The 70,932-nt window shown below is 42.8% G+C and overlaps 3 protein-coding genes across 10 annotated transcripts in view; all 3 read right to left on the bottom strand.

The window, feature by feature from the left end:
* The window catches only part of LOC309365910 (uncharacterized protein), an 11,066-nt gene extending 902 nt beyond the window's left edge, over nucleotides 1-10,164 (bottom strand). Inside the window, exons 1-7 of one of the 3 annotated variants that reach the window (XM_081904520.1) lie at nucleotides 9,690-10,164; nucleotides 5,898-5,969; nucleotides 4,960-5,106; nucleotides 4,402-4,454; nucleotides 2,342-2,422; nucleotides 794-886; nucleotides 1-36 (exon numbers count right to left, since the gene is read on the bottom strand). The exon at nucleotides 1-36 is cut by the window's left edge and continues 902 nt beyond it. In XM_081904520.1, the coding sequence (XP_081760646.1) occupies nucleotides 1-36; nucleotides 794-886; nucleotides 2,342-2,422; nucleotides 4,402-4,454; nucleotides 4,960-5,106; nucleotides 5,898-5,967 (480 nt within the window). In that variant the 5' untranslated portion in view covers nucleotides 5,968-5,969; nucleotides 9,690-10,164. Of the gene's footprint in view, nucleotides 37-793; nucleotides 887-2,341; nucleotides 2,423-4,401; nucleotides 4,455-4,959; nucleotides 5,107-5,897; nucleotides 5,970-7,190; nucleotides 8,008-9,165; nucleotides 9,410-9,689 lie in introns of those variants that run through there. The other 2 variants (XM_081904522.1, XM_081904521.1) reach the window with 2 other exon arrangements.
* A 2,036-nt stretch (nucleotides 10,165-12,200) lies between these two features.
* Nucleotides 12,201-41,870, bottom strand: TRAF5 (TNF receptor associated factor 5). Of its 4 annotated transcripts, none has more exons than XM_081904060.1 (11): nucleotides 40,157-41,870; nucleotides 25,970-26,197; nucleotides 23,980-24,037; nucleotides 22,665-22,766; nucleotides 20,424-20,588; nucleotides 19,697-19,774; nucleotides 19,281-19,355; nucleotides 18,916-19,008; nucleotides 17,282-17,422; nucleotides 16,076-16,244; nucleotides 12,201-15,362 (listed from the first exon to the last, which is right to left on the bottom strand). In XM_081904060.1, the coding sequence occupies exons 2-11, from the start codon at nucleotides 26,191-26,193 to the stop codon at nucleotides 14,785-14,787; spliced, it is 1,683 nt and encodes a 560-aa protein (XP_081760186.1). In that variant the 5' UTR covers nucleotides 26,194-26,197; nucleotides 40,157-41,870; the 3' UTR covers nucleotides 12,201-14,784. The 4 variants fall into 4 exon arrangements, with proteins under 4 accessions (XP_081760186.1, XP_081760185.1, XP_081760183.1 ...); XM_081904059.1 differs by lacking the exon at nucleotides 40,157-41,870 and adding an exon at nucleotides 39,611-39,727; XM_081904057.1 differs by lacking the exon at nucleotides 40,157-41,870 and adding an exon at nucleotides 33,049-33,206.
* A 6,096-nt stretch (nucleotides 41,871-47,966) lies between these two features.
* Nucleotides 47,967-69,710, bottom strand: RCOR3 (REST corepressor 3). 3 transcript variants are annotated; one of them, XM_081904089.1, is made up of 13 exons: nucleotides 69,378-69,710; nucleotides 68,201-68,257; nucleotides 60,988-61,065; nucleotides 60,042-60,083; nucleotides 59,298-59,350; nucleotides 58,517-58,678; nucleotides 57,265-57,389; nucleotides 55,797-55,875; nucleotides 53,773-53,991; nucleotides 52,404-52,481; nucleotides 51,426-51,483; nucleotides 49,005-49,243; nucleotides 47,967-48,514 (listed from the first exon to the last, which is right to left on the bottom strand). In XM_081904089.1, the coding sequence occupies exons 1-13, from the start codon at nucleotides 69,559-69,561 to the stop codon at nucleotides 48,170-48,172; spliced, it is 1,719 nt and encodes a 572-aa protein (XP_081760215.1). In that variant the 5' UTR covers nucleotides 69,562-69,710; the 3' UTR covers nucleotides 47,967-48,169. The 3 variants fall into 3 exon arrangements, with proteins under 3 accessions (XP_081760215.1, XP_081760217.1, XP_081760216.1); XM_081904091.1 differs by lacking the exon at nucleotides 69,378-69,710 and adding an exon at nucleotides 69,249-69,267; XM_081904090.1 differs by lacking the exon at nucleotides 60,042-60,083 and having other exon boundaries at nucleotides 69,378-69,708.
* Between the last annotated feature and the right edge of the window lie 1,222 nt (nucleotides 69,711-70,932).

The following is a 70,932-nucleotide window of genomic DNA, read 5'->3' as shown; positions in this document are numbered from 1 at the left end:
CAAGAAATCAAGAAGTTCAGCGCGGTTTCGATCTCGCTGGAAATAAAAAAACCAGTGAATTTAAAACTATTTTATAAATGCTTTCAATAGCCAGTTCAAACTATTAGAAACTCATTTTGTAGCCTTTTGTAAGGGGTGATTCTGTTTTGCTTCCAAACTCCTAGGCTTTCAGTCACCTGAGTTCATTATATCATTAGGGGGAATGATATAAAATAATTCAATAACAGAAAAATCGCTAGAAAAACTAGAAGGCCTTTAAACATAAAGAGGTGTTTTTTAAACAAACTCAAGGAATGCAGAACATTATGAGAAAAGCTACAGCTTTGATCCAGCTGCCATTTCAAGTAGCAACTGGTCATCACAGATGTGTATATCCATCTGTATGAAAAGATACGTCCAGACAGTTTGACAGGGTTTGGAAAAGCATTTCAATGGAGGTGTACATCTGCATTGGCAGTACAGGACCCTCTGGACAGGTAAGTCCAGTCAAAGGCAACTATGGGATTGCGGCGCTCATCTCACTTTCAGGCCGAGGGAGCCAGTGTTTGTCTGCAGACAGCTTTCTGGGTCATGTGGCCAGCATGACTAAACCGCTTCTGGTGCATTGGTACACCATGATGAGTGCTAGAGCCCATGGAAATTACTGGCAGTACATACAGATCTAGATCAAGGTGTAGACCAAAAAAGTGTGATGAATTTACATAGCTCTGGTGCTACAACCAAAGGGAAAACAAACCAGTTAACACAGGTACCACCTCCCCTTAGGAAGCAATAAAAAAGTTTAAAATGTTACCTCTTTATCCTTTTTACTCTTCTTTACTTTCATCTTAATTTTCTTCCCTGTGATCATACTGTAGTTCTGATTCTTCTTTTTATCTTTCAAGTACTAAAAGAATGTATTTGATACATAAATAAATATGTACCATTTTAAATTATCTATATTGCTGTTGTTGTTGTTGTTAATTTATTAAATTTGTATACCGTCCTTCATCCGAAGGTCACAACATAAAAATACAAAACGATAATATAAACTACATAATAAAAACAAGAACAAAAAATCTCAATAACCCCTCCTACTGCAAATATATTTAAAAGGACCTAGAATGTTAATCAGCCAAAGGCCTGGCTAAAGAGAAATGTTTTTGCCTGGTGCCTGAAGATAGGAAATGAAGGCACCAGGTGAGCCTTCCTGAGGAGAGCATTCCACAAATGGGGAGCCACCACAGAAAAAGCCTGTTCTTGTGTTGCCACCCTCCAGAACTCTCGTGGAGGAGGCATATGAAACAGGGCCTCTGAAGATGATCACAGGGGTCAGGGAGAGGTGCTTTTTGAGGTATTGTGGTCCGGAGCCATTTAAGGCTTTATAGGTCAAAACCAGCACTTTGAATTGAGCCCAGAAACTAACTGGCAGCCAGTGCAGTTGGACTTGGTTCAAACTGCCTTGCCCTAGTGAGCAACGTGGCTGCTGAATTCTGCACCAGCTCACTTTGTTCAGAGGAAGCCCTACATATAACTTGTTGCAGTAATCTAATTTAGATGTTACCAGAGCAACAGAAGTTAGGCTATCCCTGTGTAGATAGGGGTGCAGCTGGGCCATCAGCCAGTGCTGATGGAGGACACTTCATGCCCCTGAGACCACCTGAGTCTCAAGCGATCACAAAGGATCCAGAAGTACTTCCAAGCTACATGCCCACTTCTTCAGAATTATGTGCGGCTTACAGGGAAAACAGAAACATGTGCAAATATGTAATGAATGGACCTCTTAAGCCAAAACAAACAGGAAATCAAAATCTTAAACTGATTTAAGTTTGGGGGGGAGGGAAATCTGACCCAATGGAAACAGCCTAAAAACAAAATACTCAGGATTCTTCAGGGTCAGAGACTAAACCAGTAGATTCTATGAATCTGGTGAAAGTAATACTGAAAGAGTTTCACTCTCCTGAAGTTCATTCTGCTCAATCACACCTGTGGTAATGGTGCCAAACCAGGACTGAGGAGACCTGGGTCTCAATTTCTATTCAGCCAAGCTCACCTTGGGGCAATTATACAATGTCAGCCTAAACCTAACTTAAGGGTTGTTGTGAGGATTAAACAGGGATGGGGAGACTCTGTCTGCCACGCTGAGCTCCTTGGAGAAAGACCAGATAAAAATGTATAATAAATATGCCACAGTGTTTGTTCTAATAGCAAGATGTAGTTCAACCTTTAGAAAGGTAATCAAAATAGAAAATCTAAGTAATTCTACTGCCTATTTAAATACTTTTAATCAAGACACTTATCAGCTAGTCTAGTTCTGTGGGGGAAAATTGAGACACTGCCAGGTATTCAGTCTTGCACCTACCTTAGAAAGCTGTACAGGACCTGACTTTTCTTTCTTTTTCTTCTTTTCTTTCTTTTTCTTCAACTTATCTTTTTTTCTCTTCTAAAGAGATAAAAACATGCACAGACATTTCTTTATGCCTGATAGTAGCCACAGAGCACCTATACAGATTCACATTAATTTATGCACTTCCTACAGAGACCTAGCAGACCAATCTCCCTATTTATTTATTTATTGGCAATATTTATAAGTTGCTAACCAGAATTCATCAACCTTTTGAGGCCAGTGGGCATGTCTGGAATTTTGAGAAAGTCCTGTGGGTGACAGTCAAGAAATGGCTGCTATGGGAATGTAGCATAAAACAAACTGGCTGCTGTAGGGTGATTGATGGTGCTTGTAGAGAGCTGCGCCTTTGTATACACAACCTGATTTCAAACCATGAGGGCAAAGGAAAGCAGGCTCCCAATGTCATTGGTAGAGCTGATACCCAGCTCTACCTCTCTTTTAAATCAGAACCAGTGAGGGCAGTGAAGGTCCTGTGTGAGTGTCTGGAGGCGGTTGGAGGATGGATGGCGGCTAACAGATTGAGGTTGAATCCTGACAAGACAGAAGTACTGTTTCTGGGGGACAGGAGGCGGGCAGGTGTGGAGGATTCCCTGGTCCTGAATGGGGTAACTGTGCCCCTGAAGGACCAGGTGTGCAGCCTGGGAGTCATTTTGGACTCACAGCTGTCCATGGAGGCACAGGTTAAATCTGTGTCCAGGGCAGCTGTTTACCAGCTCCATCTGGTACGTAGGCTGAGACCCTATCTGCCTGCGGACTGTCTCGCCAGAGTGGTGCATGCTCTGGTTATCTCCCGCTTGGACTACTGCAATGCACTCTACGTGGGGCTACCTTTGAAGGTGACTCGGAAACTACAACTAATCCAGAATGCGGCAGCTAGACTGGTGACTGGGAGCGGCCGCCGAGACCATATAACACCGGTCTTGAAAGACCTACATTGGCTCCCAGTATGTTTCCGAGCACAATTCAAAGTGTTGGTGCTGACCTTTAAAGCCCTAAACGGCCTCGGTCCAGTATACCTGAAGGAGCGTCTCCACCCCCATCATTCTGCCCGGACGCTGAGGTCCAGCGCTGAGGGCCTTCTGGCGGTTCCCTCATTGTGAGAAGCAAAGCTACAGGGAACCAGGCAGAGGGCCTTCTCGGTAGTGGCGCCCACCCTGTGGAACGCCCTTCCAGCAGATGTCAAAGCGATAAACAACTACCTGACATTCAGAAGACATCTTAAGGCAGCCCTGTTCAGGGAAGTTTTTAACGTGTGATTTTACTGTATTTTTGGTTTTTATGGAAGCCGCCCAGAGTGGCTGGGGAGGCCCAGCCAGATGGGCGGGGTATAAATAATAAATTATTATTATTATTATTATTATTATTATTATTATTATTATTATTATTATGACATCTGGAGACTGACAGGTGCTGCCCATCCAACTTGGCTCACAGGGGATCAGGGAACCATGGATCTGGTTCCTCAACCCGGCTCTACAGGTACCTGCTAATCAGCTGTTGAGCTCATTTAGTTCAATCCTTAAATAGAAGTCCAATCTATGAATGAAAATGTCAGTAGCATGCTTCCAATGATACATTTTCTCCAGAACCCACTGTTAGCAGCCACATGACCCACCCACATTATCGGCTAACAGGCATCCAACCCATCATATGAGGATCACTGTTGTAAACTCAAGTCACATCTGCAGTGAGTTGAACCAACAATGAGACATGCATTTCCATGGATATGGAGTTCATAGGTCCATCACCAAAGCAGCTGAAAGACAAGCAATCTTCACATGACACCTCCATGAGAGGTTGTCACATGTCAGCAAGGAATGTAATCTGCTAAAAGGAAGTTAGTCAGAGTAGCATAATCTCTCATTTGGGAGGAAATCATATTCTGTCTGAATCCGCAGAAGAAAATTACAAAATATTTTGTGCTCAAAAACATGACATGTTGAACAAAGCACAGAGAAGAGGTTTCAGTTACTATGATTTTTCATCTCTGCTTCATCTGTTAATCTTGGCCTTACCTTTTTGTTCTGTTTTTCCTTTTTCCTTTTCTTTGATTTTGATTTGGGAGAATCTAGGAATTAAAATTAAAACAAACAAGCACGTATTATGGCTTGAACGATGTTACATGAATCAGAGTTGTGTTACAAAACAGTTCCTGAGATGGTGGAACTAGTTTTCGTTTATGTTTCGATATACAAGACACCATTTTGAATCAAGATTGCAGACCAAAATGTTCCAAACTGCACTGATTTGGACACCTCTAAAGATGGCACCAATGTTTACATGATCAAGGAGAAGTGTTTTAGTCTATAGATGGAATTCAATGTTGTGCCCCCTCCTTTCCTTGCTGGCTTGAGTATCAGGTCTATTACATTCAAGCATCTCCACCATGCTAAATCAGGTTCTCACAACAACAAAGTCATTAAGAGATTGCACAGTTAAGCTCCTACAAAATGCAGGTTATTGATCTATGCTTGGTCTGGGCTGGGAAGTTGTCAGTATTTGCTGACTTGCTGTCAGTATTTGAAGCCATCGTATACTAAACATATTACTTCAATGCAGAGATGAAATCATACCTCTACTACTTGAGCTGCTTCTGCTGTGTGAAGCAGAAGACCTTGAGGAAGAACTTGAAGATGAGGATGTTGAAGAACTAGACGATGTAGTGGAAGAAATTGAGGTGGACCTGCTTCTGCTGCGTTTTCGCTTCCTCTTCTCTCTCTCTTAAAGAAATAAAAACCCGGAGCACTGATTAGGATTTAGGGTTTTTGGTACATTAGATTAGAAAACCCTGATTTTAAATGGTAATTAAAAAAAAAATGCTTCAGTACATTTTTTATGCTTATTAGCTACCATTGAAAGGCAAAACACAGATTAATCAAATTGATAATTAAATAATAAACAGTGAACACATATATTTATTTACTGCATTTCATAGGATCATATAATTGCAAGGGATCTTGATTCAGGCCAAACCCCTGCAATGCAGGAATCTCAACTAGATCGTACATACAGAATCATTTAAATCCCATCTTCCTTCCATCATGGAATAGTACACAAGACAATACACAAGCAATTCCCAGGTTATCTATCCAGGCACCAACGAAACTCAGAAACGCTTAGCTTCAGCAAGGTGGCTGAATCTTGCACTACAATACTTCCAGAAGATAAGTCCAATTCACATAACAGTATGTTACATACTGACGATAAAGCAAGTTGACTTTGCAGTGATCAGAGAGTGCTGATTAAATAGTGTGACGAGTTCCAACACAACCCACAATGCCTTCAAAAACTTTCAAGTTGAGTGAACTTAAAAACACTGTGCTGCAGTCGGGAAATGTGCCAAAGCATCTGAAAGTGGTTCAAAACACCCAAATGCAGTATAAAAAAAGGTGTGTAAACCAATAGTTAGCATTTAATTGGCTCTGATACAAGCGATATACATTCAGGGAGTGTGAAACCTGAGAATGCTCTCTATTGAAGCTACTGTCACAGACTCAACAATTACACTTACCTCTTCCTTTTGTTATCTCTTGCGATGTTGCACACAGCGCCCCACCTTTCTCTTCATGTCTGTTATCCATATCTATGAAACATATATATTTATGTTATCCATATCTATGAAACATATATATTTATATATACACAAACAAAATTGTCAAAAATATTTTCTGTGGAAGAAACTGAAACTACCTGTTGAGATGGAGTTTTTCCACTACCAGGAAAGACTAATGACCTTGGTACTACTGAATTTTAAGCATCTGATCTAATCTAAGCAGTTGAAACAGATTTGGGCATATCAGGTTTAGATCAGAGTCTGTTTCAATTGCTTAGAGTGTTAAACCGCAGTTTAAGAATTGTGCACAAGTGGTAACACCAACAGTATGATGTGTGTAAGTAAACAGCCAATGAGCAAATATGAATTTCTTAAGGACCAGCTTTGTAGCTATGCGGTAACTTCAGGCATGATTTGCATGGCTACATGTGAAAAAATATTCATGCCAGTGGCACATCATCAATGCAACTTGTTTGTACAGCCAAGCCTGGGGGCTCTCCGAAAAGATTTCATGTTGCATTTAGTCACCTAAAGAGAAGCTGAAAGTGTCTTGAAATTCTATAAAAGAGTAGCCTTGGAAATGCTACATTATTCACATTTAATCAGCCAGGGTACTTGCAGAAGTTAAATAATGTAACTCCCTAACAAACACACTTAGTTACTCCTTAAGAAACACACTTTGGCCAAGCTTTTGGAGCCGGAACAGATTGTCAAACTACAGTGGTACCTCGGGTTACAGGCACTTCAGGTTACAGATGCTTCAGGTTACAGACTCCGCTAACCCAGAAATAGTACCTTGGGTTAAGAACTTTGCTTCAGGATGAGAACAGAAATCGCGCAGCAGCAGCGCAGCAGCAGTGAGAGGCCCCATTAGCTAGAGTGGTGCTTAAGGTTAAGAACAGTTTCAGGTTAAGAACAGACCTCCGGAACGAATTAAATTCTTAACCCGAGGTACCACTGTACAGTCATACCTCGGGTTGAATGTGCTTCGGGTTGAGCGTGTTCGAGTTGCGCTCTGTGGCAACCCGGAAGTAACAGAGCACGTTGCTTCTGGGTTTTGCCGCTTGCGCATGCGCATACGCTCAATATGATGTCATGTGCATGCGCGGAAGTGGCTAAACACAACCCGCACATGTGCAGACACGCTGTTGCGCCTTACGTTGCGTTCAGGATGCGAGCGGGGCTCTGGCACGGATCCTATTCACATCCCGAGGTACCACTGTCCACCAAAATGAGCTCTCTCCCTCTCGCCTGGGGTAGTATGGCTGTCTGTATTGGTCTACCATGCAATAAGTTCCAGAAGCTTAACTGTGTTAACCTGTTACAGTAAACACAAAATGGAATTTTGGGACACTTACTTTACTCTTTCTGGAATAGGTTTTCATGGTCTAAAGCCCACTTCATCAGATCCAGATAGCTAGCATTATATGTGTTATTTATATACAATCATCCATTTGCAAAGTGCTTGAGAGAGAACAAGAGGCCACGTCTCTGCCCTGAGAAACATACAATCTAAAATCTGACAAGAGGGGGTAAAAAGGAAGTGCAGAGCTGTGAAAGCACAGGAAAAACAGATGGAGAATGTGTTATTCCCCCACCCCTTCTTCACTTTTACGCATTACACCAGGTTTTGTGCCAACAGCTTTATGAGAAAAGTGGGCACTGAGGAAGGATTTGAGGAAAGAGAAAAAACTGCATCACAAAAGTGATGTATGAGGTAGTTCCAAATGGGGAAAGACAGTCTTCTGAGGGAGCAGAAGACCTTTGGACAGATGGGGGTGATAGAGCTACAGGAGCAAAGGTCAAAAGCAGGGATGTTTCAGGACATAAGAATGGAGAGATAAGGAGGGGCAAAGTCATGGAGGGTTTTGATAGTAAAGTTGAGGAACTGTTGGACCAGACAGGGCATCACATCATTAGAGGGAGGAATGATTTTAACAGCAGAAACAAACAGTTTTGTGACACCTTAACCCTCCTTTGGAAATGGGCATTGTTAATAATGTAGTTGCTACGGTCCCTACTTTCTGCATTTCATTTCCCTTTGACTTCGCAGATTCACAATTTCACCTCACTGTTGGGTGGGGGACACACACACAGAAACACACCCCACTCAAGCAACACTTCGTTTGTCTAGTCCAGGGGTCTGCAACCTTTAAGACAAAAAGAGCCACTTCGACCCGTTTCCGAAGGAATAAAAACTGGGAGCCGCAAAACTCGTCATTATAAAAATAACTTTTTTGTCACTTTTTTATTATTTCTTTGTTTGACCCCTCAGAATTACTCCTCCTCATAGAAACGTTAAATTAACAAGTTACCTTTTTGTGTGTGTGTGTTCTTCACTCCCCTTCAAAACAGTGACCAGCGTACATGCCCCTTACAATGTGGCAGGCGGGAAGGTGACGTCGGGACGGTGCGTGACTAACAGCACCCGCCACAGTGGGGAGTGTCGGGGCACACAATGCGCCTCCTCCCCTCGTTAGTATCCACCCCGGAGCCGCGGCAAAGGTGTAAAAGAGCCACATGCGGCTCCGGAGCCGCAGGTTGCAGACCCCTGGTCTAGTCCAAGGGTCAGCAAACTTTTTCAGCAGGGGGCTGGTCCACTGTCCCTCAGACCTTGTGGGGGGCGAGCCTGTATTTTTTTGGGGGGAAATGAATGAATCCCTATGCCCCACAAATAACCCAGAGATGCATTTTAAATAAAAGGGCACATTCTATTCATGTTAAAAAAACACTGATTCCCAGACCATCCGCGGGCCGGATTTAGAAGGCTTTTGGGCCAGATCTGGCCCCCGGGCCTTAGTTTGCCTACCCATGGTTTAGTCCACAGAAGCTTACACTATTAATACATTTGTTAAAATTTAAAGTGCCACTCAACTCTCTGTAGTTTTTGCAAATACCCCTCTGGAACTTAGCTGGATGAAGTTGATGGAACCAAGGTGAGGCAATGGAAGACCAGAGAGGAGAGCATTGCAGCAACCTAGGCCAGGGGGCAGAGGGACAAGGGTCTTTTCGCAGAGCTCAGAGAGGAAAGACCCTGGTGTGTATGGGTGGGTGTTTTTTTGCAATGCTCTGAAGTGAGAAGTAACCATGACCTGACTATGGCGAGCAAGGCAGGGAGAAGTCAAGTGTGCCTGTCCAACATCAGACAGGCAGAGAGGTATAGAGAAAGCGAAACAGCAAGGGGCTGTTTCTATCAAGGTTTCCACGCAACAGGTCCAAGTCATACCAGATAAGCGCAGTGGCAATCCACAAAACAATGCATTGGTTGGTTTTCAAGGTGCCGCTACAAGGCTCCTTGGTTGTGTTTGCAGGAGATAGCATGGAAAGTTTATCCCCCACAGCAGCACATTTGTAATGCGTGGAAAAGATGGTTGGTTATTTTCACGAGAGGGAAGATTCACAATCCCTCACGCTGAGGACCAACCCCACGCTTCTAGGAGCGGCGGTGATAGTTACTCCGGATTAAAGCGCTCCTTTTGGCGCCTCGCGGAAGCCAAAATACGAATATAACCCCCCACGGCCCCTAACCGGAGCCCCTCGGGCCCGTTTACACGCGTGGGGTGCGACTCCTGCCGTCGACAGTAACAGCAGCAGTTATTCACCCCAACAATCCTCTCAGAGGCGCCTCAGGGACCGGGCGGTGCGCAGGGCGGGCGGCTAGCGGGGAGAGGCCGATTATGCCCGGAAAGCGCGCCGGGTCTATGAGGCAGCAGCTAACAGGCCTTCCGGCCTGCCCAGGACGGCGCTTACCGGCGGCGTCGGCGGCGAAGGCGACCAGCAACCGGCGGCCGTCGTGGCCCCAGGCGCTCCGGGAACCCGGAACCACAACGCGGAGCACCGCCGCCTGCCGGGACAGGGCCAGCGCCGATATCCGGGAAATGGCGGGAGGCGAAAGGCGCTCGGGGTCGGCGCCTCCCTCTCGGCTCCCGGCTGCTCGGGGCGCCGCGCTGAGGGGGAGCCGGGCGAGCGAAAATAAGGGGGGGGGGCTTAAGCCTGCGCGCGTTTACTCAGGAGTAAGTCCCCGTGTTCTGTGGGGTCTACTCCCTGGTAAGAGCGCTCCAGGCGGCCCACCTGACAGGGGTGGTTTGGCGGAGGGGAACGGCAAAGCTTGCGACGACAAGCACGCTGAGCGTTATCGAAGGGAAATGGCTCCTGATTAGCAGCAGCAACGTGGCTGCTTTTCATTTCCTTGCTGAGGGGAAAGGACGCCGTGGGGTGTTTTGTTTGTTTAAGCGGCGGCGGTGGGGGGCAAGTAAATAAAAATACTCAACTGACCAATTGTATTGCAGGTAACTCAGTTCTGCCCGCCCCAACCCTAAAGCCTGCCCCCCAATAAATGCTGGCTACGCCCGTGTGTCATTTATTTTTTTAACCTCAGTCGGTATCTGTATTGAGGCAGGCAGGCAGAGACAGACACACACACACTTTTGCATGTTTTTATTGTGACTGAATAAAAGCATAACATTCTTTTTATATATAATAATTTTTATTACCTTTCAATTGCAATCCAGTAATAGCCTCATTATAACAATAACAATTAATAATACAGCTATTAATATCAATAGTTCAAATACCAAATTATATAATTTAGATAAGGTGCTCCCACCCTCACGTGCTAGAATTGATGGCTTGATTATTTGCTTTATTTCTGTGTTCCAAAATCTTATTAATTTCCATTACATTAAGGTCATAATAACCCTTACACAACAACTGCAATATTAATAACTTCTATCTGTGTTTACACATTAAATGATTTATAAAACTACAAGTGAGGAACTTAAGCTATATCCTTGTTCTTCCTGTGTGTGGCAGTTCTGTCCCTGGTGTTTCTTCCTGTCCTTGTAAGATGCTATGTCTGTCTTCCCCCGTTGTTGCTGTTATCCACCATGCCTTGGGCGAGAGTGCTATCCTATTGTTGTTCCAGAAATTTCTCCATTAAAAGCATAACATTCTTAATTTTCCAAAGCACATCACATTCTGAGCTTGGCTTGAGCAAACCGTTATACGACTTCCCATTTTATATCTTGGAGAGGGAGGATGTTTGCTATATTAAGAAAGATTTGTTTGAAAACTAGTGCATTTTCCAGCTGCTTGTGTGTGTGTGTGTACGCTATTTTAATGTCCTTTAAGATGCTTGTTTATCTAGTGGTTTGATATAAGCTTACACCCTGAAGAGCAACAACAAATTATTTTGTTTTGAAATAAATGTGGCACTAGTGGGCAACAGGTCCCACCAGTTTTGTAAACTAGTTTTTTTATTCTTGTAAACAATAATGGATTGAAAAGTTGATTATTGGGGGGGGGGGGAAATCCAGTAGTAACAATAGGCCTTATGCACAAAGAGGTTAAAGCCTTTAACACATTTATTATATCATTCCAAAAGCAGGGGTTTTGAAGAGAGGTTAGAGAGCCCTCTGGCAATGTGGTACAGCGGTTGCTGGCTCCTATGCGGCATGTACGGAGAAAGGCAAATACGAGATTGCTATTCCCTTTTCCTGTGTGAATAGCAACCTTGCCAACGAGCTGCTGAAGTACATAGACTCAAGAGTTGGAAGGGACCATGATCCAACACATGAATCTTTTGCCCTATGTGAGGCTTGAACCTACAACCCTGAGATTAAGAGTCTCATATTGTACCAACCGAGATAAACAGATGAAGATGATTTTGCCAGTGCCATTGTTACTGTAGCACAATGGGGAGGAGTGAGGCAAGAGTCCTATACCTGCAATTGCCTTATATGGGAATGAGGTAAGGTCTTCCTGATTGTAACAACTCAGGAATTATGTAAATTGCATTCCTTCGATAAAGTTGTCCTTGAAAATTTTGCAGTATTTGTGAATTGCAGTCTTTTCACTTATTGAGAATAATTTTGGACAGGCTTGTTATGGAAGGACTATTTCAGAACAATAGATACACGTGTAGAAAGGTAGCTAAAATATTCTCTCTCCCACCCACCCCTCTATAGAGAGCCAGTCAGCTCAGTGCATAACAGCTCAGGTGAGCGATCAGGGAAGACAGTTTTACTACATTTTACTACCTTTCCCAATAATAACCTCCCAAATTAGATCAATTTCCAGACTACTTTTCCTTCTTGGAGCTGGAGGATTATGTATACCTAACCTCTTCCCCCAACCCCAAGTTTTGTGTGTTCTACTGTGTCTACAAAAATTAAGGCGGCAATAAGGAGGCATTGTTTTAGAAGCTGTTTGAGAGCTCAAGAATTCAGCAATACTTCATTCAGGAGAATCATTTAAGAACCATTGGCTTTTTAATATTTATTGAAAAATGTGAACCACTCATAACAAAAGGTTAAAAACTACAGCAATAAATACATCAAACATATCTAAGAACATATCAACAAGTTGGCACAGAAATGTAAACTTTATGGGGCCCAGGTATTAAAATTGAATATTTAAAGCAAATTCCCTCCTGTATTAAAAAAGAGAAGGACTTACAAATTCTCATTAGTAAAAGAATTAGAAAACTGCTTTTCTCTAAAAAAAAAAAAAGGAAAGAAAGCAATTTTAGCTTTACAGCCTCTTTAATAAATGTGGTCAACTTTACAAAAAAAATTAACACACAAGGCAGTGATATGGCTGCAAATCCCAGCCTAGAGAATTCCATCCTTCAGAACTTGGAACCCACTAGGTATATGCCACAATGCTTCCTTTGTCACCCTGCTATTCCAGCTGTGGTTGCAAGCCCCATCATAGTAAGGAAACAGGAATAGTAGACAATGCTATTAAAAGCAGTGAGCCAAGAGGCAACACATTCTGAGAGGATGGGGAAAGAGTATTGCAAAGTGCCTGGTAATGCCTCAGGGCTGGATCTCACATCCCTGAAAAAACTCACAGCCTTACTTGCATTTCAACCAGTCGTTAAAAACAGTAAAAATAATTCAGTGCTTGTAAGATGGCAATTCAGTTTAGACACAAATGAACATGCTTTCAAAGTTGTTTTGAAAATACACCTACACAGTCAACATCAAACTCCCTCACACTATATCCATTAAAGCACCACCCTTTCATGCTCAAAAAACTACAACATCAATGCAATAAATCCTCACAACACCCTAGTATGGCAATATTACAACAACTAGAAAGAAGGGAGCAGAAAGAGAATTAAATCAACATTCTTGTGGCAACTTCAAAGTATATCTGATTTCAGCCACACACCTATGTATGAAAATAAGTCCAGTGCTCATAATTCTTGCTGATTTCACCCCCAAAACACCCACTATGGACTTTTGGTTTCAATATATTAATCTCTGTGTTTATCAAGACTCTCCTTTGCAGGAAAACATCACATCCATATTTACATAGAAATAATTGGTTAGCTTTTGTAAAGTGCTTTTCTGAGTTATCTGCTGTAATCCATCTATGCGGAGAACCCAAATTCCATGCAATTAAAAAAATAAAAGGCAACTGTTCAATCACCCTATTCATTCTGATATCTGAAGTAAGCAGATTAATAAAGTGGGTTGGCAGGAGAGGGTGCATACCCCTAAACATTTTGTGAATCTTTGTACTTTTGTCCATTTACTGTATTTATTTTTTTTGATCCGAACTATAAAATAGTGATTTTCTTGAGTCAAAATGAGAGTACCCCTAAACATTTTTTTTTAAAAGAAAAAAAGCACTGGTTCTTTCTATTCAACTCCTATCACAACGGGCATTACAGGAGCTATCAAACTGTGGGTGATCAGATTGATTGTGTTGCGCACACATGTGAACTCACCCTAGAAGTGCCACAGGACTGCTACTTGAAAACTTTCAACTAACTGAAGTGCTTTAAAATCAGGATCTAGGGATCTTCCTAGATACTAGGTTTGCTTTCAAAAGATGCCAGTCATGCATTTTATGAAATAGGGCCTATTCTACAGTACATAATCACGTGTGTGTGTATACATCTATGTGTTTATGTGTGTGTGTGTATAAAAGAAATGCTCTCAAGCGGGTGGCGCTGTGGGTAAAACCTCAGCACGTAAACTTGCCGATCGCACGGTCGGCGATTCGAATCCCCGTGGCGGGGTGCGCTCCCGCCGTTCGGTCCCAGCGCCTGCCAACCTAGCAGTTCGAAAGCACCTCCAGGTGCAAGTAGATAAATAGGGGCCGCTTACCAGCAGGAAGGTAAACGGCGTTCCGTGTGCTGCGCTGGCTCGCCAGATGCAGCTTGTCACGCTGGCCACGCGACCCAGAAGTGTCTGCGGACAGCGCTGGCTCCCGGTCTATAGAGTGAGATGAGCACACAACCCTAGAGTCTGGCAAGACTGGCCCGTACGGGCAGGGGTACCTTTACCTTTACCTTTAAGTCCTCTCTATACATGAGAGCAAACCCCAATGAATTCAAAAATACATAGGATCAGGCTGTCAGTGGGGTAGATGGGAAGTGTGTCAATCTAACCTTCAGCCCGAATTAACATTAGAATTCTTTCCGCAAACTTGTGAAATGCCCCAAACATTCCCTAGTGAATAGCACCTCTAGCAATGCTTGTAACAAAGTGAGAAGAACTGATGGACCTGCATTTGGGTTTTGGAATATTCTGCTGTAGTATCACCTGATAATGTGTCTCCTGAGATAAATAATGACTCAGTTAAGAGCTTTTCAGACATAAAAAAACTCTCTCAAATACCAAGTTTTGCTATATGCTTCAAATTCACCTCATTAGAGACTTGACCAGTTTTCTTAATGCAAGTTGAAAAAGTACCAAAGAAGTAGTCAAAGCTATCAAAAAAGAATATAAAAGTAGGTCAGCAGAGTGAATAGCAGCTTTTTCCTGTTGTCTGAAAGCAATCCGGTTAAATCACCAAGCCATCACCTTTAACAGTTCTCTTCCAAGCTCTCTCATAATTCCTCGAGGTCAGTTAAATCCACCACTACTTTCAGGAAGAGTGTATCATCTCTGATGTATGTATTCTTTGCATTTTCGAGCACAGTATGTGCAACAAACCGAGGACACCCTGAGGCAACATTCATCTCTCCTTCAGGTCTCTTGAAGCTGCTGCTGTGAGGGTCGGCTTTAAAGGTTTCTGTTATGTGATGTTTCTTCCCACTTTGGTCCAGAAGCATAAGTGTGACCTTTTGCTTGAAAGGCCACGGTAACAATGAATCAAACTCCCCTCTCATCACTACAAAGTACAAGGAAACGTGAGTGCCCTTTCCTGAACCATCCCCATTCAGGTATGCTCTGGCAGACAACCTGTACCCACAGCGGCTGGTGTAAAAAGGCTGGCTGACTACAGAGGGACAGAGTCCTTCCATAGCCTCTTTTTTCTTCATCTTGTAGTCGACAATTTTCCAGATCAGTTTCCCATTGTAACTTGTCCCTTCTAGAAGTTTAAACCGTTCTTCGTTTTTGTTAAGTTGTGCCCTGTGGATACTGAGGTGTACATCATGTTGGTTGGACAAGTCTTCCAGAACAACTAAGAGAAAGAAATGTGGGGAGATAAGAGAGGGTTACATACAGACACTTACAGAGTTTGTATTAGGCATCATTTTTACATATTTAACATCTAACTATCTAGAGCAGTGAGGGCCAAACTTGGCCCTCCAGCTGTTTTGGGACTACAACTCCCATCATCCCTAGCTAACAGGACCAGTGGTCAGGGATGATGGGAATTGTAGTCCCAAAAAACAGTTGGAGGGCTAAGTTTGGCCATCACTGATCCAGAGCAACTGTTCAGAGTCTGGCACTAACAGCTCCATTCCTTGTGATGCAACCTACTTTTTCTGCAGATTGGGGGCAACGCTGAAGTCAGTGGTCTGTCCGTTTTTAGTAGGATACATGGATTTGGATTCTAAACTCTTTGACATGCAAACCTCTTGTAAAAAAAAAACTTAAAAGAGGAAGAGCACAACCCCTTCCATGCTTAACCTCCCCCCCCAAAAAAAGACCAGCAAAATAACCATTCAAGCATTGGCTCTCTAGAACCAAAGGAGAACAGATAGGGAAAGCTGGAGACCAGTGTGCCACTAGGTAGCCATGTGGTTTGCTGAGAAAAGTACATGAATGAACTTGTAAAAGCCTCAACTCCCCTCAATGGCATTTTAGAATTTTAGATCTTAAGTAAACTAAACTAGCTTAACACCCCCATAACACCAAAACACTTTAGGAAGAGAAGAATCCCCAATATACCTAAACGCTGCTCGTATGATTCCAGGAAAGCAACCTTTTGCTTTATATTATCAATGGTCTCCAGAAGTGGTCTCAGGCTGAATTTACTCTGCTGCTGATTTGCCATCTGCACCAGCTGTCTCACTTGTGTTTCCAGGCAGGCAGATTTATCAATGTGAATTGCCAAAGTCTTTAGTGATATGGGGATGAGATAGAAGGGAGAAGACATGCAATTTTAAAATAAAATTGAAGACGACAAACTAGTATTACAAATTGTTTATTAAAGTCTATCATTGACTGCATTTCCCTCCTCCGAGTTTTTCCAAAGGTTTCTTCTCAGTTAGGATCATAAATCGTCTGTCGTCACGATCTCAATTGTGCGAGGCGAAAAAGTCCAATGGTTTTGTCTTGCACAAATAGTTTTCTATCCCCTGGTCCTCTTTGTTTACTCCCACATTTCATGGTTGATGCTTTGTCTGCAGCAATGATCTTTGCCAACGGTTTCAGGATATTTCCTTCCTTCCTCATGGCAATCTCAACTGTTGTGACAGTTTTAACCTTCTGCATTAGTACCATGCCATGGTATAGCTTTAACAAAATGGTTGTTCCTAGTGCCCTTCTTCCACCCCAGTGCTATAATTTAGATTGAGAGGTTCTTGGAGATTTACACTTGTTTGTTGGTTTATGGAATTCTCAAGTTACATATACCAAACTGTACTTTTCTGCATTTCATTTCTTTCTGACTTCACGGTTTGCAGTCCATCTCCCCACAGGAAAATGAATATATGCTAATCAGGAAAACATTTCATTGGGTGGACCATAGACTGCAAAACATATGATATAATACATTTGATATATAATACTGCATACAATGTGCAGTAAGTCTCCAATGTTTATGCTCACTTATTGAGCTGCATAAATAATCATTTTTATCAAGAGCATGCAAACTTCAATTTTGTATCCCAGTTATGTGGGTTTCACCCAATGCATGCAGGAGACAGTCACCATACATGTGCAATCTGAAAGCACAGAGGGGTGGGAATCCATTTTTGCTTTCAGCATGCGAATGAACTATGAAAACAAAATGGAAACGATGTCCAGGTTAAGCAGAGCCAGAAAACCTCACATTTTAAGCTGAATCTAGCACAGTGCAGGCAGTATCTCCACATAGATACTGTTGTGTTTTCTTTGAAGCAGAAACTCTGTTAGGAAGGAGGGTGGGATTACCTGAGTGCTTGCCAGTAAGTTGCTATTTTTACCGTACAGCTGTGTAAACTGCCTGAAATCTCTCTCACACTTCTTAATCGTGTCTGCTAGCTGCTGTATTTTTCTCTCTTTGTGTTCAAGATTGTTATAAAGGTCAGAGATCTACAAAATAAAATGCAAAGTTGTAAATTTAATGTTTTATTTTTTAAAAGACACAAAAACTGATGAAAAAACTGAATTATGAAACAAGAGTTAAATCCAGCTAATGCTTAAAGTAGACCCATGTTACTCATGTTTAACTCAGAACAGAGCTAACACTGAATACAACCCAGAGGGTTTGCTCAGCTGTTAAGAGATGGACAAGCTAATAGCCCAAGGATAATTCCCACAATCACTTTCGACTGGGTCAGTTTTTATCTTGTGATCCACACAGACCCAACAACCAAGTATGGTAGCCCACCAGAGGCTTAACAATCTCTCTGTTTTTGTCCACTGCCTAGGACTATGACAGATTGATTTTGCCTCAGCTGCAACAAAACATGTCTGTCCTGCATCGGTTTCTACAGCCACAGGAGGCACTGTAACTCTCCCATAGTTTGACTTCACCCACGAAGGCGCACTCCTCCATTGTCTCCCAAGGTAGACACATGCCAACAAGGACACCCAGGAAAGTTTATAGTGTGTACAATTCCCTCCACCCCCCACTGATGCATGCTATACACATCAATAGCAACAGAAAAAATGGTAGCCAACAATCAAAACCCATTGTTTCTAGGGTGTGATTTAAAGTGACACCTAACCTCACAGTGACTTTCTGTAGAACACACACTCACGCACACACTCAACAGTTTTAGCATGGCATGAGGAACTGAAACATGCTTTCCTCTTTTCAAGCCGACTTTCTAAAGTTCATCTTATTCAAATGAAGGATCACCACACATTATAAATGTTGGAAGGTACCAAATGGCCCCTAACACATAAACACCCTTCAGAGAACAATAAAGGTGCCAAAAGCACTGCAGAAATAACCTGAAGCAGATACATGGAAGATTAGTGTTACTACTTGCCCTTTCTTCATACAAAAGCTTTCACTGTACCCAGACCTTAACGTAATAACAACAATACTGCAATCATATGGAAATGCAAAGGGAAGGGGCCTTCAAAGGGGGAGAAGGGTACTTTTTGCATGTAATAATAAAAAAAGATAACTGTCAACCTACAGATTCTTAATTAGCAACATTTCCCCCCCCCCAGGGCTCCAGACTTCTGTCTGCATATATACTTTCGACCAAACCTCATCCTTCCTTCTAGTTTGCTACATGAAAAAGTACTTGAGGCAAATTACCTTCTTGCTAATTTGCATACTCCCTTCTGCAAAGTGCTACTGTGAATCTGTAATGAGGGTATGTAAAAGTGGTGTGGCTGTGTGGTTCCCCGCCCCCAACTAGCTACTGTGTGTGTGGACAATTGTCTCCAATAAAGATCTCACTAGCTGTAGTAATTTCTCCAAAATTAGCAAACTGCACAAGTACATGTGTAAGACACTTGTGGAACTAAGGGAAGTTTAGCCTCTTTTGAACCTCTTTGAATTTTTAGAACTGTCGCTTGTTTCCACTTAGAAGCTGAAGGGTTTGGGAGGAAATGCCATGCTATACCTGATCTTCCAGCTTTGAGTTCTTATCTAAGATCTGAAGCATATGTTCTTTCAAGTATATATTCTCATGTTCTGAAAGTTTTCCTCTTTTAATCTAAAATGAGAATATAAACATGTAGTGAGAACAAAGCTAACCTGACACATTATAAACTAAACAGATTTAAAATCATTCTAAAGCAAAAAAAAATCAAAACAAAACAAAACGTAACAAGGGGAAAATCTCAGCAGGGATATTCTGAAAAAATTAAACCAGAGGAACAAAAAAAGAAGGATGAAGCAGAAAGAGACATTGGTTAGCTAGTGCCATTTTTATGCTTTGGAGAATTAGCATCTACTGTAGGACCATGGATGATTGCATTACAATACCTTTGTAGAACAGCCATACTTTTTATAAGGACAATCAATTTTCACCTCCGGACATATTACGACATGCTCTTCTACCTGCAAATATTAACAAGTTTTAAACGACACATTAATTATAGGTGAAGAAGGTTTGTGCGTTATGACCTTTATTTCCTGCAAAAGAAGTACAAAAAGGAACTAGATTACATTCTCTGCATCGTCACCAAATCTAGTCATGGACAATGACAATAACAAAGCGGTCCACAGATGCTACTTTGTGCTCTTACATTATCCATGGATGGCAATGTCACATAATTACTAACACAAAGAAGGGCGGCAACTCGTACTGACACATGCAGAGGCTAGCAACAACTAGGGACTATTTTGCTCTTCTCTCAACAACACTGTTATCTTGCAATGAAATGAAAATAACATTGTACCTCTTTTGTCAGAATTATCTGTGGGCAGCCATGGGGACAAATCAAGGGATAATCGGGACAATCTGTTCTCTCATGAGTCTGAAAACACATTGGGAAATCTGTTATTCAAGAGAAATGAAGAGGTTGGCTCTACTTAACACAAAACCAAAAGGAAGAAGAAATTGTGTTGACCATCCACTAGGAATCGACAGTGCAAGTCCAACTGAAATGAACAATAGTGCTTTTTCAAGCACTCCTGCGCACTTTCCATCACTCCAAGGGGGGGGGGGGAGGGGAGGAATGCACAATGCTCCAGTTGATTGTGGTTTTCATATATAAGGTAGGCCTTTCTAACCTGCTGCATATTACAGACTTAATGTCATTATGTCCCTCTCTGATTTTTATTTATTTATTTCTTGCTTCTCATCTCTCTCTCTTCTACAGTGGAATAAAAAGTTAATGGCCCATGTCTAGAAATATGCACAGACAATTCAGTCTGAGCTTATTGGCCTGCACCCAACACACCACAGCGGCCTGGGACTTGCAATGCTACACCTGACGCAGATATAACAGAGAAACAGAAGTGCATGTCATCATCGTAGTTTAAGCTCTTCAAGACTGTGACAGAAACAAGAGGGAGAGCAATATATATATATTTATGAGATTGTTCATATATATATAGAGAGAGGGAAGAGTCACATTTAGGGTTTTCCACAGTGTCTTGGAGACATTTTTACGAACATCTTACCTTTAAATCAATTGAAGTCACAGGCTGTTTGCAGTACTGGCAAAGTTCCTTCCGATAGCTGCACTGCAAACCTAGGTGTTCTTGCAAATCCTTCCGAATAACTTTTTCACAACATCCTTCATTAGTGCACTGCACGCTTTCGAACAAACACTGTTGTAGGTGATCCTGTAAAGCAGAATCATGTACTACCATATATTACCTGCATCATAAACATCACCACAGTATGTACAGGAGGCACATAAAACACACCGCATTTTGGGATCTGCAAGGAAGGTCAGATGTCTCTCTAAAAACCCCATAGTCTACAACATTGTGCCTATATTCTGTTGGTTTCTTGCACCTTTGGGCGCACAATCATGGGGTAATGCCGTGAGCCACAGCTTCTCAATAAAGCATTTTTTGTGGGGACAGTCACATCTCTCTCTTCCTCCATAAGCCTCTGCTTTTTCCTTTTCCATTGCCATGCACAAATCCTTCTTCTGTTGTTGTTGTTGGTTTCAGAGTCCTGCTTCCTTCTACTATGCCCTTTTAAAACGTGGGTTTTTTTGGGGGGGGGGTTATTGGGTTGTTTTTATTTTGATTATGTATTTTGTGGTTTTATATTTTGATTTTATTCTGTGAACCGCCCTGAGACCTCCGGGTATAGGGTGGTAGATAAATTCTAATTCTAATAATAATAACAACAACAGGAAAAGCTGGGGTAGAGCATCTGTCTTGTCTACAGAAGGTCCCGAGTTCAATCCCTGGAATTTCCTGGTTGGGCTGGGAGGAACCCCTGTCTGTCTGAAACCCTGGAGAGCTGCTGCCAGCCAGAGTGGACAGTACTGGGCTACATGGACCAATGGACTGACTCAATATAAGGCAGCTTCTGATGTATTCATCTACTTAATTTCCTCCTTCTTCTCCCCCTGTGCTGTCCCCAAACCTGCCCCAGAGGGTTATTGTTCCATTATTCTATAGACTGTATTATTCTATATCCATTATTCTAAGCTGAGATTCCTATATTGCCGGGGCTGGACTAGATGACCCATAGCGTCCCTTCCACCTCTGCCTACAAAATGTTTGCCTAAAGACCACATTGGTTTCTACCTAGGCATGTTCCTAGGCTTTACACTCTGCTGTAAAGAAGCCCCCTCCCCACTTTTAGATGCCCCAAATGCCAATATAAAGCACGTCTGGCACAATTAAGACAAGTTTCTTTTCTGTTCTTCCCTTTTGAGAAGAACACACAAATTTAATGTACAAATGGATAAATGGTGTGTGTGTGTGTGTGTGTGTGTGTGTGTGTGTGTACCATTTACACCACCTTGAGCATCTTGGGGGGTGTGGAAAGGTGGCTTATAAATGAAATAAATAAGCTGTGGGTAGACAAGTTAAATTATTTGCATCATAGGCGCCGACTCCATGGGGCTTGAGGGGGCCCGAGCCCCCTCAAAAATTCGTTTGGGGGGGCTCTGCCCCCCCAATAATCTCCGGCGCCCCTCCAGCAGAGCGCCATCGCCGCCCCTCCCCCAGCCCAAAATGCACAGGGAGGGGCGGGCTGCATGCCTCCTGCCCTCCCTCCCGAGCAAAAGCTCCACCCAATTTCCTTTGGAGCTGATTAATAGGCGCAGCACGCTCTCCCCTATTCGCTCACGAGGAGGCGGCGCCACTTTATTTGCATATTCATGAGCTTATTTATTATTCATGAGCTTTCCCGCCCCCCCCAATATTTTTTATAAGTCCGCGTCCCTGATTTGCATCCAGTGTTCTTGCTCACTGCTGCCTGATTTATAAATCCATGTGCATAACATCACATGGTAAGATCACAGAAGCTGCACTATTCACCTTGAACTTGCAGGGATTGGATGGGAAGAATACAGGTGCTTCATGCTCCCCCACCCACCCTCCTATGCCCTCAGGACACATTTGGCAGGGTCAAAGCCAACGGCCTGGCTTTTTTCCACAACCACAGGAGATCTATTTAACAGGGAGAGAGAGAAAAAAACTGAGGTTCCAGTGAGTAAAACAAGCAGTTTAAGAGCAATGCAATATCAAGTCTTTTATTTGCAGTGTGTTCCCACCCACACAGGCTGACGCTTCTCATACTCATAATGGGAAAAATATTTATTATGTTTAAAAAAGTATATTAAAAAAGAAAAAAGGGGGGAAGTAGCTTTAGTAATAAGTGCAATTGCTTCACAAAGGCAGAAAGACATCAAAACTTGGCTCAATTGATACTAAGAGTTGAGGAATGCAAACCTGATATCGCCCCAGAGACGTTTTCGCATTACAGGCTGGTGAATTTCTGCAAAACACTTGCAAATTGAGAACTTCCCTTTTACAGCAATTGTCTTTGAAAACCTAAATAAAAAGAGTATAAAAGCTTATTTCAAAGCTCACGCAGAAGGTCCATAATTCACTACAATCTTTTAAAACTTAATGAAAAGCCAGTCTTGCTACAGAGGAAATTATGTGATAAACAAGTTTCCAGTGTTGAAGTTTGGGGAGTGAGGTTAATGCTAGTTTCCAATGCTTGAAGGGTCTAGAGGAGAGAGAGTAACTAGGTATCAGATGAGCATAAATTATATCAAACAAACCCCTTGAACAGGAAGGATTACGCTGGTGAAGAAATCTCAGTTCTCCTCCTCCCAACACACAGAATATCCACCCCAAGTTCCATACACAGCTCCATCTTCTCTGTTATTCAGGTTTGTTGTCTTTGAGTTCTCTCCAACCTGCAACTGCCCTATTGTGGAGGCGGCTCAGAGACAGCGGCCTTCCATTACTCAGACCCCACAATTGGCAGGGGAGGCCTTTTTGGGGGTGCCGTCAGATGCTGCTGACCTGTGACTGGGCCATTTCAGTGTCAGTTTTCCATTTGTAGAATTTCCCTCCCTGTTCAGGTGTGCTTCTCTCCCCGACTGTTGACTTCGGAGAAGTTTTTTAAAACGTTCCTATTTACCCAGGCACCTGTCAATCCTGAAAATCACTGGTTTCCAGAATGTTTTAAGCCGATTTCAAAATTTATGATTACTGATGTGTTTGCTACCATGGATAAAGGGCAGGAAATAAACTGAATGAATGAACAGATAATTTTTCCACCCCTGCAGTAGTTGCTGTTTTATTTTCTGGGCATGAGGTCAAAGTGGTGGCTTTGAGCTACAAACCCTAAATGGCTTGAGATAATATCTATTTTACAGGAAATGCCTCACCTCATAATACAGATCAGGATCATAAAGATCAGCCCAAAGGCTATTGACTGTGTTACCATGATGTGAAATCTTAACAGGAAGGGCTGGCAGGAAGCCATAAACTTGCTTCACAATTGTAAAACTCATTTTCCCCTAAAAACGAGTAGGAGGGGAAATAGATCTGGCCATTCCTGAGAGTTCTGGATTTCCAAGTTTGTTCTTCATGTTTTGATGATTAAAAATATTTAAACATTCTTGTATAAAAATCTCATTGGGCTTGAATAGATTCTTCACGTATATTCAAATAATACTGCACACAAAACTGTTGAATCGATCGACTCCCCGCACCCTCCAAAGAATGTAAACAGAAATTATTTTCTTACTTCATGTAGTTTTATTACTTCTTTGTCCACAGGACAGGTGGGTACAGCATTCAGTTCTCTAAAGAGATCAGAGGTTATATTTGGTTTTTAAAAAATCTGCTCTGGGGAAAGGATCAAAATTATATGCCTATTATAGCTGGCCCATTAAATTCCAGTTTTATCTGAACAAAAGAATTATTTTTAAAATCCCTCATCTTGCTGCATATTAGACCGGTGCCGATTTCAGCATACCCTTTTCTCAAAAATGTCCTCCTCACCCATTTTAAATGATTCTAGAGTCTGTTGGCTACACTCGCAGCACCTCTTTAAATTGGAGTCTCGCTGTCATGTTACCATACAGAGAGCTAAAGGGAAATTGCAAGAGGAAATTAAATTAACAAAGCCGGCAACCTAACAAGTAGTTTAACTGAGCATTAAGTAATAACCGTCACATAAATTGCGAGCACATAAAAATGCTAAGAACGGTGCAGAAGAGGAAAAACTGAATAAAAATCAACATAGTATCAAAGCAGTCCTGTTAAACAGGGGAGGGGAGCCTGTGATTCTATTGATGTTGCTGGATTCTCAACATCCCTAGCCAGCATGGGCAGTGGTCAGGAATGATGGGAATTGTAGGAGAACAACACATGGAAGGCTGTAGGCTCCCCACCCAGTGTTAAACTATGTTATAGATCAGATATAAACAAAGGAAACTAGTAAGTCATTAAGCAAGGGCTGCTTCTTATTTATTTCATTTAAACCTACACCACACTATTGATCCCAGGGCATGGTACGTCAATTATTTCTTTCTCATCAATAAGTCTTAAAACCCACACAACACAATCCTATGCATATTTATTTAGTGCTCAGAGGTTCTTACTTCCATGTAAATGTGCTCAGTCGTGCAGCATTAGGCTGCCATCCCATACCCTGTTATCTTGGGAGTAAACTTAATGGAAACAAATGGGAATTACTTCCAAGTAGACAAGCATATGATCGAACGGTTAAGTGACACTTTAGAATTACAGCATCTCAATTTCACTCTAGAAAGTAACTGTGTAGGCATTTCAGAAAGGAAGAAACCAGTATGACTCTGAAGTGAAACTTAGTGAATCAAAAGGGTGCTTTTACAAGACAGAGTTAAAGTTTCATTTTTCTACATCTCTTCTCTATGGCAAAGTCACACCAAGCCTGTAGCATTTTTATATCACTGCTACAATTTTTCAAGCGTTGGAAAGAGGGACTTCCCAGAAAGAAAAACCCACCAGCTTCTATGGGAAGCTGCAATAAGAAGCCTTATTTAAGATCACAACGCATCTAACATATGGACGTGAACCAGACAAAAGTGTATCCAATCCCCATTTGTTTTACTGAGGAGCGAAGTATGTGTTTAAAGGGCCTCCGTTGAAGTTAATGGGATTTCAGAATGTTTTAATATTGCACTGCTCATGCCTCAGATGTCCACAAAAAAATTAAAAAGCTGCCCTGGGAAAATGTGTTGACTAAAGCAAGAGGAAAACTAACATACCTTAGGATTATAGTAATGTGCTGTTCACATTGCTTGTGGAGTTGCAGGAACAACTAGGCTTGGCTGGGGTCCTCATGTGGCCCACAAATCTGTTTTCCCAAGCCACATCCATCAACCCACACCCAAGATAATGCTGGGATCCAATTCACTTAGGAATTCCTGAGTGTAGCCAATCCAGAATTTGTGGCTGCAAACACTGCTTTTGCAGTAGGGATCTTCCTTTGAAGCACAGCTCGAGTTCAAGCTTTCCGGCAGAGGAAGAATCAGGAGCACACGATTATTTCCTTTGAAGTTGGGTCACCTGACATTATGGTGCTGCCAGGTGACTGACAGGTGGGCAGCACTACTCGCCTGCCAAAATGGTCTCCCAAAATGGAATCCTGTTCCCCAACCACCACACACAAACACAATTTACATAGTTTTCAGGGATGGAAAGGGAGGGTTTGGATCTGAATGTTAAGAGAAGGAAGGGACATTTCTTACCTCAGAGAGACTATGCAACGCTGGCAAAATCTGTGCCCACATCCCGTCTGGTGAGGATTGTGAAGGACCAGGTGGCAATAGGCACATTTGTATCGTTCTTCTACAATTTCCACAAACTGATAGTCGGCATTAGGCTCAAAGTCTAAGGAAATGGCACTGGTAGAATTCTGCCGAATGTAGAGATTTGCTAAGTTGCCTGCAAGGTCTTCAGCGGCCATGGGCATAGAGCTACAAAGACAAGAATGAAGAGACTGATGCTAGCTGAGAACCTATCATTATACTTTCCTCACATCTCAAGATGTGAGGGGAAAAGAAGCACACCCTCTTTGATTTCTGTGGTCCTTAATCCTTGCCTATATTTGAATGGGTCTGAACTAATTTATTCTCCCAGGGTGTATGTTTTACAGTATCACTCAGACGTTAGCAGGGTGTGTGTATATATATATATATATATATATATATATATATATATATGCACATTTTCTTCAGTTTGCGTTCAAAGGACACAGAGTTCAAATGTGTAAGACAGGAAGCAAATGCTCTATGCTTATACTTTTATACGTTTCCTGCCTCAAACCCAAGTCGTAACATATGGCATTTAACTTTCCACACACAAGTGGTTCTTTAAAAAAACACCACACACACACTGTTCTACATCACTATCTTCTTAAAATGTCATTCAACACTGACAGGGACTGGGCACCTCAGAGATGGGATTTGAATGGGACTGCATAGCTCACGCTCTCAGCTTCTACATTAGCCGGGTTGTAGGTTGCCGGTGTTCCTTAATGAGACTTCCTCATTTAGGGGAAAGGAAGCAAGTCCAGTGGAAGAGCATCTGTTTTGCACACAGGCGGTCCTGAGATCCATATCCAGCATCTCTAAGTAGGGTTGGAGATTTCCTCTGTGCCCAGAGAGCCACTAGTCTGCATATGTAAACACAAACTGAGCATAGAATCTATGATTCTATGAGATGGACCAACAGACTGACTCAGTGTAACGCAGCTTCCTATGCTCCTACTGTGAAGAAATATCGTATTTTTCGCTCTATAAGATGCACCAGACCACAAGACGCACCTAGTTTTTGGAGGAAGAAAACAAGAAAAAAATATTCTGAATCTCAGAAGCTAGAACAGCAAGAGGGATTGCTGCTTTCACTGCGCAGCGATCCCTCTTGCTGTTCTGGCTTCTGGGATAGCTGTGCAGCCTGCATTCGCTCCATAAGGCGCACACACATTTCCCCTTATTTTTTAAGTGAGAAAAAGTGAGTCTTATAGAGCAAAAAATACGGTATAAGGCTGGAAGGGAGTAAGGGACTTTTTCCCTTCAGCAACTAGCAAGCTGACTCCCAAGTAACTCAAATCCCAGACCACTCCTCCTCCTTGCTTTTTCTGCCTGAAGGAAATGAACAGGGATTTTCCTTTGCAAAAATCCATCACAGGCTTAACAGACACCTTCAGAAACTAACAACAACAACAAAAAAATTCTAAACATGGTACCAAATTACTCCAGAGAAGTAGCATGGTAGCCTGTGTATTCAGGTCAATTAAGAAACATTTTATGCTACAAATCAGATGCAGTTGTGTTTTGGGGTGCGATGGACAGCTTGCCAAGCTTTAGGTACTTGATTGGTTGAGGTTGCTAAATAAACCTGCAGAGGAAAACATTTGCTGCAGTTCAGCTTATATGCTAAATGCCTTTGCACAGCCCAGGAAGCTAAAAACACCCATAATGTGATCACTATTACAAAAAAACCCACACAGCACTAGACCTACAAACAAAAGTAAGGCTTTTTTTAAAGGGCAAATTTAATTTCTCTTTTTTTTAAGGGTTGAGGAACACTGCTAATTATTCCTTTGAATGCCTCATTAAAAATCCAGAGTCTAATTACCTTTCCCCAATATGAATTAAAACAAACTGCTGTAGGGACACTGCATATTAAGAATGCTTCATGTTTAAAGCACTGCATTGTTTTAACATGATTAAGGCTAAATTCAAAACGTGCATTTTTACACAAGCTAAAAAGGAACAAAGAATATAATGTACAGCATTTGCTTTGGCTTTATTTTTTTTCTAGCACTCCCTAATTTGCTGCTGTTTTTCTAATGGTTAATACCAATTAGTGCTTATTTCTTCTTTTCTGCTCCCCATGTCTGTGATTTCCATATTGTAACAAACAAACAAGATGCGTGTTATTTACAAAAACAGCAGAAGTGGTTCTTGAGTTCTTGCATATTTATAGACATTAGAGACATGGAAATCAAGAGCTCCGCAGCTCCTAAAAAGGAGCTTCACGTTGGAGCTACATTTTTAAATTAATGATGGTATTACGTATTCCCATAAGAGTTGTGCACAGAGTTTAAGATGAGAGAACATACCAACATAAGAAAACATTTTCTTGCTCCAATTACTGCACAGTTTTTGTTTTCTTTTATGTAAGGACTTCTCAGTTTTTGTTATTTCAGTTTTTGCTTCCTTTTGTTATATATACATTAAAAACCTTTTATAGAAATGCAAGGAACTTGCACTTAACTGGGAGTTGAGCATATACAGCATTCAAAAACTTACCATATAATCATATGCACATTTACTCCAAAGTCAACCCCAGTGTGCTTATGGGGGTTTTCTTCCGGGTAAGTGTGAACAGCCTGAAATTCTGTGGTGCCTTGCATAACAGCTGAACACACTGAAGATATTTAGGAATGACTCATTCTTGGAAATGTCAAAACTGCTAAGAAACTTGCACAGGCAGAATGCTGAAATTTGGTGTGCTTTTATTCTAAAATAACTTGATTGCTGAGAATCTGAAAACAGGATATTTTTGTCTTTTATGTGAATTCTACTGTGTCAAAAAGGGATAGCACAGAGCAAGCGAAACGTGTGGATGACTGGAAGGGTGAAAGCGTTCCTTCCTACACAACTCAAGGATGGTACAAAGATGGATGCGGGTGGCGCTGTGGTCTAAACCACTGAGCCTCTTGGGCTTGCGACGGAGTGAACTTGAAAGCACGCCAGTGCAAGTAGATAAATAGGTACCGCTGCGGTGAGAAGGTAAACACCGTTTCTGTGCGCTCTGGCTTCTGTCACTGTGTTCCGTTGCACCAGAAGCGGTTTAGTCCTGCTGGCCATGTGATCCGGAAAGCTGTCTGCGGACAAACGCCAGCTCCCTCAGCCTGAAAGTGAGATGAGTGCCATAACCCCATAGTCACCTTTGACTGGACTTAACCGTCCAGGGGTCCTTTACCTTTATCTCCCCCCCCCCCAAAGATATGAAAGAGAAATTTGCAGTGGCAACCCTGAACATATTCAAGCCGGCAGAATATAAACTGGGTTTACTATCCTAAGTAAAGGTTTGGACTAACTAATGAAAACCAGGGGGCTACGTCTTCATTGCCAATAGTTATATATTTTTGAAACCATGATTTCCCAAGGGAAGAATAACTGTTGTTTTTTTAATTGTGTAATCTTTCATATGGCTCAGACACACAAATCAAAATTAGCACCTACTGTACCACTAATCCAGCAAACAGTGATTTGGCAAAGCTGTCATATGAGCAATCTGCCATGTATTTGAATTGCACCTCAGTGCGTGCTGTCATGCATGCAATTGCCCCTTCTACTGCAGGCCAGGTAAATCAGACAAAAGTGTTTTTGTTAATGGGAATCCACATGTTTCTCTGTTGGCTTTAGAGTTATTCTCTAAGTAGGGTAAGAGGACAAGCCTGTAAGTAAATTCCTACAATGAGGTGCTATGATACTTCTGTAAAGGAGGCATTGCATTATTGTATTAAACTGTGTGGGGTTTGGTTTTTTTTTTAAAAAAAGCAACCAACAATTATTTTGATATGCTTGTCACTTTTGTATTATTCTCAGTTACATAAGAGTAGTCATCATTACACCCATTTTAAAATGAATAAATTAATAATCCACTTTCCCCATGAACTCAGAGTAGTAAACAGCAAGTGCAAAGCACTTAAGGCTACTTGCAGAATTAAAAAAATAAAGGTCAAGAAAAGCACCACTAAAAAGTTAGAACGAAAAGATGACGATGGCATGAGAATTCAGAAAAGGTGGACTTGTGCAAAAGTTTGTATTGCTTTAGCAAGCCTCTAAGGACAGGCTTGAATTTTTGTACTAAGCATTTAAAGGTAAAGGGACCCCTGACCATTAGGTCCAGTCGTGGCCGACTCTGGGGTTGCGGCGCTCATCTCACTTTATTGGCCGAGGGAGCCTGCGTACAGCTTCCGGGTCATGTGACTAAGCCTCTTCTAGCGAACCAGAGCAGCGCACGGAAACACAGTTTACCTTCCCGCCGGAGTGGTACCTATTTATCTACTTGCACTTTGACGTGCTTTCGAACTGCTAGGTTGGCAGGAGCAGGGACCGAGCAACGGGAGCTCACCCTGTCGATTTAGACAGGCCCAAAAGAATTTTTTTTTCTGCAAGTCAATCTGCCAAGAACCTTTTCCTTCCAGGTTCAAAGGTTTCCCTAGTATTCCTTGTATTCAAAATGCACCTCTAGTCTCTCTTCTCATATTTTAGGGCAAGCTGCTATAGTGAACAGTGGTCACCATAACTATCAGGTAAATCCATCCTTGCCCCTGCTCTTTTCTTTTCTGACAATGGAGAGCTCAGGAAGTTTTGACCACTGCTGGGCTGGATTTATGGAAGAGGCTAGATAGGTCCCATGATCCTTTTTTTGCACCATCTGGGGGAGGGGGGCGGGCGGTTTCGGCATCGAGAGAGATCATTTTCATAATACAGCAGTAGTGCAGTCTATCAATTTCCTCCTAAATATCTCTTTTCAGCAGCCTGACCCAGACCCTGCAATTCTCATAATATGTTGCTGGTTTGCTGATGATGCTGGCATTGAAGACAAAAGCTTTAAGTGATTCACCAAGGCACACAGCAATTTCCAAGAGGTCCACGGGGAGAAAAAGATTGAGAACTGCTGTCCCAGTCAATTTCACCCACAGCGAAGCACTTTATGGGAAACCTTTTATAAAAATTCATATCTAGGCACACTGCCAATAAATGTCTCCTCTTCTGAGAAGAGCCCCAGGGAAAGCCCCAGGGATTAAACAGGGTCTGGGTCCAATAAATCTGGACAAATGAGAAACAGGTAGTAATCATTTAAGTTGTTTACCTTTCAATGTATCCTACTGCTATCAGTGCCTTGCAGACTTTAATCAAAGGAAATAGGAAGGAAACAGACAAGACTCGGTTTGCACACAGTGTGCTACATCAGTAAGGACGGAGATGGAAATGATTACTGGAACAGATGTGAAATCAAGAACATGTGGACTTCTGAACAACCGTCAGGTGCGAATTACAAAAATAGTACTGAACAATAGTTATTTGTTTATAAAGAATGATAAGGGCACACAATCAGCCCGAAAGGGATAATGGAGACCCCAATATCATGGTATGAAGTCTAGAGAGAATGGTGTTTTAACTTTGTAAGAAGTCAAAAAGTAAATGTAGCATTCAAGTGGGAGGGCACTTAAGCAGCGTAGTTTAAAAATGTTATCAATCAATACAGTGTAAGAGTACTACTAGGCTGCTAGTGCCTACTTAACAATGGATAAGGCCTGTATTCAAAAACCCCTATGCTATCTCTCACTCAGAGTTTTGAATATCAGTATCCCCCCATCTTTAGGAAAGCTATTGAGGTTTTTAAAATCAAACAAACTTTCATCTAAGCTTTTAATTTGCACATTTGCCTCCCTTTGCAGATTGCTTGATGCTTCCATTCTGCATCTTAAATAGGTTTTCATCGTATTTCTCCCTTTTTAGGCAAGCTGCAAGAAGATTGCATAAAGGCACACACCAATTTGATATACAGAACTGCATGTACTCATCTAGCATCCTGACCAAGTATAAACAATTAAAGATAGCTCTTTAACAAGGAAGCCATAAAAATTTGTCAAATATTTTCCAGACTGTAGAAGCATATTGTGCATTTCTTAAAAGGGCTTTCAATTGGATGACTCCATGCTCTGGTATTATGAGGGGGCGACTTCTTCGTACTCATTTTCTCCACGCCATGTGTATAATTTCCCACATCTCCAACCTATCCCCCCATCCTCCCCGAAAAAGCTCCAGGCATGGTAACCTTCCCTCATAGGAGAGTTGTCTTTCTCTTCACTTTTCCCAACTCTGCAATACCTTTTTAGAGGTATGGCAGCCATAAATGAACACAGCATCCCAAGTCTGGACAAACCATAGACTTGTATAGCCGAATTATGATACTAGCTGTTCATTTTCAGCCCCTCTCCTAATCTCTTAACTTTTTCACAGCTGCTGCACACTGGGTTGACAGGTTCATTCTTCTTACTTTGGCGTACTTAACCCTGTCTCTTCCTCCGAGACCAGGGGTACGCAACCTAAGGCCCGGGGGCCAGATCCGGCCCAATCGCCTTCTCATTCTGGCCCACGGATGGTCCGGGAATCAGCGTGTTTTTACATGAGCAGAATGTCCTTTTATTTAAAATGCATCTCTGGGATATTTGTGGGGCATAGGGATTTGTTCATTCCCCACCCCCACCCCAGACAAAATATAGTCTGGCCCACCACATGGTCTGAGGGAGAGTGGACTGGTCCATGGCTGAAAAAGGTTGCTGACCCCTGCCCTAGACACACCTTCCTACTTTGCTCCTGCTCTGTTCACCTGACAAGCGAAGCAGAAGGGAGACAGAGAGACCCCAGACAAAATCCTCATGCAAAGGAGAAGGCTGTGAAGACTAGCTAAGCCGGACAGGTGAATTATTATTATTATTTATTGGGTTTATATACTTGGAGGTCTTAGGGCGGTTCACAGAAATCACTTTCCTATTGGCAGAAAGCTCTAATCTCGATCATTCCGATTCGCTTTACTTTACCTCAAATGAACCCATGGTTGTAATAAATGGATACCAAGATGAGTAAGCTCAAAGAGCAAGAAAACCAATTCTGAGTGCACTGAAATCCGGTTTGATTTTCACGTGAGCAATACAAGCACAGGTGTTCCACACACACACACACACCGGTTGCTACTGCGTATACACACGACACTGGGAAATAATTAATTCAGTTCAAACCTGGAAATGGCAGAAGAGTGCTGGAGAGTCCTGATGGAGCCCAATGAGGATGTCAGTGAAGGCAGAGAGGGACTTGAAGAGACTGGAGGCGCAGCCTCTCTGCTTAACAGGTGACGTGCATGGTAGCACAGCAACAGCTGCATTTCCAAGTGTCCTCCAACCTGCCCCAGAGGTTCAGTTCTAGTTATGGGTATTTTTGGATACAATATTTTTGGTTCAGATTGTAGGGAGAGCGGCAGAGGTAGCTTTTAAAGGATGCTCAGAGAGTGCTCCTTACTTGCGCAATTTTTGCTTATGTGCACAGGCATCCAGAACATGTCCCCTACATAATTTTTAGTTATGTTTAGTTTTAGATCCAGCTCAAACACTTAGTTTGAGCTGGATCAAGCCTGTATTTATGGTGAAAAGATAAAGGAAAAGAGGAACCCTCTACAGGAGAGCTTATATCCTGGAAAACTCTGCATATATGTTAGATCTAAAGCCATTCTATAAGAAAAACCATGAACTTGAAGATGTGTGCTCTTGAAATATAATCTGGCAATCTACAGGCGTTATATTACAAAACTGAGTTAATATATTTTAGTCATATTCAGAGTAGACTCGAGCAATTGACTTGTTGATTCATTTCAACAGGCCTGCTCCAAGTCTGACTAACACCAAATATCACACATTGTTCCCGAGTAATGGTTAAGCATCCTAAAAAGTCCAAACCTGTTCACACAACACTTTTTGCCTTATTTAACTATCACACCCTGAACTGTAAGCACCTGGAACATTCTAAATCAATCAATATCAGGTCTTTTTTCCAGCTGGAAGTCACCGGAACTCAGTTCCAGCACCTCTCAAGTGGGCGCCATTGCCATTCTAAGAGAAAGAGGGAGGTGTTTATGGTGAGCACCTCTTTTTCTAGAAAAATAATACTGATGAATATGATTAAAGGCTATTAAAACACTGGAAAGCAGAAATCAGTCAACCATGCCCCTAGAATGTTTCATACTAAAAACATTTGAAACAATGCATTTTCCCCCTTTCCTATTCTTGATCAGGAACAATACATCTTTAGTTATTCCCTTCAGGGGTTCGATAGGTACTCATAGTTCTTCCTACAATGAACACAGTTTCCTCCAAAAGACTTACTTGATTCTTTTTTATTCTCTCAAGATTACTCCATTTCATACAATGGTTTTAGTCACAGCACCATAATTACGAGTCTTTATGTTGGTTTTTTTTTTTTTAAAAAAGCAAGCTGTAAAAGAAACTCTGAAAGAACCACCTCCCTGTAAAGGAACAGTAGAACAGTTCCTGTTTATTACACCTTGGTCAACTACAAACCATCCATTACTGCTTCATTACTGACTTTCTTCAGAAGTTCATTTTTAAAATGAACCCACACCCCCAGTTTAGAAGTATTGCTATTTTCAGTTTGTCAGTGGGTGGGCAGGAGGAGGAAAACATCAGAACGAGGCACATAAAATGATGCCATTAGCTTAAGTCTCAAATGTTGCTACTAGATGCATCAAGCATTAAAATATATTAAAAGGTTACGAGTATCCCAATTGTTGCTTATCTTCTGTATACCTTTATTCTGTTGTTTCATATGAATCTTTCCCCCCAACCAATTTTTTTTATTATGGTTTTCACAATACATTAAAATAGTATCTAGAACAAACATAATCAAAAAGATGAAGAAGACAGAACAGGGAAAGAAAGAGAAAAAGAACAGAGAGAGATAAGAAACATTAAAAGTAACATCAATAATAATAGTAATAATCATAATAAAGCATATAAAAGTGTAAAGGTAAAGGACCCATAGATGGTTAAGACCAGTCAAGGGCAACTATGGGGTTGTGACGCTCATCTCGCTTTCAGGCCGAGGGAGGCGGCATTTGTCTACAGACAGCTTTCCGGCTCATGTGGTCAGCATGATGAAACCGCTTCTGGTGCAACGGAACACCTTAAAGGAAACCAGAGCGCACAAAAACACCGTTTACCTTCCTGCCACAGCGGTATCTATTTATCTACTTGCACTGGCATGCTTTCGAACAGCTAAGTTGGCAGGAGCTGGGACAGAGCAACGGTTTAGACCACAGAGCTACCAGTGTCAATAAAGCATATAGCCTTCTGTTATAGCTTTTCCCTTAATCTTCAATCCACATACAATGATACCTCGGGTTAAGAACTTAATTCATTCTGGAGGTCCGTTCTTAACCTGAGGTACCACTTTAGCTAATGGGGCCTCCCACTGCCACCGCACGATTTTTGTTCTCATCCTGAAGCAAAGTTCTTAACCCGAGGTACTATTTCTGGGTTAGTGGAGTCTGTAAGCTGAAGCGCCTGTAACCGGAGGTACCACTGTTCAAATAAGTAGTCTTCCCAGCTTCCCCTTCCTTAGCCTCACATCTTGAGGAAAACCCACTCTGGCCTGTCTCTCACTCAGGTCGCTCTTCATCTATCCATCACCTCTCTTATGTAGCTTCATTTAATTTATATGAATCTCAACTCTATGTGCTCCATGTGTTGTGAAGTTCTCACCATTTTACAATAATAAGTGGGTAGAGGTCATGACCAAAATAAGCACACAAGCATTATCTTTAAGGTTCTTACTTGATGATCAAGCTTCTCCTACTACTTGGTGTGGCGGTATCAATTATCTCAGGCTCACCCACAGGCTTCACTTACAGTTATCTGCTCAGTCCATTAGTGTTAAGCAAGCAGTATTTGTTTCAGCGATACTTACTTCAAAGCAAGCATGTTCAGGATTTCAGCTCAAAGCTCTATTGCTTCAAGAAACAGTACCAATTACATCACAAAAATACCACCCATGTACATTTATTGTCTCTCTGACTTCTTTAAATACAAGAGAAGGCAGCGAGAAAATATTTTTTTCTCCACTATTTCTTGATTTTAATGTTCCTCCCACCCGATTTTGGATCTAGGTTCCTGTAAACTCATCACTTTATCTTAAGCATTTCATACAAGAGATTGGTATTACACAATTTTCTTTTTTAAAATGCTCATCTTGGAAACATTTTATTTACACATACTTCTTCAGTCTTTATTACAAGAAGAATGGATTCTATGAAAATGAGTAAACCTGTCTGAAGCAGAGGAAGGCACATGTTTCAATAAACAGTAAATTAGTAATGATGTGGTAAAAGTAATATAATGCAAAGCTGCAAATGGCAGACAATGCGTAGCAAAATTTACATATTGGACTAAATCTTATGATTCCCCAAACAACAATGCAGATGTTTCACCCACCAATATCTAGGACCCTGAAGTAGTTATTAAATAAAAATTTAATACAGGATGGAAGCTTGCAAAAAAGTCAACTATGTTCTCAAGCAGCTGACAATTGAATTATACTGAGCACTGTTTTCTATATGGTGAAAAGTGGTAAAAGGTAAAAAGATAAAGGTAAAGGTAAAGGAATCCTGGATGGTTAAGTCCAGTCAAAGGCGACTATGGGGTTGTGGTGCTCATCTCGCTTTCAGGCCAAGGGAGCCGGTGTTTGTCCATAGACAGCTTTCCGGGTCATGTGGTCAGCATGACTAAACCACTTCTGGTGCAACGGAACACCGTGACGGAAACCAGAGTACACGGAAACGCTGTTTACCTTCCTGCCGCAGCGGTACCTATTTATCTACTTGCACTGTTGTGCTTTCAAACTGCTAGGTTGGCAGGAGCTGGGACAGAGCTATGGGAGCTCACCCCGTCGCGGGATTCGAACTGCCAACCTTCTGACCAGCAAGCCCAAGAGGCTCAGCAGTTTAGACCACAGCGCCACCCGCTCCCTCTTAAAAAAATAATAATTTGCATTTCCATCTCACCTTTCTCTCCAAGGAGCTCTATGAGTTAGCTTAGTCTGAGAGGCAGCGTCTGGCCCAAGGTCACCCACTGAGCTTAATGGCCAAGTGGGGATTTGAACCCCCGACCCTCACAGGTTCTAGCCCGGCACTCTAACTATTACACGACACTGGATGCCTCACTAGAGTCCGGAAGCTCTCATCTAACCTGCAACGCCTCACCCCATGAGAGCCACGATCTGCTACTAAGATTACAGACTTTCATTTACCAATGTAGGAGAAAACAACTCAAAGCAAGAGCAGGAAATAGCTTTTTATTGAAGCCCTTTAAAGAGCTCCAATGCATTTTGAGCTGCAAACAGCTCCTTATTTGAGGGAGAAGGGTAATGACACACTGAATTTATTTGACTGATGGTGAGCTCCATTTATAAAGAGTCTGTTTACCAAAAGTAGATGTATATATAGCCTTTTCCTACATGAAGTAACATTGCTGCCCAGGGATTCAGAGTGTGTGAACCGCTGGTACTCAGGGACCTTATTTCCCCATCTCAGTGTGCTAACTCCAAACCCTCATATGCAGTACCACAAGAATCATGATTTGATAAAGAAAATTATAGATTTTCCATTACAGCACGATCTATTCTGGACTTGCTTTATTTACAGCTTATGTTTTCCCAAAGTAGATGAATTCCTTCATGTACCCTTCTGTCATCAAAAGTTAATACTGATTCTTGTCTCCTGGAAGAAATGCAAATGCTAACCACAGACAGAGACAGCCAATGGCCAATAAAGTCTTTAATATTTCCTGAATGACTATAATCCAGTACAAATACCATATTTAGGTGTACACAAAACACAGCAACCTAATGGTTTCAGAGATTTTCCCCAATCTGCAACATGAGCCTAATTTGTCAAGAAACATTCACAGCAGCTGTCATTCGCTTCTTGCTCTCTGGGGTTTTTAAATTGATGCCGCTGGTCCTATTCCCCTTGAATCTCACAAAGCCCCATTTGCAATATTCAGTAAATTACAGTGCATTTGGATTTGAAAAAGGAAAAAAATGCAGCATGTGAATTGCACAGACCTTATAACATGATCTGGAAGATTGTGCTAGTTTGAATGTTCAGCTTTATACATAATTAACAGCTTGCCTCAATGCATTTTCATTTATGTTATTTTATACACTGAGGTGGGCACTTTTCAACAGAACCAAGGTTAGGGCTGCAGCTCTGTGCCTATTTACATGGCCTCAGCAAGCCCCAGGGACTTACTACATATATAATAGGATCACACTGTGAAATTTTAACATTGTTGAGGCCACTGAGAAACAAGTCTACAAAAGCTAAAAAGATAAAGTTATTCCAAGTCCTCCTGCCTACTAGCACAATGCCATCTTTCCCAAGATTTCCTGCATCCCGGGAGAGAACTCATCATACAAGCCTATTCACCACACAGGTGACATTTCACTTTCATAAAGCAATTACTGCCATGTGGAGAAGCAGGGCAAGAGCAGATTCTCTCAGAGCCCAAGAACTCCAACCTCAGGTTGCAACAACAAACGACACAAATAGTTATGGCTCCACAGAGATTATACAGAGAAATCAAATCTCTGCATAGGGTTCTAGAACACTATTTTAATCTGTCTATGGGCCACCTCACCACATAAAGGGTTATTCCTTTACTGCAATCTGATATATTCAGTTTGCTGAGGATCAGTCCCACTAAACTCCGGACTTGCTTCTCTCACAGACATGTACAGAATTCCACTGTACATGGAATTCCACAGACATGGTGGATAATGATGATGACCTTTTCCTCTCCCTTTCTTTTCAGAAAAGCCTCCAAACTTCCTAAAGTGCTTTTGTTCCTTGAGCAGGGTGCCTTCACACCCACCATTTTGAGTAACTGTCAGGTTCCCTTGAACAGAAAAAGAGGGACAGTGCAAACAAACCTGTGTCGGAAACAAGTTTATTTAACTGTTTCTGGCCCAGACCAAAATCTAAGTACACTTACCCGGGAGGAGGTACCACTGAGCCTAAAGGGCTTTTACTTCTGAGTCAGATTAGACTACATGCATGCAATTTTAGCACTATCCCCCCCCCCCTTGTTCTATAGGGCTTGCTTCTACCTAAACATACAAAATTAGCTATGCCACATAGCTGTCAACCTCCCCCTTTTTTTGGTGGGAAATTCCCTTATTCCAGCACCGTTCCCCGCTGCTTCCTGCTGCTGTCCTGGATTGTTAGATATCCCGTAGATTGTCCCCGGGACAGGTGAGGCTGCTGACAGTGGCGTAGCGTGGGTTGTCAGCACCCGGGGCAAGGCAAGTAATTTGCACCCCCTAACCCGTGGATTTGCGCCCCCTAACCCTAACCCCCAGATGTTGTGCCCGGTGCAGCCAGCCCCCCCTGCACCCCCCACGATACGCCACTGGCTGCTGATCCCTTATTTTCAAATCTGAAAGTTGACAGCTATGCATTGACACGAACGCTGTAGACTAGCATTCACAGCAAACGGACACTAGCTCATCCGGAAGCAACAGAACACTAAATTAAAAGGCAAGCCATGTAGCTGGGTAATAATACCCACTCTCGACCATTCTCTAACTACAGCACCACCCTGACTCACCTGGGGCGCCCCTCTCAGGTCCTCGTTTGGGGGGCTTCAAAGGCCACACAAGCTCCCGCCCGCTTTCCGTCCCTCCACCGCAGCCTCCCCGCGCCTCTCGAGAGAAACCCAAGACTGAGGCACTTACTCACGCAGCGCTCCGGGTCCGCCCAAGCAGCTGTTCTAGTCGACTCCAAGCAAGCCAATAGCAACGGAGCTCCGTCTCAGGAGCACGTGGGGAGCAAACCCGGCGGACCGGGGAGGGGCGCGGGGCTGACGTAGGCGCCCACGCGGGGCCGGCCCTACCACTGGGTGGAGCCCGGCAGCTCCCTCAGCTCGGGGCTTTTGCTGCCTACATATCCTTTATTTTGTAACGCCCAGGGAGAACCACTCCCCTCTCCTGCCGGAATGCCTTGGACAGCTTTTGTTATTCCGCCTCAGAGGGCGACTGCCTTCGGGTGCGAGTGGTGGGCGGGGTACACGTGTCCCGGCCCTTCGCACGTTCCTCGCATGCCCGGCTGTTCTTTTGTTCTCCTCCCTACACGCGCGGGTGCCTTCAGTGGACAAAGGCGCGCGAGCTCCAGCCAACCCGCCCGCCTCCCTTCCCCGGCCGTGTTTACTCGGAAGTAAGTGCCACTAAGTTTCACGGCGCTTACTCCCCGGTGCGCAGAACGGCGGCCGCCTTCCGACTTACCGGGGCGGCCGGCCAAGGCAGCTGCGCGCGCGCCTCCGCGTAGTTCCCGGGGAGCAGAGCGCTTTCCTCCCGCAGCCCGGCTGGACGGAGGGAACTTTTTCCTGCTGCCGAGCCGCTTGGGAGACGGAGGTGCATGGAAAGGCCTCGCGGTTTCCCGAGACGAGAGCAGGCCTCCTCTTTCCCCGCCAGCCGCCCCCTCTCGCGCCTTCTCTCCGGGGCTTTCAGTTTCATGGCAACTGAACGAGTCACGCTGCCTTCTGGGAAGAGGAGCGGGGTAGAGTGGAAGGGGCTTTCCTCCTTCCCCGGCCCCAAAGTGGCGACTCCGCCTGGAAACCGAATCTGTTCTGTTCTTGTTCTTCTCTCAAGCCAGCGCGCTTAGATTCCCAGGGCGATTTGGATGCGCTTTCTTCCCGAGTGTGCCTCTTGAGGAACCGGGGGTGGGAATCCCGAGGGAGGAAAACACACCGCGCTCTTGCGCTCGCGTCCTGCTTGCGAGTTGCTCTTTTGCATCAGTTGGGACGCCGGGAGAGCAGAGCGCTGCACTGGCTGGGCCTTCTGAGCCAGCAGAAAATAAAACATATACCAATGCACGTTTAAATAGGAACCGACCCACTCGGACTCTGCGATCATCATCGGAGGCCCTTCTTCGTGTGCCTCCTCCACCAGAGGTCCGGAGGGTGGCAGCACACGAAAAGGGCCTTTTTGGCGTTGGCTCAGTCTCTCCCTTGACAACGCCGGATTTAAGGGGTGCAAAACAACAAAAAGCCCCTATTTATACATATGCATTTACATTTAAACCCATATTTGTTGAGAAGATTCATTAAAAAGTAACGAATTATTGTGAAAATAATAAATATTCAGGGTGGGGACCTTTTTCAGGGTGGCATGTTGCCAAAGTCTGCTCCTGCCCAGCAAGGTAGGCCCACCTGGCACCTTCATTCTGTTATATTTAGGCACCAGGCAAAAACATCCATCTTCTCCCAGGCCTTTAGTTAATTAAACCATCTATATAGTCTTTTAAACTGGGATGGGATATTTTTTGTTTTACTATGGCATGGATTTTTGTATTTATATTGCAAACCACTGTGATCTTCAGATGAAGGGTAGCATAGAAACTAATAACTTCCACCACAGGAAGTGATAATGAGGTCTTGTGCTAAGGGGCACATTCCCTTTGGGGGCAACTTTTCCACGGACAGCCTGCCAAGGCTGCCTGTGGCCAGAGGCAAAAGTGGTAAGATTTGGCTTGTATGTACAGAATAAACATCCTAGGCACATAAACATCAAGGGGTTTCTATAAACATAAATCTCTTCAACCAGGAGATTCTGTCACAGTTCAAGGACACATTCCAGCTAGACAAAGTACTCCAAAGCGGTGTGGAGCTGGTGAGGGGCAAAGCCAGAGTAGTCTTGAGGTGGGGGCCTCACTGAATCCCTGGGCCTGAGGTTCTCTAGCCTGCTGTTCAGGCTTGTATTTATTTGTAAGCAAGTCCCACTGTATTTAAGGAAGTTACGTAAAAAGATTGTTCTTTTTAAGTCATGTAGTAGATCTGAAAATAAAGGCTGCAGTCTTGTGCACATGGCACCAGGGAGTAAGTACCATTGAACTCAATGGGATTTCCTTCTGAGTGTGCATGCAAAGGCTAGGGGTCATTAGGAAAGCGGCTGAAAATTAAGTTGCCAAATTTTCATGCATTACAATTACTATGGACTGACTGCAGTTGGAACACTGCAGATGTTTTCTCACCTCAAAAAAGGATATTGTTGAGCTGGAAGGAAAGGGCAACCGAAAAGATCAAGGAGATTGAAGGTAGAACATGAGACTCTTAATCTCAGGATTGTGGATTCAAGCCCCACGCTGGGCAATTCCTGAATTGCAGGGAGTTGGACTAGGTGACCCTTGTCCCTTCCAACTCTACAATTCTATCTAAAGAGAAAAGGTTAAAATATTTGGGGCTTTTTAGAGACAAGGTAAGAGGGGACATGATAGAAGTATAAAATTATGGGATTGTGTGGAGAAAGTGGATAGACATACTAGTACAGTGGTACCTCTGGTTACGTACTTAATTTGTTCCAGAGGTACGTTCTTAACCCGAGGTACCGCTTTAGCTAATGGGGCCTCCTGCTGCCGCTGTACAATTTCTGTTCTCATCCTGAGGTTAAGTTCTGGGTTAGCGGAGTCTGTAACCCAAAGTGTTTGCAACCCGAGGTACCACTGTAATTGAGGCCAATCAAGGAAACCGAATGTTGAAAGATTCAGGACAGACAAAAGAAAGTACTTATTCACACAGCACATAGTTGAACTATGGAATTTGCTCCACGTGGTAGTGATGGCCACCAATTTGGATGGCTTTAAAAGATCAGACCGGTTCATGGGGAAGACCATCAATGGCTAGTAGGCGCAATGGATAGGTTCGTCCAGGGGCGCCGACTTATAAAAAATATTGGGGGGGCCCATACCGGGGTCCTGCCCCAGGAAGTTTTCTAAGTTCCAATGTCAGCGGCGCCCAGCAGAGCAGCCCTCTCGGCCACGGCAGCCCGGCTCTCCCAGACCCGGGGGCCGCCCTCCTCCCTCGCGCACCCGCAGCGTTCCCGCCCGGGGAGGCAGCGCCCCCAAGGACTCAGGTTCGGTTGTACCTGAGAAGCCGAGCACCTTGGCTCCCAAACAAATCGGCTTCTGAACAATCGAAACCCGGAAGTGAGTGTTCTGGTTTTCAAATGATTTTTGGAGGGCGAACATCCGGTGCGGCTTCCGATTGGCTGCAGGGGGCTCCTCTGGCAGAAGCCGCACTCTGGTTTTCAAATGGTTCCGGGAGTCGAATGGACTCCCGGAACGCATTCTGTTCGAGAACCAAGGTACAGTGGACGCTCGGGTTGCGAACGTGATCCATGTGGGAGGCACGTTCGCAACCCGCAGTGTTCGCAACTCACATTGCTGCGTCTGCGCACACACAGGTTGTGATTTAGCGCTTCTGCGCATGCACAAGTGCCGAAACCTGGAAGTAACCCATTCCGGTACTTCTGGGTTTCAGTGCATCCATAACCTGAAAATGCTTAAGCTGAAGCATCTGTAACCCGAGGTATGACTGTATGTACTAGTCCTAAGGAACTGGCCAAGTAAGGCAATCAGCATCTGCAGGTCCCTTGACAGACAGGAGAGAAGCCACACTCTTGGATTTCTGTTGGTAGATGCCTCTTCCTGAGATGCTTGTATTATGCTAATCATAGAATCATAGAGACAGAAGGGACCCCAAGGTCATCTAGTCCAACCCCCTGCAATGCAGGAATCTTAGCTCAAGCATCCCTGACAGATGGCCACCTAGCCTCTCCCAGGGAGCAGAGACCGTCTGAACAGCTCTTATTGTCAGAAAGCTCTTCCTGATGTTGAGCCGGAAAAGTCTTTCAAAGCTGCTGCACACCTTTGTTTGGGGTCCTCCCCTCCTTGCAAATGTCAGTGGGAAGGAGGGCTCTGTTTCAACAGAAAAATAAAGATTCCCCCTTTCTTCCAGTTTCCACTCATTCGTCTCCGACTGATAATGGACTTGGGAGGCTTTGAGCCCCTTGGGGAGCTGAGCTGTAAAGGACAACCTCCAATGTTCATGCATCAGAAGGAGCCCAGGAGCCCCATCGGGGCTCACCCTGCGCAGGCTGGTTCCCCCCACACACAAACACACACACTGGGTTGCAATTTTGTGGGTCAGCTTTGGCTGGGAGAGGCAGCCCCCCGTTAAGTCTCTGCCAGCCCAATAGCACAGCCCCCCCCCCGCCAAGTCCATGGCAAGAGACAGGCAGCAGCACCCAGACCCCAGAGGCTGCCCTTGGGACTGGCGTTCCCACACTGCCACCTCCGCAACAAAGGCCAGCGGCCAAGTCCCCCACCCCCCAGCCGCTTCCTTGGTCCCACAGGAAAGCCAGGCAGGGGCTGCACATCCTGCCCTCCGCCTCTTCCTGCTGCCCCCAACAGACAACCAGGCCTGCAAGCTTCCTCTTCTGACATCGCCCAGGCCCCCACGCAGCCCCCCACCAGCAAAACGCCCAGGAGTTTGAAGGGACCCGAGGGCCATGCAGCCAAGGGGTCTAACTCTGCAGGGAAAAGCTTCCTGTCTTTCCTCTGCCCCCTCCCCACCGGAAAGGGATGGTGGCTGCAGGCTCTGCCCCCCCCTTAACATCTGCAAAATGATTAAGGCTGATACATTGTGTTACAGGATTTTATCTAGGTAACTTCCCTGATCTGTCAAGTTGAAAGGGTACATTCAGGCATAATATTTGCAACATTTAACAACTTTAAAGATGTGCCCCCCCCTGTAATTTCCATAACAGTTGGAAGGACAAAAATATAACCTCCTATGACAACTCCTGCAACCCATGAGCTTTCAGACAAAGATCATGCATGGACAAATGTAAAGATCTTTGGAAAGTATTGATCGAAACCACAGTAACAAACGAATCAATGTATCTTCAAGGGAAAGAATAAGTAGATCCATTTGCATATATAGCTCTGTAGGCTTAATGAGATTCCCACAAAACATTAGGAAGGCCTTTCTGGTGGTGAGAGCAGTCAGACAGGGGAAGGGGCTTTTAGGGAGAGGTCGGGGGGAGGGCATCTGCCAGGGATGCTTTAGCTGTGAGTCCTGAATTGCTGGGGGTTGGACTGGATGACCTTTGGGTCCCTTCCACCTCTATGATTCCATGACCTTTAAGGGAAGTCACCTCCATCTTCCTCTCAGAGCAGATGCCCACAAGCCCTGGGCGGGAAGAGCCCGAGAGAGAGAGAGAGAGAGAGAGAGAGAGAGAGAGAGAGAGACCGAGAGAGAGAGAGAGAGAGAGAGAGAGAGAGAGAGAGAGAGAGAGAGCAGCCAAGCCCCCTTCACCGCCTGCCCCCCCCGCCAGCCCCCTCTCCCCTCCTCCCTAGGCGGCAGCTCCGCCATGACCACAAACGGCGGCGGCAGCAGCAGCCGCGCGCGGCCCGGGCTCCCCTCGCCGGCCGCGTGAGCCAAGGCGCACGAAAAATTTTTTAATTCTTGGGGGGGCGGAGCCCCCCCAATAAAATTTTTGAGGGGGCTCGGGCCCCCTCAGGCCCCATGGAGTCGGCGCCTATGGGTTCGTCTCCACTGTCCAGTGGCAGTGCCAACTGAATAGCAGTTGCTGGTGGTCACAAGTGAGAGCGCTTTTGCACTCAGGTACTCCTCTGTGAGAATGATGGACTAGATGGGCCTTTGGCCTAATATAGCAGGATTCATTTGTTCTTACGCTCTGCTATTACATACGTTAACTGCATCTGTGTTAAAAGTAGTGTGTCTAGTCTCCAAGCTCCCAGCCTCTCTGAATTATGGGATCATAACTCTAAAGCTATATACAGTATGTACTGTCTCTCACATCACAATATAAAAGGCTCTGGTTCTTTAAAGGTACTGTACTAAAATGGTACTATTACCTATCAAGAATATGATATTTCAATTTGTTAATTGAAAGGTAGACATTTGCAACCGCAATATAGGGTTGCAACCCAAACTCCCTTTTCCATCCAGTCACTCAAACCCAGAAATAGTTTATATACATGTGGGCCTTTAAAACGGCCATTCATTTAAAAGTTTTTATATTTCTTTATTGTAACTGAAAAACTGTACATAAAAAGGAGCTGTAAAGTTACATTTGTCAAAACCAATGTAAGAAATATTTTCTCTGACCAACTTAAAGGGAGTGCAAACATTTTACATTTCATAAAGTGACAAAAAGTAAACCAAAATGAATAGTTTATGGTTTGTAGCAATGGTACAAAGTTAAGCTGGAGGGTTTTGTTTTTTTAAAGATAGTATGGCAAAAAAAGAAAACCCTTTTCAAATGAAAAATCATATAGTTTTATTTCTAATCTTTAAAAAAATATAAATGAATTTAGAAGAGAATCACAGTATATGGGCCCTAAACATTTTAAACCATTACAAGGTACATAAAAATAGACACAGATTCCTTGGAAACTTTAATTCTTTGATTAAGCAGCAAGCATATCACTCTTCCAGGCAAAAACACTGCTTAACACAACCCCCTACCCAAAACAGGACGTGCAAGCTGTATGCACATAATCTGGAAAGCACACAATTTTTAAAAAGGACAACATTTTTGCTATGTACATATTCAGTACTACAAATGCTAAACATTTCATTACTGTGTGGAATAGCGTATGTAAAGCAATATTACACTACATACCTATCTCACCCACAAGTGCCCAGTTACAGTTTTGATAGTCTAAAATTGCCATATTTGCGGCAGCACCCAACCTGCTTTATACTGAAGTTCTAGCAACAAGAGACAAGACAAAAAGTTAGCAAAAAAGTTAGCAAAAAAAGGACAACACAGTCACTGGGAGATCTGATCTACATACTTAAATACTGAAAATGCATTGTTATAGTAGTTTGATATTAGAGTGTTATGCCAAAATGCACAATGGACAGGTTGGAAGAATTCAGAGGGTTAACATTGACCCCAGAACCAAAGTTGCAATATTGCAAAGTCCCAAGAATTCTGGCAATAGACTGTGCCGCTTTTTTCCTTTGAAAACCTAGTATTTAAAATCAAACACTGTGACTGGGAATAGAGATATAATATGAAGAAAAACCCATGGATGGGACATTTGTATTTAATATACAACAAACAAAAGAAAATTATATTTAAATAAATTCTTCCCCCCCCCCAAAAAAAAGACATGAGAAAACAAAGTTAATGGATAAATCCCTTTAGCACCTTAATCATGATTAAGGTGTTAATCTAAAAGTTTTGACACTTGAGCTGTAAAATGCAGTATGCGTAAGAGGCTGGTACAACTTTATTGTACACAGAAACCTTAAACTTTGAATGTTAAATACCACTACTTCCGTAAGAAGTGGGGAAGTTAGCTGGGAGAGTAAAGAAGAAACACACATCTTTTCATGAAAACAGAAGACTTCAGTAGCTTAGCATTTTTTTTTTGCTTCAGAATAAGCGAATCAAATCTTCATGGAGCCGCACTGTTTCCTGACTGATTCAGTAAAGCATGATTTGGTATTTGCTTTAATACCAAGTAACATGGGAGAAATACACTGGCAAGGAAAATAGATTAAGGTTGCCTGAGAAGCAATGACAGTTAAATACATTTTAAAATATTTTATTGTTTCACACTGCCCCTATATCTATGGAATTCAGGGGGGGCACTCTTTGCTAACTTATTGCCAGAACTGAGATAATAGAATAAAATTTCAGATAAAAAGCAGTTCTACAAAGATTATTTAAAAAGAAGACAACTTTAGTAGCCACATGGCAGCAGAAGTTGTTACTGGTGTTAAGTTTTCCATGTAATGTAAAGTAAGATGCTGTCCCAACCACTGCCTACCACAGATTTTGCACTAGTAAGTCATAGATAGGTTTAACCTAGTTTGTACCTTAGCTTTGCAGATCTTCAATACAACTTTTTTTTCTGAAGAAAAGCAATTGATAAAGAAATTTAGAAAAATACAAGCCTAAGAAATGTATGAAGTTATGTTATCTGTCAAAATCTAAATGGCAGGATTGTTAGTAATGCTTCTGATCCTAACATAGGAACATGTAAAAATAATTTCCCCAACATATCAGGTTTATAGCCTGCTTCAGAGCTGAAGCTGAAACTCCTGCACTCTCCTTATGGTTTGTTTCTGTGTAGTTGAATATAAAGAATTTTTAAAAATAAATAGAGTAAAAACCAGCTGAAGTCTTAGTGCATTGAATGTCCCCCCCAACTCTCCCCCCCCACCCAGAAGTTAGCTGTGTAAAAAGTCTGATTTCATGGACGTGGTCTTGCTGTAACAAGCTACTGCACTGAAGTTTCTTTCATACAGTTGGCCAATCACATATTTCTGCTGTTAAGGTTTCCACCTTGCTCTTTTTGTTCAAGATTGATTCAATACTTTGGAAGGCTTGTTTCCCCCTGCCTTTCCCCCTTCATTATCTGAGGAAAAATAGACACTGATACAATTTTGTCATTTACCATAGTTCTGCCCTATTCCTTTAGTGCAGAGGGGACTGTGATTCTGTCTGGATTCCGATAAGCGATGGTGGCTGCGGGCCGCCAGTGGAGGATAACGCTGGTCTTGGGTTTAGACGAGGAGGCATGGAATTAGCTGGGCGGATGAGTGGCGGAGGGGGCTGGTTTAGGGTTGGCCTTGGCTGAATAAACCGAGCCTGTTGCTGAAGTGGTGGAGGCTGACGATGGAGCGCTGGAGCAGCTGGAAGAGTTGGACGAAGTAATGGAGGAGGCTGGTTCAGAGATGTTACAGGGGTTGCTGGTGTTGGAGTAGACGCCTGGGCAGGTGGAGAAGACCCTACACACTGAGGGGTCTGTGGGATCTGGGCCTATAAACAAAGTGACACAGATATGTAATAGCAGCCATCCTGTCGTATCACGCAGTTCGGGTTGTCATTGCCTCCAGAATATGGGAAGCACAGCTAGTTCATCCATATTGGCAGCTATGAAACCCTCCTTTGAAAGCAACCACTTCTAAACAGTTCAATAGGGGAAAAGAGGTATGACATTCAGTCAAAACGAAAATGAAATGGAAAAAAAAGCTTAACAATTCTGCAGTATTTACATTTTCCATTATTAGCATGGTCAAAAGAAAGGTTTGGAAGGGAGGCAGGTCTTAAAATGTTCAGCTCACGCAAGCCCCACTGAACTGAAGGGGGGACATAGTGAGTAGTTTGCTCTAAGTACTAGGAGGCAGTAAGATTCCACAGCAGGTGGTTCAGCATTCCACTTCAAGTTAAAACATAACATTTTAGGATATGAAGTTTAATGCCATTCCTGAACTCATGCTTATTTAAGATCCGGTACACAAAAACACACCTCATCTTCATCATCAGTGGTCTTTCCTGATGGCACATTAGTATTTTTTGTGTCCTCCCCTAAAGCAGAGGCATCGCCATTAGAAGCCAGCGTTCCTTGTTCTGCTTCCCACTCCTGCAATACCTCCTCTAAGTTAAACCGGCGCCTGTAGTTTACAAAGAAGTTCTTCACTTGACCAACAGTCTTGTTGCCAATTACATCAGCAATAGCTTGAAAATCTTTACCATACTTGCGGACACCTAAAAAGGCAAAGCAAATACGCCTATGAAGGTTCAAGTAAGTAAGCAGAAGTCTGTACGATGTATATATACAGAGATTCCCTCTATGAATGAAAGATAAAGAAAAATTCTGGGAAAAAAACTACAATGGAGCTTCTGTAAAGAACTTTTAACATAATGCAAAATACTGCTATTGGTTCATTTTATTGATCCAAGTTTTAATATTGTTAAGTATCCTACTTACTACATGTAGAGAACCATGTAACTATTTCCACATGCCCAGAAGGGCTTTACTCTTCAAACAGAAGCCTGCACGTCAAAAGACTGTTTTTGAAAAGGAGAGGACTATGAAAAGCAGTTCACAATACAGCATAAGAAACTCATATTAAATTGGATCAACAGACCATGTCCTTAGCCAAAGAGGGAGTGGACTGGCAACATCTAGCAAATTCTGGATGTGATCTTATAAGCACCTGGGAATGAATCCCATTGAACATAATGGGACCTACTTCTCAGTAGACATGGATGAGATTGCACTACCAGTCCCTTCAAATGGCTACTCAGCAACTGTTTACAGAACAGTGAATTTTTTGCCGTACTGGTTAAGTGGCATATAGACAAAGAAGAGTGAAAGACGTCTAAGGAAATGTTTAATTCTAATTCTAGCTACAGGAATCTTGGTAACAATTGTTTTTACTGCTCTCTGAACAGTGGGAACAGAATATATAAACACTCAAAAACATCTGAGTCTCACTACCGCTGGGAAATAGCTAACTAGGAAGTTTACACACAGCACAATTCTATGCATGTTTATGCAGAAGTAAGTCCCAATGAATTCAATGTGGCTTAAAGCCAATTAAGTGTGTATAGGGTTCCAGCCCAAAGCAAATATTTAAACAACTGATGCCCCAATTATGTTTACTCAGGAGCAAGCCCCATTACCTTCAGCTAGTTTCAGGTAAACAGGCATAATATTGCAGCCTGAATTGGTGGGTCTGCAAGCAAGACTGATAAAATCGCATTTGCAAAATAATGAATATATGTATCCAGGAACACACAGAAAAGTCCCGACTAATAGATTCTCCCTTTCTTTTTCAGAAGTACACTTATTTTAAGAAATCCAACTGAGTCCTTCTCCTCCACACCCAAAATATGATTTTCTGTTCCTTGTTTTAACTACGGACTCAGTGAGCTAGCATTAAAATAATAAATAAAGCTATGAATGTACCTCCCAGAATCAATGGAAGTAACTGTTGTATTTTAGTAAATGAGGATGGGTGTGTGTGTGGTGGAATTTTAGAAATGGATAAGACAAAAGGAGGATTTAATGTGCCAGCACTGAATTAGGATTAATCCAGAAAGTGATTTTGCTCTTTTTTTTTGTTTTCTTGCTGAAGATGCACTAAATCAAACAGCATCAAACTGTATTAAAAGTAAGAAAACCAAAGGACTAAAAGGACTTTGCTAATCCAAATGTAGTAGACCTTTGCATTTTCAGATAAGAAAGCACAAAAATGTTGAAATGTGGGGAGTAGGGTCTCTTATTTTCCTAGGAGCAAAACACTATTTTTGTTATGCATAGATTAAGCACAGTTTGGGTGGCAGAACTATCCTTACTGCTAACTAGCCTGGAATGCAAAGCATTTGCTGGACCACGGATAAGATGATAAGCTTGCTTACAACAGTTATGCACAAACACATTTTCTCACAGCATGCTTCTGCACACCAATAGACACAACACTACATTAAGCAGCTCCACAAATAAATTGATCCCTCCCCGTTGAAATCTAATAATGATTTTCCTAATAAAAGATGGTCAAATAGCCATCTACTTACTTCTTTGATGTGAGAAAGCTACCATTTAGAACTGAAGGGTGTGAGCTATCTAGAAGACTTTGAGAGATTAAGTTTATGGGAAAGTTCAAAATGAAATCAGTTGAGATCCTTTTAGCTATAACCAGCTTTATCTAATCTGACTTTGTATGCTAAGTGGTATTGTTCACTGTTCCTCTATACTTGCCAACCTCATCTTCAAATCATTCCTATTAGTGAGACAAGACAAAATTCCTTCCATCACATTTTAAACCTGCTATGTGATGGTGCTGGACCCATATCCTTTTAGCTGCGTATCCATCTTTTATGGTACATTCCATATCACAAAGGATTTCACTCTTTAAGGAAAACAGGAGTCAAGCGAACATACCTTGAACTGCAAGAAGTTGTTCTTCTGTTGTCCAACGGGCATTGATTTTTTGATTCGACTGTTAAGGGAGGAAAAAAGAGTAACAGAGCATATGACAAATTGTTAAGAGGCTGAAAGTATTGAGAATTTCAGCCCCAAACACCACCTTTCAACTCTGTAAGCCAGCATTCACACTCCCTAATTCAGTAGTTCTGATGTTTTCACAAGATGCCAGTGACTGAGCTTAGGACCCCTTTGCATGTATGGCATCAAGACATGGCACTGCCTTTTACTCCTATCTGGGTAGCAGCTTCCCCAACCTTTTCAATGAAGAGAACCAGTACAGTCATACCTCAGAGGTTGAACGCCTTGCAACTCAAATGTTTTCACTTCCGAATGCCGCAAACCCGGAAGTGAGTGTTCCGGTTTGCGAATGTTCTTTGGAACTCGAACGTCCGACATGGTTTCTGATTGGCTGCAGAAGCTTCCTGCAGCCAATTGGAAGCAATGCCTTGGTTTCCGAACATTTTGGAAGTTGAACGGACTTCTGGAATGGATTCCGTTCGACTGTATATGTACACATGTGAAATGTATGTATGGTGTGTTCTTGTGCTAAGCAGAATAAGAATAAAATGGCATATACACTAGGTTCCCTTGCAATTTTGGATCACGAGTTAACGGAATCAGAAGCCATAGTATAATCTAGAGTAATCTTCTAAAAAAGCTGCTACACTTCAGTTCATGTTTAAGGTGTTTTGTGCATGGCACTAAAACCTGCTTTTGAAACCTTCACACCATTATTTAAATTTCTAAAAATGCATTTCAGCCAATGTAAATTTTAGATAAGCTTTACTGACCGGTTTAAGCAAATATGCACATTTTTACAGTTGAAAATAAAAATGGGATGGATTCCGTTGTTTTGCAAAGCCACATGCAACTTAGCTCCCAGCACAACAAATGCATTTCTGAACATTCATCTGTGTTTTCACAATGACTCACCTCAGGAGGTTTGAATTCTTCTATCCCACCTTCAATTTTCTGCTTAAGTGCACTGTTTACTTGTTTAGCATTCTGAACCTTGTCCAATGAACAACAGAACCAGGAATGAAAATTAGCTGACACAAATTGGTACACACACACACACACACACACACACACACACCTGTTGCCAAGTGACCAACTCCCTGAGCAGAGAGAAAAACTTCTGAAGAGATGACATTTGCCTATTGGAGCAAAGTGTTCATCTGCTTCCACATACCAGCCACAAACATGCTCTGCACTATGGCAGAGTTTCAACTTCCCACATCACAGGGCTGAAGGTAGCATCCTAATCTGTTTATCCAAGGCTGAGAATCTGGGCTATGTACCTCAATTGGTTGAGGTTTCTGAAAGCCAGCCATCCCACTATTAGGTTCTGGTTATTAATGGCCAGGAAACAGGACCTCTCATCTTTCTCACATTTTAGCAGGTCTATGCTATTTTGTACAGTGGTACCTCAGGTTAAGAACTTTGCTTCAGGATGAGAACAGAAATCGTGCTCCAGCGGTGCGGCGGCAGCAGGAGGCCCCATTAGCTAAAATGGTGCTTCAGGTTAAGAACGGACCTTCGGAACGAATTAAGTACTTAACCCAAGGTACCACTGTATTTATACCCCTGAGAGGTATGAACATACAACTGTATTATTTCTGCTTTGACATTTATATAGCCAGGAAAGTATTCAGATAAAACAGTGTAAAAACTAGACTAGCAGAACAAGCCTGTACCACAACAGGCTGCCTTCCAAACCCAGCATAAAAGCACAATTGTTATTTACTAACTGTATAGAACACTTTCCCCATAGTTCAATAATTAAAAAGCAATTAAGTTAAGTTCCTAGTTTGTGAACTTTAATTATATTTAACTCAACAAGTATACATCCCCAGAGTGGCTAGGGAAACCTAGCCAGATGGGCGGGGTATAAACAACAACAACAACAATCATTGTCATTATTGTTGTTGTTTAGTCATTTAGTCGTGTCCGACTCTTCGTGACCCCATGGACCACAGCACGCCAGGCACTCCTGTCTTCCACTGCCTCCCGCAGTTTGGTCAAAATTGTCATTATTACATCTGTATATTATTGGGGGAACCAATATTTTTGCCAAAGTCTGAGCTTTAAGATATTTCAGAAGTGCTTTAGAAGACAGCTGAAATAGTATCTTTTACAGTAATAAGCAATACCACGCATACAGAGGATAAACTTAACCTACAACCTAACTATTATGTAAATGTTCTTAGTTTAACTGTGTTTTCATCTACCCAAGCAGAAAGAATGAGGAAAGAGATAAAACCTAAAAATAAGTAAGAAGCAAAGCTGATAATTGATATACCTGTCGCTTCAGTGAGATCAACTCCATATCTAGCTGCCGAAGAAGAGTGTTGGCAGCATTGGGGCTACATGAAACAGCTACTACATCTTCTTGAGTTAGATACATGCCTTTGGGAGGACGGCATTTGGAACGCTGGGAGTGGTGACGATGTTGTAAGCTCTGATACTCTCTTCTACCCAATCCTATTTTGCTGGACTGAACAGGCTGCTCATTACTTCCCTGCAATGTTTTTTTAAAAAAGTTAAAGAAAGTTAAACACCACACAATACCTTTTCTTTTAAGAATCCCCCCTCTGTTCACCTTACAGCATCTGTAACCCTTACCAAAAGCTTCTAAATCCCACAGAAGTCTCAACACCAGTGCAAGTCAAATAAATCCACACACATTTGCATGAGTTTTATTAGCAATAATGCTTTCTAGGCTTTATACTTAAATTTTATGTTTAAATTGCTCTTGTTGCCCTGAATAGCAGCAAATATTGCAAATAAACAAATGAATGGGACCTCTAACTATCCCTCAGGTCAAACTACCTCATAGTGCTCATGGGAATCCCACAAGCATTGCACATTTAATAGTGCTGTTACAATTCTCTAAAGCACGCATAACATTTTTTCCTCTACCCTTTGCATGTAGCTTAGCTTAATTTCTGTGTTTAACTTACTTTTCCAAATGACATTTCGTTCCCACCCTTCCTCCAAGCTGCTCAGGATGGCATACACATCCCCCCGTTTTAACCTAACAACCTTTGTGATGTGAGTTATGCTGAGATATACCGTATTTTTCCATCTATAAGATGCCCCCATGTGTAAGACGCCCCCTATTTTGGGGGCCTCCAAATTAAGAAAACATCCCTCAGCACTACCCATGTATAAGACGAGCCCCAATTTTAAACCTATTTTTTGGGCTAAAAAACCTAGTCTTATACACGGAAAAATATGGTAGTGAGTGGTCCAAGTTTTATGAAGGAAGTTTTATTTAGCTTTAACTGTTTTTTGGAAGCAGGGGATGACTGTGGGTAGGAGGGACTTGCAACCAGGAAGGGAAATGGTTAAGAGAGCACCTAGTTACTTTAAATGAATTCAAGGTTCCAAGGCTGAATGGAATCATGTGCCAGGGCACTGAATGAGCTTGTTGGCATTAACCTGCCAGAAATCTTGAAATCTTTTGCGGTGAGTTTTTTAAAATATTTCTGTAGCCCCCCCCCACCCCCAGTTTAATGGCTTTATGTTTCACTTTGTATTTCAATTGTGGGTTTTGTTATTACTTATTCACTGTAAGCCACTCATGTTATATGGCAGTGAACAAATGTAATAAATAAAGCAAATAGAATCTGTGAAGAGTGGGTGAGGTGCCAGAAGATTTCAGAGTGACAAATATTGTCTCCATCTTAAAGGGGGAGGCAGCGGTGTAGTGTTGGATCTGGGAGCTACAGATGCTGTATGCTTGTGAAACATGGACCACTTATAAAAGCCATCTCCAACTTCTTGAAGGATTCCATCAATGGTGTCTCGGAAATTTTTTACACATCACTTGGGAAGACAGGTGAACTAATGCCAGTGTACTAGAAGAAGCAAAGATCACCAGTGTTGAAGCGATGATTCTGGTCACAAGGAGTTTGCAATCCTTTCACACAAAAATCCATTCCAGGTTCGCTTCCTTTATTTCAGAAGGCTAATTTTCCCGGTGAAAGTAGTTTTGTTGTCACTGTTGTTAAACATTTGGGGGTTGGAAGCCCTTGCCAATCTATAGCAAATCAGTCAGAGATCCACTAGACAATCCCACTCTACCTCATGTCCACCTGGCCATAGAAGACTACAATCAAGAATGAAAATAATCTTGCCAGGCTGGAACACTGAGCCAAAACCAACATGATGAAATCCAAGAGAGATAAATGTAGAGCATTTAGGTGCCACAACCGAAAAGCCAGTGACTAGTACCCACTCACTGTATCTTTAAATTTACATGAATATTATTCACATAGCTTATGTGAATAATATGGTTATTGCAGTTTAACTATTCATTACCTCTTTTTTAGTTTCCTTCTTGGGATCATAATCACTATCATTTCCATCCATTGGGTGAGTTTCTTCCACATCATCATCACTGAGGACACAAACAGATTAGGGAACTTGCTTCCTTTCACCTCCTCCTATATTTGATTTTACCCTTACAGCAAAGGTTGTTTTTGCAGCTATTCTGCATAATAAAAAGTCATTACTTGATGTCAACACAGAAGTTCATAGCAACAGGCTTAACAAACAGACTCAAATTGAATTAACTATATTTGTCTTTAAGCATAGCATCCACTAAACATTAATTTCCATGCTTGAACAGTACAGTATGGGAATCAGATTTAAAAGCATGAATGGCAGGAAAAGCAGTTTTAGGCAATATTCCTATATGCTGAATATATAAAAATGTTTCCTCCCCTATATTTAACACACTTAAAGTATTTGTATACCACCCTTCATAAAATCATACACTGGGTTGGCTTACAGTAAGGTAAAAAGACCCCTGACCATTAGGTCCAGTCGTGGCCGACTCTGGGGTTGCGGCGTTCATCTCACTCTAGTGGCCAAGGGAGGCAGCATACAGCTTCCAGGTCATGTGGCCAGCATGACTAAACTGCTTCTGGCAAACCAGAGCAGCGCATGCCGTTTACCTTCCCGCCAGAAATATGCACTTTGACATGCTTTCGAACTGCTAGGTTGGCAGGAGCTGGGACCGAGCAACGGGAACTTACCCCGTCACGGGGATTCAAACCGCCGACCTTCTGATCAGCAAGTCCTAGGCTCTGTGGTTTAACCCACAGCGCCACCCGCGTCCCTTTTACAGTAAGGTAGTTTTCTACAAAATATATTAATATTAAAACATACTTTGCATATTAAGTTACACAAATAGGTTGCATGCTACGGCTGCTGCCCTTGCTTCCTTCACTCTTCAACCTCACTTACCTCAACCCTCGCATACCCTCGACATCCGCCTCCTTTTATACCTGACCAAATCCCTTCCCTCTGTGTGTGTGTGTCTCAGAGAGCACTCCAAGTTATGCATGCTGCACCTGACATATTTATGGTTTCATGAGAATAAGTCAGGCACAGGCAAACTCGGCCCTCCAGCTGTTTTGAGACTACAATTCCCATCATCCCTGACCACTGGTCCTGTTAGCTAGGTATGATGGGAGTTGTAGTGCCAAAACATCTGGAGGGCCCAGTTTGCCTATGCCTGGAATAAGTGTACAAATTTGACTAGTGCTATATTCCGATAATTCCTGCTATAATTCTGGGAATGCACTACAAAACAGTAAAGAGGGTATGTGGACTGTTAATGGAAGGTCTCTCCTGGATGCAGTAAATCTGCACCTGATTAGTTGTAACAAAGATGCAATACCATGGAACAACATGCCTTGCATTAGTAAAAAAAAAAGTAAAAACAGAAACACAAAAGGATATAAGCAAGTTGTTATTTTCAGAAAGGTGTTGTGCTGCTTACCTGTCGCCTTGATTATTTCTGTTTGCCAGCTTCCTAGCTTGGCGGTCCATTAAACTTGTCCTAGAACGAGTTTTCTTCCAGGAGTAGTAATACTTGACAAGACTTGCAATAGTCTTGTCTGGAAGCTAAAACATGCCAACACAATATGTAGGTGCTAGTTATAAATAATGTGAATGAAATATTGTAAGTGTGTGTGTGGGGGGGAAGAGATTACGTTAAGTCAAAGGTTCAAGTTCCTAAGACTCCTCCCTGCAGCACTAGGAACCCATAGTCATAGCAGAGGATTTTAAAAAGCAAAAAAACCCACCCCAAAACCTGTTAAGGTGTTCAAATCACCATGAATGTGATTAAAGCTCACACTGAAAGCAAACCACTAGCCATTTGAAGAGTCTAGGCTGTTACATTTCCTCATAATCATAAATGCTGATGCTCCTGAGAAATAGGTCCTACCTACCGAGAGGGAAGGGGAGACAGAAGCATCCACAACTTTATTGCACTTTAAAATTTGAGTGCATGTGATTATTTATTTATAATAAATGAATAAATATTTAACAGGCTATATTTAGGCCACCCTTTAACAGTGCAATCCTGCACATGCCTACTCATAAGTAAACTCCACTGAGAGTTTCAGGTAAGTGGATATAGGACTGTAGTTAAATGCCTACATTTCCCTGGAAGAATAAATCAAAAGTAAATTCCTTAGCTTTAACTGGATGGTACCAACATTTTGGCTAAAATGTATGCTCTTTTAAATAATAAAGGACTTCAAAAGGATAATCTTTCTATCAAATAACACAGTAAATGACCAGTTGATCTGCAGGTCTGGTTTTGACTATTTAAGTTTAAACTGCAGAAAAAGAAAAGCAGTGCAATTAAAGGATTTATTGGGATTACTTTTCCATGTAAAAACTGGTTCTCTGGAAGGGTATTCACATGTTGGCAGAAACAACCCATACCTTTCTAAACATTAACCCTATCATATTAATTTGTCTATTAATAAAACATGTTCTATGGTAAGGGTGAATATCCTGCAGCCTGCATCCAGCTCACCAAGAGATGTTTTGGGGACCCCCCAATTCTCAGCTGATCACTCCCATAGGTTTTTGTGGCCCCTCTGCATTCATCCATTTTTAAAATCTGGCTATAATTTTTTTAAGTATTGCTTTTACTGGCCACTCCTGCAAGTCTCCTCCTGTGATGCCAAAGGTTTTTCTCCCAACCCCATTCCCAGGTAGTCCATGTATTACCTTACCATTTGTTGGATTCTGTGAAAGCTTTTCCCATGGAAACTGAAAGCTTGTTCAAACAGGACTTTATCCTCAACTGTCCACTCATCCGGAAAAGGAGTAAAATTTGGGAGATCTGCAAGTGACTTCTCAATGTTGTGCTTATGCCAGAACAGCATGCCAAGTGCCTATAAAGAGAGAGAGAGAGAGAGAGAGAGAGAGAGAGAGAGAGAGAGAGAGAGAGAGAGAGAGCCCTTGTTCTTATCATGATGCATCCTACTAGCTCTTGCAGTTTTCTGTCATGCTGATGATGCACAGTTGCTGATGATGCATAGATGCTCTTTTCGGTTACTCTTCCATGGTGCTCATACAGTACATCTCAAGATTCACCATCATACTTAAAGGTGTGGAAGTGCTGGCTTAAATATATATAAAGCCCTGAACAGTCCAGGGCTGTTAGAACTGAAGGATCATCTGTCCTCACGCTCAAGTCATAGTCCAAGGCCTTACGTCTTGTTCTACTTCTGCCAGAAACATGACCTTTTTGCTGGAAGGGAAGCTTCACTGGGCCCGTCCTGATTCTCCTTTCATACACAACTTAGAACTGCTATTTTTCAGAGACCTTTTGGAGGGAATGGGGGCTAAGCTTGCCCTGTGCTTTCTGCCAAGCTGTTAAAAGCTTTTTGACAATATTTTTTCAAAGTTATGTAGTTTTATTACATTGAGGGTTGCTTTGGACAAAAATGTATATGTAAAAGCTCTTTAGAAAACTGTCTTGAATTAATTTATTATATTTATAGCACTTACCTGTTCCACATTGTAGCCATGTTTTTCCTTTGCTATTGCAATATATTCATCCACTGTAACAAAAGAATGCAAGAGTTATTTATACTTGGACCAGAGGAGCAGTTTAGGATAACTGATACTAGGTGCCACACAACACTTTATGCTCCTTTCCAGAAGAGAAATGTTCAATCTCCATTATGTACAGATTCGTCCACTTAAAATATACAATTTGAGGTCATGTTAATAGTGACCATTATTTTTTGCAACTGGGAAATATTCCAGAGACTCTCTAGTGGGAAAAGCGCTGTTGATCAATGTTCCAATCATTTAGACTGCTTAAGTAAATACATTTAAACATTCGATCCATAAACTGGAGAGGCACTGCTTCAAATTTCATCATATTCAGGTGCCAGATTAGCTTCTGTGATGAGCAGGGCCTTCTCAATTGCCTCTCCAAAGCTTTGGGACACTCTTTCACAGGCTATGTATCCTGTTCTCTAGGATCTTTCAGACACAAATCTGTATTTTATGTAAGAAGTGTGACATAAAACGGACAGACTGAAGGGCATGTGGAATGGCTCTTTCTTGGTGAAAATCATCCATGCTCTTGAAGCAAGACTGCAAACTTCACATTACAGGGAGCTGAAATCTACTTCTGATACTTCTCATGGGAGTACTATAAGAATTCTCTCTTCTACTGTACGTCTAAGATTCCTGGCATCTCACTCTCTGTGAATTAAAACAAAAACAAAACTTTCTACTCACCAACTCCCCTTCCTCTTTCTTTGGCTCTCAACTGATACCACCCTTGAGAAAAGAAAAGTTAAGAATACTCCCTGCCAACTGAGTTGTTGTGTGGTAAGGAGAGAACTTGGGGGAAGGGGGGCTATATATAGTGGTACCAAAAGAATGCAAGGACTCCAAGTGGACACATGAGCCTCTGGGCAGCAGAATATTCTCTAATCACCTGATAGGGAAAGGAGGACTGACCACTGGGTAGAACTACAGAAGGATTTCAAATGCCCATATTATAGCAGCATTTGAACACATATTAATGGAGAATAGGTCTTTAAACTGCTATTAGTCATGGTAGGTATATGTAAGCTTCAGAATCAGAAGTATCTGGTTGACTGCTGCAGAAAGCAGGATGACAGATTAAACAGACTCTTGGTCTGGTCAAGCGATGCTTCTCCTATGTTCAGCAAGTACAGTGTGCTACAGCACACCTTTTATAGCAGATGCAGAATGTCTGCATGAACTGTAACAGTATTAATACCTCTGTCAACCTGGAAAGAGAATTCACTTGTTAAATGCGGGAACACACTTTAACACCTTGCCAGGCTGGAACATTTAACACTAGAAGTTACCAGCCGTGTCCTGAAAGTTTTAAAAAACGAGTACGAGAATATGCTTGAAAATTAAGAACATACATTACTGGCAGCATGTAAGACTTTTTAAAGAAGTACTTTTAAAAGGGTGCTAAAAACAGCCAGCCAGCCAGATCTTTCAGTGGCAATTTGTCTAAATTGGAAATATATTAGATGCGGGTTATGGGAGCAGTAGTGAATGTGACTGAATTCGAACTAGAGCATCTTGGGATCTAAAGCCTACAAGGAACTGCTTATATGTGTAGCATTTTTTATAGCATGTGATGTGATTCTTATACAAAGCAATTGACAGAACACTATTGAATGCATTCCACAGAACTTACACTTGGCATCTGAAATACTGTGATATGGAGACCAAACAAGCATCCCTCCATTGTCTTTATCTGTGTATTTTGTAGCTCCTAGAAGAAAGATTAAGTTGTTCAATTTTTTAATTTTTTAAAAGAGAACACTTAATTCACAGATGGTAAAAAGCAGCCATATACAAGTGGACGACATATAGTTTGTTGTTCTTCACTTACGCAGAATCCCTCTGTTCTCTGAGTTTTGTAGAAATAGAACAGTTATGGTTAAGACACAATCAACGTTTCAAGTAGCACAGGCCCTAAGCTCCTTTTTGAGAGCTGATGTGACAAATATTGGGAAACAGTAGCCTTTCTTCCCAAAGACAAACAACCTTGGTACAGCTAAAATAATCCTATGTGCCAAGGCCAAAAGAACAGTAGAGAGGTGTCCTTGGGGATAAACATTTCAACGATGTCTGGGAACGCAGAGTTAAGTGCACATTGAACATTAAGCATGAACATGCTGGAGCTGGCAAAGCATCTACAGTTCATTCTTGGTGCATTAAAAACACGTACAGTTTACAGCACTGGTTAAGCCCAGTGATCCCTGCAAATGTAATTATCAATGAAACAAAACGTAACAAAAAGTACTTGAATCCAGGTTACAATTGCACACCTCATCCACCTTTCTGTGTGGAGCTATAGACACTGCAGTGGTACCTCAGTTTACAAACTTAATCCGTTCTGGAAGTCTGTTCTTAAACTGAGCCACGCTTTCCCTAATGAGGCCTCCCGTCGCCGGTGCCCTTCCACCGTTCAGATTCTGTTGCCGGTTAGCAAACCGGGACACTACTTCCGGTTTTGCGGAGTTCGTAAACCGATTAATTCATAAACAGGACTGTTCTTAAACCGAGGTACCACTGAGCACCTTTTTGTTAGGTGGTCTTCAACTTAAGTTTTACTCCAAGCAGATCGACTGAAAACAACAAACATGACTAAGTTGCTATTAATATTAATGAGCCTATTCTAAGTAAAACTTAGTTGTGTGCCACTCAGGATCCCACTTCACACCACTAAGTTCTGTGTAAAGTGTTTCTTGAGCAAGCAACGAGGTGAGAATTGCAAGCAGAAAAAGTGAAGCTGGAAGCCAAAGGCAACTAGTCAGGTACTGTTAAAACTGCCTCTGTAAACATTGAAGTCGTGTATCAAGAGAGGACCATCCACACTATCCCTAGGGAAGGACATTTTATTAGATTTTCTCATCATTAAAAGACATACTACTGTGTGGGACAGGTTCAAATTTCCACTAGCCCAAAACCTGTGTCATCATCCGCTGGAAATAAATTTATCCAAGCAGAAATAAGAGAGCCCTGGAAGTCACACAGCAATGGGAGGAGCCAGAGTACTGCAACACACCAAATAACTGACAACAAATAGGACACATTACTTGCAAGATGTATGCTTTGCTCCTAGTTAACAGTCATAAGAGGAAGATGGACAAAGAGAAAGCTGAGAGACGCAGCACCTCAACTCTTCATTATGTACCTCCTAACAGACAGCTACAGTGGAAACCTACGAGACTTTCCATGATAGGTAGGAGATAGTAGCTTAGAGGGGTTTTTGACACTCAAGCAGTATATAAATCAGATATAGATACAGATATAAAAGCAACACTAGCATTGGGTTTTCTAGGAAATTTTCAACTGAAAAATATACTGGATTCTGAAAAATATTCAGTTTGCATTTTGGTCTCCATCCAGATCCCATCTGGTTTGATTTTACTTGTGTTTAGTAAACAAACAAATCTTTGAGATGTATCAAAGATGAAGCATTTCTTCCTTCTCAGAATGCATATATCCCAAGCTTGGACCATAGAAATTAGTTTAGACACCCCCAGCACCTGCTCCTCAATGGAATGAAGGCACATCTCCCAACATTTTTCAGACATATAATAAAAATGCAAGTCCCGCCCTCCCCCCCCAAAAAACTGCAACAAAGAGTCACAATGAGGAAATAAATTGTTATTTTGAGTGTACAGTGGTGGTTTAACAAATGTAATTATCAACCTAAAAAGATCAACGCTCTAAAAAAGAAGATAAATAACATTTTTGTTTCTTGGGAGTGTTTGTCCATTAATGCTACCTCAATTGAATGCTTACAGTGTACCTGACTTGTGTCATGACAATACCAGACTTAAATTATTACATTTATTATCAAAATTGGGAAGCAGAGCCTCACAGAAAGATATAATGGGTTGGTCCAAGGCCTGCTACCCATTTTCCCCTATGGAAAGCTTTTCTGAGCAATTTATTAACAAGCACGAGAGCTTGATGCCCTCAACATTTAATCAAATACCTACTTACTCTTTTTGTGATATTAAGGGGATAATTTCTTATATTTAGTAAAATTTTGCTTTGCACACAGCTTACTGCTCTGAAGCTTCCTGAGGGAAGGGCTGGCAAGGACAGCATTGGTTGTTGCTGCTGCAAGATGCTCCATGTTGAAATTCCTACCCCACTCTGTTTAATGCTCCAGGGCAGAAATCATGACATTATTATTATTGCTGTTTGTTTAAGCTGGCTTGGTCCCGGGTGGCGAAGGCTCACCACGTGCCTCAGCCACACAGCTGCCAAACAACCTGCAGCCTCCCTCCCAATCTTGCAGCTGGAGGAGGGACAGGGATCTCCACACAACTGCCAGGACGATATCCACCCACCACAGCTGAACTGGGTATGTTTAGCCTGGGAAAAAGAAGACTTGAGAGGGAGATACAAAAGCCACCTTCAAATATCTAAAGAGCTGTATTACGGAAGATAGAGGAAGCTAGTTGTTTATTTACGTAGCTACTGCACAGTCGGCTTGACAATTATACCAGGAAAGGTCCTAGAACAGATAATTAAACCATCAGTCTGGAAAAGGATGCTGGGATTACTAAGACCCAGGATGGGTTTCTCAAAAACAAGTCACGAACCGCATTTCTTTTTTTAATAGAGCAACAAGCTTGGTGGATCAGGGGAATGCTGTGGATGTAGTTTATCTTAATTTCAATAAGACTTTTGACAAGCCTCCCATTATAATCTTGAAGATAGGTTGGTAAAATGTGGGCTGGGTGAGGTAACTGTTAGGTGAATTTATAGTTGGTTGACTGACCGAATCCAAAGAGTGCTCACTAATGGCTCTTCACCATCCTGGAAAAAAGTGATAAGTGGGAAAAGTGATAAGTTCTGCCCTGGAGCCTTTGTTGTTCAATGTCTTTATAAATTACTTAAATGAAGGAATTGAGGAGATGCTCATCAATTTTGTAGATGACACCAAACTAGGAAGGGTAGCTAGTGCTACTAATGTAGAACAGTGGTTCCCAATTAACTAAGAATTGCAGACTCCCCATTTTTCAAAAGCCAAGCAATGGACCCCCTGCTTTTGAAAAATTTGATATCTCTATGGTAGTTTTTGTTATGTTAATGGTGCCACAGACCCCCAGGGTGGGTTACATGGACCCCTGAGTTACACAATCCCACCAACTGGGAACCATTGCCATAGGAGACAAAATCAGGATTCAATATAACTTTAACAGATTGGAGAACTAATAAATGAATTTCAAAAGGGACAAATATAAGGTTCTACAATTAGGCAGAAAGTACCAGTTGCACAAATATAAGATGGGGACACCTGGCTTGTCAGCAGAACATGTGAAAAGGATCTAGAGGTCTAAGCAGACCACAAGTTTAACATGAGCCAACATTGTGAAGCAGCAGCCAAAAAGGATAATGCTATTCTAGTCGGCATCAACAGACCTATAGTGTCCAGATTAAGTGCAGTAATACTACCACTCTATTTTTGCCTTGATCAGACCACACCTGGAGTCCTGTGTTCAGTTCTGGGCACCACAATATAAGGAGGAAATTGACAAGCTGGAATGTGTGCAGAGGGTAACTAAGATGATCAAGGGTCTGGAAACAAAGCCTTATGAGGAATGGTTGAGGCAGCTGGGTATGTTTACCCTGGAAAAGAGGAGACTGAGAGGGGATATGAATGCCATCTTCAAATATTTCGATGGCTGTCACACGGAAGATGGAGCAAGTTTACAGTGGTACCTTGGGTTACAAACACCTCAGGTTACAGGCTCCGCTAACCCGGAAGTAGTACCTTGGGTTAAGAACTTTGCCCCAGGATGAGAACAGAAATTGTGTGCCGGTGGCACAGCGGCAGCGGGAGGCCCCATTAGCTGAAGTGGTACCTCAGGTTAAGAACGGACTTCCGGAATGAATTAAGTTCGTAACCAGATGTACCACTGTACTTTCTCCTGTTCCAGAGGCCAGGACCCAAACCAATGGTGTCAAGTTACAAGAACTAAACATCAGGAAGAAATTTCAGATGGTAAGAGCTAATTGACAGTGGGACGGACTCCCTTGGAAAATGATGGACTCTTCTTCATAAGTTTTTAAGCAGAGGTTTGATGACCACCTGTCATTTATGATTTAGTTCAGATTCCTGCCTTCCAACTCTCCATTCTATGATTCAAGATAGCTCTCAAGTGAGAAAATGCTGCTTTCCCCAGCCTTTGTGAGCCTGCAACTTTAAAGTTTTCATTGTACCTATACACAGTTTACAGAAATGGACATGCTATTTCATTGATTTGTTCCCTCCCCCTTTCCTTCATGCAGTTTGCCTTCACATACTTTGGCAATCCTGTCATCTTGTCCATCTGACACAAATGCCAGGAGTCCTAGTGTTCACTGGAAGACAATCTTCCATTTCCCACTGCACCAAACAAAAAGATAACAGGTTACTAAAAGTCTACCATCTACTTGGTCATCCAGGGAAAGGGCCAAATTAGATGTATCTCCAGTCTGATCTAGCAAGACATTCTCAGTGCAGTATTAGCCTCAAATACTAACAAATAGTAATCCATCCCAAGAAATTACCTACCTACCCTTCATTACATGACTCATGAAAAACCATGCTGGAGCAGGCAACACAAAACAATATTCTAGAAACAGGTTTTTGAAAGACTGTGAAAAACTTTGGAGGCAATATGGTATACCACTATTTAGGCTGCCTAAAAAGAAGTGCACAGGATGAAGGATGTAGAACAACATTCACTCTACTCTTTTGGCATGGAAAACCTTATCACATTTCTGGAAGAACAGCTGGCGAAAGACAAGGGTATTCAGACAGAGAAGGAAGAAATAGCTAATAGATAGGCTGTCATAATCTGCTGCTGTTATCTTTTTACACAGCCAGTTCTCTCAAGTTATCAATCATTTTCCTCCGAAAAAGTTCCACAGCAGAAAGGATCAAAATTAGGTAATTATGAGCTGTGTACTTGTCACCCTGCAGCCATCATCCATCTATCTGGTGGTGCACATGACCACATATTGTACCCAGGGCTTTTTTCCAGCTGGAACTCACAGGAACTCAGTTCTGACACCTCTTAGGTGGGCGCCATTGCCATTATAAGAGAACAAGGGAGGCATTCCTGGTGAGTTCCAGCAACTCTTTTTCTAGAAAAATAGCACTGATTATACCTCCCCTATATTTGTATCACTGAATGAGCCGAGAGGAACATATGTGAAGAGGCCTGACGTCCCCAGATTATCCAAAAGGATATGATAAACTGCAACTGGTTGAACATGAGTCACAGTAAATGCTCAGTGTCCACACTTATCCACAAGACACTTACGTCTCAACAGGAAACTTGTGACCAGTCAAGAGTTAAACCCATCACAAGCAGGGTCAATATTTTACCTGCAGCAGGTCAAGAGCTGTTTCACATTAGCAACTCAGGGTATTTACTATTTACCTTAAATAGATGAAAAGAAAACACAAACAGATTCCTTATTGAGAAAGGGAACAAAAGAAATACAGTGAACTTAAAGTCATTTCGGGCTAATAACTTCTTAAAGGATCTTAAAAATGATTAATCAAGCTTAAGGTCAACAATTTATTAGCCTATATGATATGTATACATTAGAAGAAGGTCAAGAGCCAATGTAGAATGAGTGGGTGTTCACATGTGCAACAAGACTCTCCTTAGTCTCCTCCTTCCTGCAAACCCCGCATCTGCACTAGAGACATGGGGAATCAACAGCAGGCATAGGCAAACTCCAGCCCTCCAGATGTTTGGGACTACAATTCCCAACATCCCTGACCACTGGTCCTACAATGATGGGAATTGTAGTCCCTTGTAGTCCCAAACATCTGAAGGGCTGGAGTTTGCCTATGCCTGCCTCAGAGTGACAAGAGGGCCACAGGAAACTGGGGGAAGGGAGACAGAAACCCAAAGTCCTGTTGCACAAGTACATTTTGGTTCCACAAGTGAGTGGAAACCTAGAATTCTCAGGAGTCATTTATTTTTCAGACCAGTATTGATGCTGTAAAACCACACATTTATGATCAACAAAGGCCTCCACTATGACTCAAATGAGCATTTCTAAAAGGGGAAAAGAAATAGTTTGTTTCCCCCTTAAAAGCCATATAGTTAGCATGTTGTAAAACATCAAAGTCCAGAAAACTGGAATAGCTACTGATGTAAGCTCAAACCTCAAGAGAAGGGAATCACTCTAGTAGCAGGAATCAACAGACATACGGGTACAGGTCTAAAGAACAAGAGAGTTGACAGTGCTTCCTTGTGGCCAAAGCAAGGAATGAGAATGTGTGTGTTACAATAATATAAATCCTCTTCTTTGTCCATGCAAATTAAAACAGACTTAAATTAGTGTCAACGAGTACAAGTTTGCCTGTACATTGACACATGGTTTACCAAAGCATTGGGTACAATCTACAATCAGATTCTACAATCCTATAAACTTCAGTATCGGCCCCTTTTAATTACAATGAAAAATCCACACTATATAAATTACTACGTTAAGCAATATTGCTCCTAAACTACTATAGATTCAATATGGGCTGTTTAAAAAGCAAAGCATTTTTTTTACACCCCATTTCCTTCCTATAAGGTAATAGCCACCCTCCTCTCCCATAGATGAGGCCTGTTCACTTCAGCTTGCACAGAGCAAATGCTGGCCCTGTGAAGCTTCAGTGACCACAAACAAGCAGCACAAAGCTTGGGAGAGCAAAGAAAATCCCATACCTTTAACCTTCACAAATGCAAGTCACACATACATACAATATTCAACTGAATGCACACCTATTCAGTCTCCCTCCAACAACCATACAATAAAACTCCATTTTCGAAAGAGCAAATGATACCAGGTTACAAACATTTTTTAAATAAAAAAAGAGTATTTACCAGGATCAAAGTCAGGAATGCGAGCTTGATAGTCTGCTCCGACCCTCATTCCTACATCTGCAATGGAAGAAAAAATAAATGCATCACTTAGAGGGGCGGTGGGGGAAAGACGCTGTTCTCTTCAGTCATGAAGTGTGATCTTTAAACAATATAGATTGTGAGCTAGAACCATCACAAGCAAGCCAATCCAAGACCACCACTGCAGCCAAAGCTTGTTATTTTGATAGCCTCAAACCCTTCACCCTTTGAACAAGTGTGGAGAGAGAGAAAGAAATGGGGGGTGGGTTGCAGATCACCCACCATCACCACCACTACTACCTCACACCGGAAAAAGAAAACCCTACTTCCTTTTAACACTCTAGGTAGGCAATAATTTCCAAAAGGTGAATACTTATTTTTTAAATCGTTCTTTTAAAAAAAACAAAACACCATACGGTTTGACACAAACATCCCCTCCACTTTTTTTTGTTAATTGTTCAAATACTGCAAGGTGTTGGCCCGACTGTATGCATCAGCGTGCATCAAGGTACAAATAGTGAAGATTATAAGGCGGTGCACATAAAATAAGACCTCCATGCGGGCAATCCCTTCGTAATTCGTCCTCGTTTGAAAGGCTTACACTACTAAATCTGCACCATAGTGTACGCACAAAGCACGCCCGCACGCACCTAAAGAGAAAGGCAACGCCGCGCCCGAGGTGCGGCTGCGATACACGCGTGTCCATTGTGAAAATGCACACCCACTCTCAACGGGATACGGACGGATGGATGGATGGAGAAGCGGACAGGCTGGCGCGCGCACACACACACACGAACACACATACTGCGCACGCCCACGGGGAGGCAGGGAGAGCGCGCCCTCGCGCGCACACACACATATATGCCCACAGCAGACACACACACACACATACTTGCACTTTTTACCCTCACTCACTCGAGCCCTCCACGCGCGCGCTTCAACCCGCCACTCGCTTTGCACGAACGCGAGGGCGCGTTCACACGTACATACCCCGGCAAACACACAAACACAAACATATATTTATATATACAGGCTCCGTGCTGCAGCCGCCACGCAGCCAAGCCAGTGCGCAGTGGCGAAGCGACCAGGCCCAACTCGAGTCTAGTCTCGGAGGGAAGGGGCTGGTGGGTTGGTGGTGGAGGGAGGCTGAAGCTCGCACCGTGCTCGTCTCCGCTGTCGCCGCCGCCGCCGCCACCGCCGCCTCCTCCTCCGCTCTCCGCCTCAGAAAAGTGCCCGTTGGAACCGGGGCTGCCGCCGCCGCCTCCGTTCTTGGTGCCGTTGGGGCCCCCCCTACTCTTGCCGCCCCCCAGGAGCTCGGCTCCTTTCTCCATCATGCCCGGCATGACGGCTGCCGAGGCGAGGGGGCGGCGGGCGGTGGCAGCGGCTGCCGAAGGGGGGGAAAGTTAATATGGAGCCGCCATGTTGGTGCCCCTTTCCCCCGCCCCCCCGCGGCTCAGGCCGCCGCGGCGCCGGCGCCTCCTCCCTTCTCTCCTCTCGCTCTCCCTCTCGCCGTCCCCCCTCCCCACCCCGCTTCTGCTCGCCTCCTCCGCCCACGGGTCGGGGATCCCTCCGCGGCGGCCCAGCCGGATCTAGCCTCGCGCGCTGGAAGCTTGAGGGGAGAGAGGGCGAAGGCGGGACGGAGGTGCCTGTCGTCTGCCGCGCGCCGCGCCTCGGAAGGCCGGGGCCTCGCCTCTGAGGGGAGAGGACGGGCCGAAGCGGGGGGCGGCTATGGGGGTAGGGGGTGGGACGCCTAGTCGGCGTCGGGGCTTTGAGGCCTGCTTCCCCTCAACCGGGAGAAGGGACGCGAGCCGCCGAGCTCAAGCTTCCAGACTCGGATAAGATCCTCCCCGCGTGTCGGTCGCGGTTCCTACACGTGAAGCCTTAGCGTGACTTTTTCTGCGTGTGAGAAGCGTGCTGCACGTGTGCCCGAAGGGCTTCGTGCGCCAAGGAACCGCTTTCCAATATACAGGAGTCGTGCGGCCTGTGGGACCGCCCTTGGGCATCCGTCAGTCATCGCGGGACGGCTTGTACGTGTGAAATGGGACACTGCAGAACAAACTCCGGAAATGGGAGTTTTCACGTCGCTTGACACGCCAGCAGCTCCACGTTTGGCTTAGCTTTAAGCAACCAGCAAAGCACTGGTTTTTGAACCTTCTTCAGGGTCCCAATATATGGCACTCTTTCAGGTTTTCAGGCTCCCCTCAAGGCAAGCGTGCGCCTCTCTATGCAGGGAAACTGGCCTATGATGCATTCAAGGCATACTGTTTTGAATTTCTAACTAAGGCGTTGGACTTTTTCATATACTGGCGTAGCATATTCTGCATCAGGGATTGGGAACATTTTTGAGTTGGAGGGCCGTATTCCCTTTGGTGTGGGGTGAGAGGCAGAAGTGGGCAGAGCGATTAATGTCTTTCTGTGCACACTTTTGTATACCTCTTCTGTATCCAAGCAGGCAGAAGGTGTCAGAATTCAAAGACACATCTCAGGCAGGCAAAAACACTCAAGGAAGGTGCAAAACAGAGCTGGTGAGGTCTGTGTGGCCTGAGGGTGTCACATATGTCTCCCAAGACTGAGGTTTCCCATTCCAGTTCTACAAGCAATGAAATATCAGAGCCATTCACCCAACCACCCCATGTGTATAATTTGTTGTGTGATTGATGCATATTCATGTATTGCATCTGTTGCCTTTACAACCCATGTGAATATACTCTTAC

This window comes from Podarcis melisellensis (genome assembly GCF_964234715.1).
Source record: "Podarcis melisellensis genome assembly, chromosome: 3".
NCBI classification, from domain to species: Eukaryota; Metazoa; Chordata; class Lepidosauria; order Squamata; family Lacertidae; genus Podarcis; species Podarcis melisellensis.
This window is presented reverse-complemented; position numbering and strand designations above follow the sequence as displayed.

Coding starts and splice junctions, on each gene's coding strand:
- TRAF5 (XM_081904057.1), bottom strand. CDS start 33,191: ATGCAGCTGTTGCTGTGCTACCATGCACGTCACCTGTTAAGCAGAGAG. Junction 22,767..23,979: donor AAGTAATAAAACTACATGAA/GTAAGAAAATAA, acceptor CTTTTTATTTAG/GTTTTCAAAGACAATTGCTG. Junction 19,356..19,696: donor AGATAATTCTGACAAAAGAG/GTACAATGTTAT, acceptor TAATATTTGCAG/GTAGAAGAGCATGTCGTAAT.
- RCOR3 (XM_081904089.1), bottom strand. CDS start 69,561: ATGCCGGGCATGATGGAGAAAGGAGCCGAGCTCCTGGGGGGCGGCAAG. Junction 68,258..69,377: donor CGACAGCGGAGACGAGCACG/GTGCGAGCTTCA, acceptor CTTCCATTGCAG/ATGTAGGAATGAGGGTCGGA. Junction 58,679..59,297: donor ATGGCTACAATGTGGAACAG/GTAAGTGCTATA, acceptor CTCTCTTTATAG/GCACTTGGCATGCTGTTCTG.